Source organism: Ixodes scapularis, unplaced genomic scaffold, assembly GCF_016920785.2.
Source record: "Ixodes scapularis isolate PalLabHiFi unplaced genomic scaffold, ASM1692078v2 PGA_scaffold12__126_contigs__length_90152505, whole genome shotgun sequence".
NCBI classification, from domain to species: domain Eukaryota; kingdom Metazoa; phylum Arthropoda; class Arachnida; order Ixodida; family Ixodidae; genus Ixodes; species Ixodes scapularis.
Window position 1 is genome coordinate 34,610,176 of NW_024609838.1, and position 71,856 is coordinate 34,682,031.

A 71,856-nucleotide genomic window follows, 5' to 3' on the forward strand; every position below is an offset into this window, starting at 1 on the left:
GCGTTCTCTCTTTTGAGACGGTTAGAACGGTCGCACATAAAACCCGCGTTTCTCCTACCCGCCCGCGTCCTCCTCTCATTATGTGTATTTGGTTATAACTAAATAAGCTATAATAATGGTGTATTATTCATATTTACTTTCAGTTTCAATCAGGGAAAAGGAGTTTCGCGGCAACTACAGCCAATAAATGAGCTGCGCTTAGAGTATCGGCACTCTCTTCCCCGACAGTGTTGTGAACGCCGCCATTTTGGTGCTTGTGCAGAGCAGGCGCAACTGCCGATAGTCATGATTCAAAAGTGCGACTCGTCAGCATTAGATTCGGTGTTAGGAAGCTCATGTAATGTTGCTTTGCTTTGTCGCAAACTGTTTAAAGTGGGGGACGGAAAAGCGTTTCTTGTGATTTCAGATAAAGCTTCAAATAACTGGCAACCATAATTTTAAGCCATACTAAGGCCAAGCGTGGCTACTCTGAAGCGTAGCTTATTTAATAACACTATTCATGCTCTTGTTCAAGACGCTTGTAATACCTAGGGTGCCTCAATGTCCTTCTGTTTAGGGTGATGCCACCCTCTGTAGTACCCGATGCCGACAGCACGCGCTCACGGGGAAAATACAAAAAAATCGACGAAAACAAAATGTCGCCATAGCACAATCAGCGCCACGAGCGCGTGCAGGGACACGCTCTTTCACGCGCTTCTGAACAAAAAATAAAAATAAAAGAGGGGGACAAAATGGCCAGATGTCGTGCTCCACCCCAAGCAAAGGGCACATGAAGTGCTCCACCCAGTAATACCTGGAGGGGCCATATCGTAAGCCCCGTGGATTCCACAAGCCACTACCTTTTGACACCTGCCTCTTCTTCATTGTTCCCGCTTGTGCCAGTAAATTAGCTACGGTTCAGAGTAACGACACTTGGCCATATTGTGGCTTAAAATCATGGTTGCCAGTTATATGAAGCTTTATCTAAAATCACAGGAAACGCTTTTCCCTCCCTCACAAATGTTTAAACAACCCGCGACAGAGCATTGCAATATTGCATCAGCGTCCTAGCACCGCATCTAATGCGGTGGAAGTCGTACTTTTAGATCACGATGATCGGCTGTTGCGTTTGCTCTGAGCAAGACCCGAAATGGCGGCGCCCAAAACAATTTTGGGGAACGGAGTGCCGATACTTTAAAGCTCATTTAGTGACTCTAGGCATAAAGTGAACTCGGGTGTATTCTTTTCCTCTTCGTCTTCATTGTTTATTGATTTCAATCATATCGAATAATGAACACATTATATCACGCTACGCTTCTGTAAATATTGGTCTTAGATTTATTAGCCTGACCCAGTACTTAAACCATTCAGTTATCGATAGTAAATCTTCCAATATATTTTTTAAATGTGAGGGTAAAAAGACACGGAGATTGATGATGATACAGACGCCAACGCCGCCCTCGGAAATTTTTTGAACATTAGAAATCAGCAGTTTGTCTGCCATCCGCCAGGTAGCGCAACAAAACACCCAAACAGTTTTTAATTGTTTTTAAAATTAGTTAAGCTCTACACCTATTAAGAAACCAAAGCAATATCATTGTGAAAATTTAATACATCGCAATGTATATCTATTCCAAACTATAAATGTTATTAAATGCCAATAAATCTGTTTGATGTCCAAAACAGATATGCGTCAAAAACAGGTAAGTTTGAAGGGCTCCTGGAGCGTTATGACTTTGAAAATGAAAAAAAGCCATCGTCCACCTCTTGGGCAACCATTGTAGCTCTAAATTTTATAAAAGATATTATCATAGTTTAATTATTTCTTCAGCGGCATTTGAACTACCATGACACGAAGCACAAAAAAGTGCTACGTTTGATATAAAATATCTAAACCATAAAAATTTACACAACATTAAATTTTTTTTTGCATATTACCAATTATAAGCACTACATCTGTAGCCAATTTCATTGCCCTAGCTCTTGTCATTAAAAACATATTTGTGCGGAAAAATGTCAATTTTAGGGCAATATTTGGAGGGATGAAAAAAACAAAGTAGTGCAAATATCAAAAAAGTGGATCGTTAGATTCTGCTCCGACATCATCTTAACAAAACTGCTATATTGGAACCGTGCTATCTTTAATGGATCGTTCATAAAACATGAACTAGCCGAGCAAGTGAGGGTCCGCGCCATCATATTCGCAACGCTACCAATGCGCATGAACAGTAAAAACCAACACATACATAATATCAAATGAAAGAGGATTGCATTGCCTTTCAAATGACATCAATCCCAAAAAGCAGTATTTAAAAGGAGATGAGTAATGGCCTGCCGAAAAGTACCTAAATTGCCACATTCAGTGGGACCGTGGCCTTAAGGGTCAAAACGCAGGAGTGCTACTACACGATCATAATTAAAAACAAAGAAAATAATTAAAAACAAAGCAAACAAAAGGGGGAATCTTTAATCTTTTTTTTCTTTTTTCGTTTTAAAGGTTTTTGAAATCCAAGCTTTATGTTGCAGCTGCGGCAAAGTTGCACCCAAACCGGTGTTGCCTTTCCCCAGTTGCCACCCGAAAGCAGTCAAAAGAGGAAGAGTATATTTCTTCCTCAAAAGTGCCTTGTTCTCACTACATTCAAGAGAGCGTATCATTTCCGATATCGAGGTTAGATGTATCGCGGTATAACTTGGGTGTTCAACTGAGTGTGTTGCGAGATTTTCTGGTTAGTTTTTGCAAGGCCGCAGAACCTATGAAGAAGCCTCCAAAAAAGTAGAAGAAGGAATTAAAAAAAAAAAAAAAAAAAAAAACTCGATTAAAGTCTGAAATAAATGTTTAGATCTAAAACATTAGTGCAAAGTCCGAACGTCTTTGCTTTGCCCAGAACAAAAATTTAAAAACTCCAGTTAGCAGCATTGAGACCTTGGATGAAGAGCTGCTAGACGCAGAATTTGGAGCCGACCGCGACGAATGACTAAAACATGTTATAGAAAAAGAAATACAGAATGAAACATTACTACAGAGTCAGCGAAGCTGAACGAAAGCCTGTACAACTCTGAGAAGCTGCGGCGGCGTCGGGAAAGTCCTTACTTTGGGTTGTGCCGAGCTTCTGCTAGATGGCGACGCCGAAACTTCGCGCCGCGATAAAAAAGCTTTTGAAAGTGGTTTATGTGCAATCGCCGAAAACAAGGTTACTGTGCGTCAAGTGTTATCACCCTTCGTTATAGAAGCCTCCCGCGGACTCAAGAAGAACTTTTCGTTTTATCTTTATTTTACCTTTTTTTTTCTTGTTTGTAAGCATGTTTTTGGTTTCAGCGTCATTATAGCAGATTATGCTTGACAGAGTTGCTTATCGTTTGCTGTTTATGGTTTATTTTTACCGACTGCTCACAATTTACTAAAATAAAGCTGCATAATTTTTTTTTTTAAGTTTCAAGAGTTTTTTTTTAAGTTTTTTTAAGAGTCGTAAAAACAAGCCTTGCTTGTTTTTACGACTCCGCACACAACTAGGACTTCTCTCTTCACGCACCGGGGACACCCGACACCATCAGAGAACTGCGTCGCTCGCAAAGCCCACTGGAAGTACTCTTCGACCTCACACCGCTTCAATGAATTCGAGATCGCTGTAAGGGCCCCAAAAGAACTTCAAACTCGAAAGTCAAGCGTCGTCTGCTCACAGCGATAGGCAGCACGGTTCATCGCGGAAGCGGTAATCGAACGCAAGTTGCAGGACGACTCAGTTTTTGACGTCGTTACATTGGCGCGGATCTCGAGGGAACTTCAAATTCCGCTTTTGGATATTGTTTTTCTTTTTTTTCTTTTTTTTTTTTTGTTCTTTACTTTTCAAACACTGAGTTTTTGAGGTTCAAATTTTGAGGGTAATGCCATCGTTTTCAATCGTTCGGGATAAAAAATATATTCTGACCTGTCAGTGCCCTTTTAAAGAAAAACTCCGCCGATTTTTTTTATAGTCTTTGATTTGGCTGCCAATTGGCAGACCACATCAATAACCCTTTCTCAAGTAATAGCCGAAATATTTTATAAAAACAAAATTTTCCCCTGAAGTTATTGATTTTTCAAGTTACGCCGGCAGCAAGGGTTCCAGGAGGTGGCTTTTCACTGGCAGGCGGACGAGAGAACCGAGCAGCTGCGAAGCGATTTTCTGGGCACCAGCGATCGAGATTATTTTTTCACAGCTTCAAAGTTGAAAGTTCCTTGGCAATGGGTAACAAGCGGTAGATTGTAGGAACAATGTCGGGAAAAGCTTCTCTTTCACTTTTGTTTTCGTGGGCGAAAAAAATAAAAAGAGCTCCACGGCAGCAATGGAGGCCAGCAACGTCAAGGTGTTTTTGCGCGAGCTGTGTGCCGAGAGAACTAGTGTCGCATGAAACATTCTCGCTAATGCTCGCAATAGTTTATAGTGTTACGGGCTTGAGTATGTGACTACGTACATTATAGCCGCGTGCTGCGAGTTGGGTTTCCTTCTGCAGCTGGAACAGCTTCAAGAGCGACAAGCGCTGACTCAAGCCGGCTGCGACCACAACACCTGTCCAGAGAGGAGCGCTAACAACATCGACGAAAAATAGTGCACATTTTAGCACTATAGCCGACATTTGGCGCAGTCACATTTGTTCACAATTGTTTCAGTGACTTTTTTTTTTTTTTTTTTCATAGACAGTGTATTTGTTTTCGACATTGAATATAGTTCGGGCTACTTTCGGAGTTCCGCTCGCGCGGCCGATCTGTTGAAGACGAGAAGTGAAACGTCTAAAAAAAAAGTCTGTTCAGACATGGCTTTCGACACAGCTTTTCGTGTATGATGTTACAGAGGTTTAGGGAGCAGGGGTAAGCTCCATTAATTAATGTACAATACAGTTTTCTCTGGTTTGTCAAATGGTTGAAATGCAATTTTTTCTCACACAGGAGGTGGCGAAAATGTCTTTATTCTATTCTATTGCGGAGAAATGTTATGTAGGACTGAAAAGTTCAAAACGATGAAAATATTAGAGGGGCGGTGCAACGATACTCAATTGAATTCTTTTCACTTTGCACGAGCTTACAGGCACTAGTGCGACTCAAGGATACTAGCACGCAACGCCACTGTCCAAGAAACTCCTTAGTTGCGGTGTACTTTCAAAGACATAAGCGAGCGTTTTCATTCAATCTCTCCTCCGCGAAACTTGATGGCGTAACTGGGAGAGGAGGAGAAGGAGGAGTAAACTTTTATTGATTGCAAGAGACTTTTGGGCCAAGTGGGGCCCTTAGTCCAGGGCTCCAGTGCTTTCTGCCGCAGCTTTCGCGCTTTGTACCAGCATTTGCTGGTCGTCAGGGGAGGGGCTGAGCGGCGCAGCTTCCCAGGTCTCGTAGGAAGGGGATGGGCAAAGGGGGAACGAGGGGTTGGAGAGACACGCCCAAGCGACGTGATAGAGGAATGGGTGCTTGCCGCAGTGTTGGCAAGTGTCAGGATATTTGTTGGGGAAGAATTTATGCGGGAGTGCCAAATGTTTGAATGTTGTCATCTGTAACTGACGCCAGTTCGCGGCCTTCTCGCGGGTTTGTGAGTGATGAGGTGGTGGGTACTTGAAACGTTGGCCGCGTTGAAACGCCAGGATTTCGGGGAAGGGGATTGCGAGAGGCGAGAATCTTTGGTGGATTGGTCCGTGTCCGCTTCGGGTGCCCGGATGGTGCAAGCTCGGGCGACGGCATGTGCATACCGATTACGTTCGACGGATTCGTGACCTGGCGTCCGGGGCATAGCCACCTTGGGGAGGGCGGGGCCTTTCGTTTGGAGAGCGTGAAAGGGTTGGGGTGAGATGCGATGAGCTCTGAAACGTCGGATGGCCGTTCGGGAGTCGGTAAGAATGGTGATGTGCTGGGGGCCGTTCGCAACTATGGCTAGGGCTATGGCCATCTCTTCGGCGACTGCTGGGGTTCTTGTGCGCACCGTTTCTGTGGTGAGGGTCTTCTTGCCTTGTCCAATGACGCTGACGGCTGCCATCGACCGGTCCGGGTACATCACTGCATCTGTGTATCTGACGTCCTTTCTACGTATACCGTTAATGCGTCGAAATGCTTTCGCTCTGGCCGCACGCCGTCCCGCGTGGAGCGTGGGGTTCATGTTACGTGGAATCGGGGTTGTCTGTATTAGCTCGTGGATTTCTACGGGCAGCTGTACGGTCTTCCTCATGGATTTCGCTACTATGCATCCAAGAGAGTGTAGTACGTGCATACCTGTTGATGTGGTCGCGAGTCTCTCTGCTTGGTTTCGAAGTTGAGCTTCGGCCAATTCGCGGTATGTGTTGTATAGTCCCGTGTTAAGTAACTTCTCGGTGGATGCGTAAAGGGGGAGACCGAGAGCGATCTGGAACGCCTTACGAATGATGACGTCCAGTCTCTCCTCGTCCCTCTTTATCAGGTTCAGGTATGGTGCTGCATACGTGATTTGACTGACGATAATGGCTTGGGTCATGCGGATGAGGTCTGCTTCCTTAAGACCATGCTTACGCTTTGTAAACCTTCCCATCATACGCATGATCTGGGTCGTAGATTGATGGAGAAGGTGCACAGCGTGGGTCGTTCCTCCGTCGTGCTGGAGGTGAAGACCCAGTATGCGGGTGCGCTACACCACGGGGATAAGTTCTCCGTTCTCGAAGTGAGGTTGAGTGTCCGCCGTCGACGTTTGAGGGTTGGATTTTCGTTCCCGCTTGCGTGAGCGTGCGAGGAGGTGTTGAGATTTTTCGGGGGCAACTTGAGGTTGCCTGCCTTGAGGTATTGTTGTACTGAATCGATGGCTTCCTGCAGCGAGGCCTGCTTGTTCCCGTCCGAGCCCGAGGTCGTCCATATGGTCAGGTCATCCGTGTACAGGGAATGCTTGATGTGTGGAATGCATTCTGACTGTGCCGGGAGCTTGCACATCGCTAGATTCAAGAGTCGGTGAGAGCACAGAGCCATGTGGGGTGCCCTTTCCCGGGACCTCAAGGACGTCTGTGCGGATGGATTCGACGCCTATGGTGGCTGTGCGGTGCGTATTGGTAGGTTCGCTGTCCACAGTTGGTCAAGGCCAGGTTGTGAAGGATCAACGAGTGACTCACGCTGTCGATCGCTCCCTTGACGTCCAGGACCACGACCGCTTGCGTGCACGGTGGCGCGCGAGATGTTGTCGGGGATGTCGTCCTTGAGCTGGATGAAGACGTCCTGCGCAGACAGGTGGGCTCGAAAACCGAACATGGTGTGTGAGAAGACTTTCGTGTCTTCGATGTGTGGTTGCAAACAGTTTAACACGACATGTTCGAAGAGCTTGCCAAGACACGAAGTCAGGAAAATGGGCCTGAGGTCGTCCAGGTTCGGGGGTTTACCGGGTTTGGGAATAAGCACGACCTCTGCGTGTTCCACTCTGCAGGAAGTTTGCCTGACACTCACACGTCGTTGAAGTGTTGGGTTAGGATGGAGTATGAATTTGCGTCGAGGTTTCTGAGGAGGCGGTTCTGAATTTTGTCTATACCCGTCGAGGTGTTCCGCATTAGGTCTTGTGCTGCTCGTACAACCTCGGACTTATTGAAAGGTCGGTCCAGTTTGGGGTTAGGTAGGCCGTGTCGTAGTTTGGGTATTCGGCGGTTTGTGCTTCCACAATATATCACTTGATCAACTTCTGCAGGGTTTCCTCGCTTGTGCCCTTCCTTGAAGTTGTTCCCTATCTTGCGGAGTGCCTGACTGATGTGGTTCTTGCTCTTGGTCAGATTCAGCAGATGGCGGGTGAGCGACCATGTGTTCGCCGTACCGAGCATCCCCTGGAGTTTGTTGGTCATGTGGTGCCAGTTGGATTGGGCCAGCTGCGTGGCGTATTTGAGCGCTTCTTCCGTCAGCTGTGCAATCTTGATCTTGAGTTTGCGGTTGAGTTTCTGTCGTCGCCACCTCTTGAGGAGACCACGCCTGGCCTCCCAGAGGTGCAGGAGTCGAGCATCAACCTCTGGCACCGTGGCCGTTAAACTTCGTTTGATGTACCTGTGTGCGTCTTCACAGGGGCCCTGAGCACATTCCTCGAGGTTGCAATTACGGGGCGATGAATTCGATTTGAGACGCATTTCTCTGAAAGCATCCCAATCCGTTAGTTCGTGCTTTTTACGACTCTTTTCTGGGTGGTAAGGGAGACTTCGGTTTTGACTATGGAATGATCACCGCCCAGCGACTTTTCCGTGTTGGTCCAGTTTGCCGCAATAAATTTAATGAGCGCGAGGTCTGGACACCTGTCTTTTGTGACGCTATCTCCGGTCCTCGTGGGATGCTCGGGGTTGGTGAGTATAGTGAGTTGATTGCAGATGGCATCGTGGAGCTTATTTCCTTTTCACGTGGCTTTGAGATAGCCATGCCGGGTGGTGTGCATTAAAATCACCTACGATGAGTAGATTCTGATTAGCGAGGCAGCGTGAGCGAACAGGCGGTCAAGGACTTCGCGGCTGTTTTTTGGTGAGCTGTATATGTTGAGCATGAAAAAGCTAGGTGACGTTCTACGTTTTGGGAGGAGCTCTACAATAACATATCCCACTGGGGAGTCCTCTATTTCTTGTCGCTTTATGGCTTATTAGTTTGACACAAGCGTAGCTATTCTGGGAGTGCTTCCTTGTGTGTAACTGTCTGATATCCTGATAATGAGGGTGTGTTTTTGCCAATTTCTTGTAGAGCCATTACATCTGATAGAGAGCCTCTGCCGGTAATGAAAAAGGAGGGAGCCCCACGTTTACCGTGGAAGCTTCGACAATTCTATTGCCAGACCCGTGTCCCTGTATCTTGCCGTCATGCCATTTTATCGATGGTGAAGGTCTCGGAGCATATGAATCTCGCTTCTGCAATTGAGTAACGAGTTGTGCGAGTTCCTCGTATGCTGGGGTGTTTGTGATTTGTCTTTGGCGGGCGGTGAGGGCCTCGGGTAGTACAGTGGGGCCAAGCTCTTGTAGGGAATCAGGGAGGTGTTACTGTAGACAGGATGCTCCAGTGCATCCAATTGGTTTTCTATTTGGCTTAGTCGTCCGGATAATTGAGAAAGCATGGTCCTGACTTCGCCCATGGAGGCCTTAGCCCATTCTCGTATCTGAGGTGAGAGATGGGGGAAGGGTTGGGGGAGTGAGACCCGTGTAGCTCTGCCGCCCAGCTCACCTGCTGCGTATGCTGCTGTTTCTTTGGGAAGACGCTTTTCGATTGGCTCTGGCTCTCGGGGCCGCTCCGGCTGCGCTGTGTGCCTCCGCCTGTGCTCCCTTCCGGTGCGCCGGTGACAGCCGCAACGTCCGTAGTCGTAGATGCAGAGATAGGGGCAGACAAAGTCTGAAAGGGTTTGCCTCCGGCCAGAGGCGCAAGGGGGGCGACCGGTCCGATGTCACGCCGCTGTGTGACCTCGGTTTCCCCCTCGGCCTCTCGCTGTCGGTGTTCTGGTCAGGCCTCCGACTCCTCCGCGCTCCCCGTCGCATTTTCTGATAGCGGTGGCATTGCTAGATTCAGTTCCACGGATAGGGTCCAGTGCCCCCTTCGTCGCCGCTGGGAGGAGTGTCCCACTACCATGCTGGTTGTTTTTGTTGGTGACGCAGTTGCCGCTGGTTATTCAGCTGCATGAGCCGCAGTTGTTGATTTTGCTCTTTAAGACGCACCTCTTTTTTCTTACTGTGGATCGCAGTATACCCCAAAGTGACGACATTTTAATGCGACTCATGCAGCTGACTAAATTCAGACTAAATTAAATGCTAGGAAAAAGTACAAACATTCAAAAGTACGGTACTGTTGCTGTGCATATTTTTGCCAGTTCAATACATCCCATACAGGCGACCGGGGTCAATTCGCCGTTTTTCCTGCTACCATACAAACTAATTTCCAGTAATTGTGCATCTTCTAAAAAATAAAACATGCCTGCATATGTGTACAAACTATATAATTCATTTACGAAGACGTTACATTTATGTAAAACAACCCTGTTCCACGAGCACTTCAAAGGTCTTCAGACCCATGACCTTTAAAATATCTGCGAACGAGCACATGTAGAGTTGCACGTGCAGAGTCGAGGTCGCGAGCAAATTTGTCGACCACCGAAAGGCCTTTCATATAAATGCCATTTCAAATGCCCACAAAGCGGGGTGCAATATTCTCCTAACTCATGAACATGCAAGGAAAAGAATTCCAGCGTCTGAAACGCCGCCGCTTCAGCGACCCCTCGCACGATTGCCTTGTGCCGTGTGGACCGACAGAGAGGTTCATCGGCTTTCGGAATTCGTAACCAAATTATAAAGGTCAAAGTGACAAGCACGCTTATAAAAGGTACGGAAGCACGTCGGTATTGTCCTAACCCAGCGTCTTGTACACCGGGTGAACGAGGTCCCGCTCCTTGAAGTGCTTGCGGCAAAACGGCCAAACCAGGAAACCGGGGCAGGGAAACAAGCCGGAGGCGAGATCGCGAAGTGGAGTCCTTCCCCTGGTGTCACGGTACACCTCACCCAATCAGGGCGCGGCGACCGGAACGCTTATGTTCGCTCACGGGGCTAATTGAAAATGGAGAACGGCAACCCAAGCTTCAAGGATAATGGAGGGAATGGTTTTCCACGCGCCGCACGCGCACGCCTTCCCCGTATAAAAGAAGTAAATAACCAAAATAAAGCGTTGACGAACGCGCGTTACAAGATGCTATTTGTTTTAGGCTTTTGGGCTTTTGCTTTAGAACAGTTACTGCTACCATAGTCTCCTCTATACTGACAAAGCCTGTTTTCCTCTGTTGTTAGAGAGCCCAGCTGTAGGGAGTTTGGAGGCTAAGGAAGCTTTGGGGACCTGCAGCAGTGTCTCTTTTATTTGGAAATGACAATTCAAACCAAACTGTAAATTTTTCGAATACACAAGGCTGGGATAAAGAAAGAATGCCGGAAAAAAATACAAACATTCTAAATTACGGTACTATTGCTGTGCATATTTTTTGGCCGTTCAACATATCATGGGGGCAATTCGGCCGTTTCTCCTGCTACCATACAAACTAATTTCCAGTAGTTGTCATCTTCTAAAAAATAAGACATGTCTTTATACGTGTACGAACTATCATTACTTTATGAAGAAGCTACATTTATATAAAACAACCCTGTTCCACGAGCACTTCAAAGGTATTCAGACCCATGGCCTTCAAAGCATCTTCGAACCAGCGCATGCAGAGTGACACGCGCAGAGTCGGGGTCGCGAGCTAATTTGCCGCCCGCCCAATGGCCTTTCATATAAATGCCATTTGCAATGCCTGCAAAGCGGGGTGCAATGCTCTCCTAACTCATGAACATGCAAAGAACAGAATTCCAGCGTCTGAAACACTTACGCCGCCGCTTCACCGAACCCTCGCACGATTGCCTTGTGCCGTGTGAACCGACAGGGAGGTTCATCGGCGGAATTGCCTCCCCCGATAGCTTTGGGGGTTTGCAACCCAGTTATAAAGGTAAAAGTGACGAGTACGTTTATAAAAGGCACGGCAGCAAGTCGGTATCGGCCTAACCCAGCGTCTTGTACACCGGGTAAACGAGGTCCCGCTCCTCGAAGTGCTTGCGGAACACAACGGCCAAACCAGGAAACCGGGGCAGGGAAACGAGCCGTATGCGAGATCGCGAAGCGGAGTCCTTCCCCTGACGTCACGGTACACCTGACCCAATCAGGGCGCGGCGACCGCAGCGACGCGTGTGTTCGCTCTCGGGGCTAATAGTTATCGCGTGGCAAATTATGCAAACTTTCGTCACGTGATTACTCAAAAAAAAAATGTTTTTCTCTAAAATCTTACTTATCTGGCCCAAGCCAGATAGTTTCTCGGTTAAGTCACGACTCGTATAATTCCTTATGTCACATTCGTCTGGGGCGCGTGCAGCACCGAGACAATGCTGCCCCCAAGGCCACGCCACTGTGTAGGTGCACCACATGACGCACTACCAGGCGAACGGCGAATCATCCCGCCGTGCGGGTGCGGTCACTACCAGAGGCAGATTTAGCCCCCCCCCCCCCCCCCCCCCCCCCCCCTATGCTCCCGAAGGTGTACGTTGTTTTAATAAAATCATTGATATACACCAAGCGAAAATTTAGATTTTGTGACAGCAAATATTGGGTCAACAAAAAAAGTTCAAGGCAACGTTTCGACCGTAACGTCATAGCTCAGCAAACTTGCCCTCCCCCCCCCCCCCCTTCCCCCAGGCCTGACCCATAAATCCGCCCCTAAATCACTGCAAGGGCAAAACATAAACGGGTGGACGGCTAAAAAAAATCCGCCACGAGTGGGGCGGCGGTTTGTGCCATCTAGCAAGCAATGAAAGTAACAAATTGTATTTGAAGTGGATGGTTCAAGCAGGTACTTGTTACTCCAAGCATTTGCCCACCAACCTAGAAAAACAAACAAAAAAAACCCATGGACTTTGAAACAACGCCTTTATTTATACGTATGCGATTTTATTGTCAAGAAGCGTAGCGTGATATCTATTGTATGCGCGACGGGGAGCTTGTCACGGAGTAAGGGTCTAAATTAAACAAACCCGATAAAAGAAACACTCCGAGATTAAACGATAAATTGCTTAAAAAGAATAAAAATTCTAGGGTCGGACAGCTGACAAGCGATAGGTCCACTCCCGGTGTGAAAATCAACAGAGAGGCGACGGCACGCAGGTAGTAAAATAAAAACAAGAAATTTAATTAGGCGATAAAAAGCCGCGCACGGCGAAAACACGACAAAACCATCAGAACGAAACGCCCGAACACGCGTTACCCCAACAACACACTCACGAACCTTCGGGCAGCGGGGCGAAAAAGAAAACGAAACAGCACTCAATTCCCGATGCAACACGAAACAACTTGTAGCTCGCGACACAAACTGCAGCCGGGAAACAAGTTCGCCGGTGCAAAGAAGACGAAAGTTCCGAGAAAGAATAGTCTCCACAGCGGGACCCAAGGTCCAGGGAAAAGCTGAAAACGAAGTCCGAAGGCTCACCGACGTGCTGGGTCCGACGAACGACGAAGGCTTCACTTTCCCGGCATGGTGGACTGGTTGCTCGGTGGCCGACGCAACGCAGCACCGCACACACACGCTTCCCGAAAAGGGAAAAGCCGATTCCCGTCGACAGTCGTAGCCAGTGCAGAGGGCTTGAGGGCAAGAAGATAGCAGCGCCGACATCGCGTGACGCGTCCGTCGTTGCAGCGCGGTGCGGTGCGTTGCGGTGCGCACTAGACAAATGTGATATTAGAAAGCACGCACACGAAATGAACAATGGTATTATGTAAGCTCATGTAATTAAGAAATATAACTTAACCTACCTCAGAGCAGAGAGGCACTAGCGGCGGGGATTCTTCGGAGGGATTCTCCAAGCAGAAAAGAACACTGCGCGTAGTTACTGGCGGAGACCCCTTTGTGATGGCTTCCTGTTAATGTGAGTGGGTCATGTTTCAATTCAAATGCATCCACGCTCAGACGCTGTTAGTGGACATATCGGTTTTCTTTCTAAAGGCTGAAACACATGACGCGAAAAAATGGACCGAGGATGGGACGGAAATCGGACAACCCGAAAACTGTTGCACGCGATTTTCAGAAGACGAGCCGCACGAGACCTTTTGTTTCCCGTACGAAAATTGCAATGCCTTACGATTTCTGTGAGGTTTCCTCACGCTGAACATCCAAAAATGGGAAGCTCCGTCCGAAAAAAATATCTGGCGATCCAGATCTCTCGGATCGTTTCCGATTTTTCGCAAAAGAGGACATGCGGAAAACCAAGAGAGACGACAAGAACTATACGCAGTAACAATAGATGAGTGGCTCCCTGTGCATGTAGACGATCAAAATAAAATGAAGGCCAAGTAATATAGTTCGATTGGCAATAAATAAGTATTGCTTTATTCTTCTTTCTGCTCGTGCATATGTGCGAATATGTTTGTTCTGCTTTCAAAACAACGCCCGCACGCTCAATAACTTTGTAAATGGGGAAAAAGTCAGAAAACAGGTGCGCGATAAAAGCTGCCCGGCATAGGGAATAATAATATTTTTTTTTCTTTTCATAGCCCACGTATTTTATTTTTTACGTTTTGAATGTTTTTAACCGCTCGTAAAGGTGCACCGGGGGGTCATTTTCATAAATATGTCTGAACTGGCATATTAGCATTATATTATAAGCGTCACCAGAAAGCTGGCGAGCCTTGAACACACTCTACATTCCTTTTGATTTTTATTTTGCTTAGATTCGTCGCTTGTACACACCTTTTGCGGAACACAGGTTTGGGCCTGAAATATAACTAAGTTTAACATCGTTCACTGATGGAGAAAAATGCTGTAACCAAAGCAAGTACACTTTTACAGTGTTAATAAAGGTGCATATTATTTGGTACGGTCCAAATAAAAAAAGTGATGCGTGTTATCGGCGAAGAAACAAAATGCACGCGCGTTTTCCCCTAGGAATGTAGTACAGGAGCACCACAAAAGTAGACTGGTTGGTGTCTGCTTCATTGTCCATCCCGGAAGTCGCATAGACGCTAGCGCCAGTTGAACCCCTAGCGTACATTATAATAACTCTATGGTCGGCCTATGGGTTTTTTCCTAAAACAATGCTGAAATCTATCGGAAGCCTTTTTTTTTTTTTTTTTTCTTCAAAATATCCAGGGAGGAACGAACCCTGCGTGTCATAACGAGAGCACCACATGTTTCAAAATCAATGCAGCGGCCTTTATCTCCTAAGTCACGTAGACTTTTTCGGCTTCTTGTAGTTTTCAGTCACGTGGGTTTAGCACCTGGTATGCGGGACGCAACAATGATAAAACTTTCAACCTGGAAAATGCGAGAAAAATATAGGTGAGCCAAAACCAGAATGTGTGACAACCACGCATCTTCCGTAAACACCTTCCAGCGGCGTGGAGAGGTCAAAACGATGTTTTACCGCATACCAGAAGTGACGACATTCAAGATGGCTGCGTCTTTGTTGAAAATGTGTATAACTCGTGGAATGCACTAGGTAATGCGCAATCGTTTAAATTTGTTTAGAAGACATTCTTCAGTCATTTTGGGGGGGTGAACGAGAACGTTTATTCGTTTCCCCTTCAAATTTAGCGCGGATATTGAAGTCACATGATGCGGTCACATGATGTCACGCCAAGGTCTCGAGTCGTGGCGTCACGAGCCTGACTTCAAGTCACCTGACATGACGTCACAATGTCCAGCGGTGACCTCGCGTGTCGTGGTCACGTGACGTGACGTCACAATGTGAATTCGTAGTGTCACCTGATATATCGGTGTAACGTGACCCGACCGGACGGACGGACGGACACGTATCTAGGATTAGAGTGTTTCGTTAAAAGAGCGACGAGTTTTGTACAAGCGATAACGTAACATGGAAACCAAAGCAATGACTATTTATTGAAATATCGCTCGAGATGGTTTCATTTTAGGCACTGTCCTTTAAAATCAGGGGTCGACCTGTACCTATAAAATAAAGAGGGCCGACCTAAAAGAGTTAGCCAAAAATGAGACCAGTGTTTCTCTCAGCACACCAGGTGAACTGCGGCGAAGCTCGACGCGCTCGCGCCGGGACGATGCGGTGATGCTTCACGTCAGAGCGCCGATGCGAAGCAGCGAAGCTTGACGCAAGAGCGCGAAGAATTCTGAAGAGATTCAACGTGAGGTCGGCACCAAAAGGAGCGTCATGGCGTTCGTCGCCTGTGTGCGCTTGCTACATCACCGGCTAGACCAATCGCGCACAGGAAATGCGGCGTCATCTTGCGCTTGTTTCTCTGCGTGATTGATCCAGCCGGCGAAAAGCAGACGCACAAAAACGACGAGCGCCGTGACTATGCAATTTTCCCGCTGCTTGATTGGCTGGCCGTATCGATGTGTTGACTGTCGTCGGACTTAATATGGAACGGATTGCATGTAGTTCTAATTTTTTTATATATTCTAAAAACTCGAATCATTCGAACAGCAAAAGTGCGCTGCGAATCAAATAGAGTATAGCAAACACTATTTGGGAATTATTCTATGTTTCAAATATTCGCGCATATCTAGTGTTATGAGGGCCAGTCGTCTAAAAAGTGACGGCAGCCTCAATAAGCTGAAATGCATTGGTTGTGACTATGGGGGGGGGGGGGGGGGGGGGGGGGGAAGGAGAGAAAGAGAGAGAGAGAGAGAAGAGAGAGAGAGAGCTGCTGTCGGAAGGAGGAGAAGAAACTAATCCGAAATTTTACATGGGTTTCGCGCATCTCCCGACAGGGGCACTGCTCGGTTTACGGCTCCCGCACAGTCGGAAAGCCTTCAAAACCTTCGCCGGACGCCATATTTCGGTGCGCATGCCCAGCAGTTTTGATGGCGTGGAATGCACGTTGCAAAAGCACTGCAGAAGCTCGCCGTCCGCTCGCGCTCAGCAGCCGCAGACTCATCTCACTGGACGCCATATTTGAGGGTACTGTTTAGAGCGCATGCTCAGAACGAGCTCACATTCATAGGCTGCTAAAGCCGGCAATCTCGAGGCTGTGAATGTGCACGTTGCAAAATGTGGAAGCTCGCCGTCTACACGCGCTTTTCAGTCGGGCACACAGCTATGGCCGCCAGTGAATACTCCTTATAGGGAGTATTCACTGGCGGCCATAGCTGTGTGCGCGAATGCTGAGCGCTTGCTGATGGCTAGCTTCCAGGGTTCTTTTGCAACGTGCATTCCACACCGTCAAAATTGTCCGTCTTAGCAGCCTATTAATGGGGGCTCGTTCTGAGCATGCGCTCTAGACAGCACCCGCAAATATGGCGCCCAGTGAATACTCGTTATAAGGATGGTTCCTCGAGGCGTTAGTCATATCGAGCATCTCACAGCGTTGGGAGGAAATGCGAGCGAACCTTCGACACACTTGTTTCATGACGAGGCGGTGCCGTTCACAGAGCTCTCCGTTAAAGGGGTCGTGAAATGATATCGGGTTGGAATGTTGATGACTTCGCAGAGGCGTACTGGTCCTTGTCTGGCCCAAGTGCAGACGCTTTCAGGCAGCTGTGCATGGGGCCGCCGTAACCGACCTTCATTTTTTGTTTCCTTTTATTCCCGTTCGCTTCATTTTATCACTGCCACAGCAGGACAGTTATTGCCACTTTAGGTGCTCGTGTGTCCTTTTCCCTAGGCCTCTGTGGAGGCTCGTCGACGCCCGCTTCAGTGGCTCGGCATCTCAGTGAGACAAAAGAAAGTCGGCAATGGAGGCCCATGTGGCCCGTGTTTAAAGCTTATACTCGCACAGACCGCCACCGATTCAGAAGCTTCTTCGCTGGGGTGAAATTGAAAGAATAAACTCGGACTATTTCTTTCAGTCTTGCCTTCGCAAAGCTTCATGACGTAACTTGTGGGATCGAAATCCCCCGCCTGTCGACAGTCGAGCGGCTCGGTTCATGGATTGGACACGGGAACATCGTGAGCTTTCGACTTCGTCTCGTGACAATCAATGCCTCGGCACAGTTTACCAGAATACGGGGCAGGCACGTAGGCAGGATTTTGTTTCGGGGGGGAGGGGGAAGGGGGGGGGGGGGGGGGGGGACCGCCGCCCCTGACAAAATGCTGTATGAGGGGGGGGGGGGGGAGAGGAGGCCCCAGCAAAATGGGAAGATTTCGGGGTTGGGGGGGGGGGGGGGGGGGGGGCCCTTCCCCCTCTTGACTACGTTCCTGATACGGGGTAGTGTTGGGACCGGAGCGGTTCGTGTGAGGCGTGCGATAGGCGTCGACACCGGCACATCGGCAGCGGGGTCGATATAGTTGTAATTGTGCGCGTGCACCGCGCGCACGCGCGCGTGTGGTGCCACGTGTGGATTGCAGCGACTTTTTGCTGCCCTGTCGACTGCAGCACCACGATTGCTGCCTGCACCCGCAGCCTCACAAGTTCTCATTGTCGAATCGCGCGGGTCCAAACACTACCCCGTATTCTAGTACACTGAAGCCTCAGCGGACTAGGGTGCCTCAATGTCCTTCTGTTTAAGGTGATGCCACCCTTTGTAGCATACATGGGTAAATTACTTTCAAAATGTAATTTAATTACAATTACAATTACTTAGCTCCCAAAGTAGTTTAACTACAATTACAATTACTACTACGCGAAAGTAGTTCATTGCAATTACAAATTACTTTTTAAAAGTAATGCAATTACTTTACAATTACTTATTTCTGACAGTTACCCACCTTGGGCCATATAACTGTAAACGAGTTATATGGCCGCTGTATAAATGTCACGCATTGTACTTTCCTTTTATGAAATTCGTTAAATGGATTATAGAACTTAATATTTTGGAGTAATGAACTCCTGCGTTCTTATATTCTCAAAAAATAAAAATAAAGGGCGACAAAATTCACAGGTGCGAGGTGAATCTCCTTAGAGCTTATGCAAATGGCATCCAAGTCAAACCAACAAAAAATAAACTTAAAAATAATACAAGGAAACAAATATGCGACAGTACCGGTATCATAAAACTCACGTAAAAATGGCTAATAAGAGAAACTTGTAAACGACGTCAAAACATTTAAAGAATACGACAACTTACGAAAACATTTCAGCCATGATGATTCGCAGCCTCTCCCTGTCTGTGGAATTGTAAAATGCCGGATGTGGGTAACCGTAGCACGCGAACTGTGGTCGCTTCCACAAAACTAGTGTCACAATAGCAGCAACTCTATTGCCAGGGATTGTGGGTAATTCAGTGCACGTTAACACCCAAAAAGCTCCTGAGATAGATAATAAATTTAGGATCGCCATATAGCTAATCATTAGGATAGCAATGATCGTATCGAGGTTATGCGTCTCATAAAAAAGACCGATTTGACTTTAGCATGGCAAGAACAACCTCGAAAAATTCATGATACACTGTGAACGACTTTATTTTCGCGAATTTCGCGATTCGCCTACAATTCGCGAAAAATAAGTCCCGCGAGCAATTCCGGTAATATGTAAACCTATTGGAATCTATAGTGCGACCCCACCGCGTCGCGAAAATTAGAATCCGCGAATTATTCCAAAACTGCGGCCTCTTGGACGCCTCAATTTCATGATTTACTTGAGCGTGTTTCAGCTGGAAGATATAGACGAGCCATTATTATTATTTTTTTTTAAACTGTAAGTATTATTGAAAGTGACAAAAAAGTTGCTAACCTGCAAATGTTTCCGCAAATTGGAGGTCGCCTTTCGGTTTGTTGAATTTGTTTTCAGAGACTGTGCGGAGAGTTTGCACCTCACGATTATATTTTTTGCATTGCTGCTAATCTGTTTAAAGAATTTTTCGTAACAAGGCCCCGACAGCCTGTCCTTTTCCATTGTAGATAAGTCTGTTCCAGGTTCTCAATGCAAAGCAGCACTGCGCGCTTCGGGACGGCCCCACAGGCCAGGACGAGAGGACAACGCGTGGAGGGTCACGATAGAGGTGTGAAAACAAAGTGCAAGCCAAGCCCTCTATAAAAAGAAAAAAGAAGTCTTCAACGAACAACAAATGTAAAAACAAGCTCCCTACAGTCTAAAGCCGCGGTTTGTAAGTTTTGGAATCTCGTCCAATCAGGCTGACAAACGGTTGAAAGGGTTAGGTAGAGCGAACACTAAATAATGAAGATTTATACAAAAAGGTAGACGAGGATTGGGAGAAGGAAGAGCAGTGTAGCAACAACAGTTGGAAGTAAGGCAGGGTGAGTCGTGTTAATGAGACCTGCTGCTTCTTTGCTTCTTCGCCTCGATGTTAGACTAGCACGACTTACTGTTAGGGGTACCAACATACGAGATATAGGAGAAGGACGTAAAAAAACTCATAAAGAAAAGATAATAATTTCATGAACAAAAAAGTCCCCAAACTTGACTGAAATATGTAAGCGAATATGCCAGCGGCGAAGACGCGTAAGGAGAACCTCGGACCTGCCCGCCTCGACCGGATGATGTGATCGGAGCCAACCAGCTCGACTTCGACTCCCGATGCACCCGTGTGGGAATGTGAAATAAGAAAGACCCCTAGAAACAGGAGCAACGGGAAGCGAACGAGACGAAGAGTCAGATTCAACTACGACAGGAACGAAAACGGACGCGAATGTAGCCCTCATTTATCAAATTATTTCTCAAATTCTTCATTAAGTCGTTTTAAAGTCTACAAAATCCTTCATTCCGTTCTATCCCAGCCTCTCTTTCCCATCCCTCTTTTCCCTTTTTTTTTGAGCAAGTTGGGAGCCACTCTCTCCCCTGTCGCTTTGGCTGTGCTGTCGTCTCCGTGGCCACGGGAGAAAAGCGCCTCCGCCGCAAAATCTTGCAAAAGTAATTGTAATTGTGCCAGAAATTTAGCAATTACTGAGGCTAGAAAGTAATTAAATTACAATTACAACTCCTTTTAGTCGAAAGTAATTATTAGAATTACAAATTACCAGGAAAAGTAATTAAATTACAGTAATTTAATTACTGTAATTGAATTACTACCCAAGTATGCTTTGTAGTACCCGATGCCGACAGCACGCGCTCACGGGGAAAATACAAAGAAATCGACGAAAACAAAATGTCGCCATAGCACAGTCAGCGCCACAAACGCGTGCAGTGTCACGCTCTTTCACGCGCTTCTGAACAAAAAATAAAAATAAACGTGTGAGACAAAATGGCGAGATGCCACCACCCTAAGCAAAGCGCACGTGAAGGCACCCTACAGCGGACACTCAGGGCTCGGGTCCAGTCACTGCGGTGCACGAGAATAGCCGAACTCTAACAATGTCTGGAGCTCAGCACGCGTTTTCTACTTCGCCAACCCCAGTGCGTGGCTATGATTAACATTGGCGGCATAGGATAGGCACCAGACCACGTGGACGCTTGTTCTGGCTCCGAATTGAGGGGATGAACGATGCTCATAATCTCAAATATTTTTTTTTTTTTGCGACTGCCATTGTTTAGGAAGAAAAACTAAGGCACATATATTCAGTTATTAACGTTAGGGAGTGATTCTAAGTAGTATTTAGCGAAAGTAGAAAAATCGTTTCATTGCTCCTTTAAGCTCGATGGCGACATAAGCTTAACAGACACACCTATGGCAGCCTATGAATGCACCAAAAAAAACAAGATCATACTTTTAAAAAATCTGCTGTAAAAAAAAAATGCCTTAACAGAGCTAGGCTTCGTATGTACACTGCGCGACCCTGTTAGCAGGTGTTACGGCGCCTTTTAGGATTCTATTTGAAAAAGCTGTTGGCGTGCATCCAAATGTACCACTTAGGCCAGTCCCCCATCTGCGCACTTTCGAGCACTATATAGCAGCTTTTATGAGAATCCTTCAATATTGACAAAAAAAAAAAAAAAAAAAAAAAACAGCTATGGCTTGTTTACGCTAACAATGTCGTTGAGTGTACTTTAGGCAACAATATGAAAGGGATCAGACTTCCTCACTTTCGACGCTCCTACAAATTCTGGAGCATGTTAGTGTCCTGACGAGGGCTAGAACGGAAAGTTTAGATCACAAACCCCATACTGTTTGATTAACGAAAGTTGTGGGAGCCGTGAAAGTGTAAAGAAGAAAGATGAACTGTGACCTTTCGTATTGTTGATGATCGTACGTAGCACGGTGCGCTACATGGTTACCCACGTCTGAGAACTAATACTGTCGATCTCCGAAGGCATGTCTAAACAGGCAACATCATGATATGATAGCTCTTGCCACTCCAGCCTGTAGTAGTGCTGCACTACATGTCTCGAGCACGTGTCTCTGTCATGCCGTCCCCGTCAGCGCTTCTCTGATACGTGCATCTTGGGAGAAAGGGGCTGCCGTTGCGAAGCGCGACCCCCTCAAAGCGATAACGGCGACCGCAGTGCCAAAGGAATGGCCGGCGCTGGGGTGTGACCCGATAGGCGGGAGGAACCAGCTGAATCTCGCCAATGGTGACTAAAGGTCGTTTCGGTCGCCTCGTGTGCGCGGTTGCTTCAGAAGGCGTGTCCGTATCGTCGCTGACGTAGTGTGCCTCTATTTGAGAGTGTTACCATCTACTCGACTGAGGTCACGTGGATGACGGCTCATGGGCTGCCCTTGCATCACAAGCTGCAACCCAAGCAGCACACATGGTACTCCGGATATCCTCAAGATGTCCCGACGTTCCAGGGATGTCCTGTTGATGTGTATAGGACATATCTGCTGCTAGGGAAGCGCCTCCAAGCTCAAAGCGCCGATCATCTGCAAACGTCTCCAAGCTCTGCTCAGCCTCTCAGTTCTCTGTCATCCTCACCACACGAGAACGTACCGCATGTGCACTTTCGACCAATCTGCGCAGCGGGCGTCCGCCATTAAATTGCTAACGCTCTTCATGGTTTGGGTTGCTCGCTCTCTTATGCATCAAGGCTCTCTACACTGACGCGACGGCTGGCTCTTCAGGGAGTTGTTGTTGTTGTTTTCGCAGTGTGTTTACTGGCGAAGCACCGATTCGGTGGGAGTTGTCCACGGGGTCGGCGAAAGCTCGGCTCACCCGTGACGAACTTCACTGGAGGAATAAGTTCGAAGAGTTTAGGAGCCGGATTTGACTCTGTTTGTCGTAATTCTTTTTAATTTTTTTTTATTATTTATTTGTTTATTTTTTTTTTTTTTTTACGGGAGGAAGAATTTGGTTTGGTTTTTCGCTGTCAACCACAGAAGACTAGTAATAAGGAGGCGGCACACAAACTCAGAAATACGATCTAAACAACTAATATATATTAAAAAATATTTATACGGAACGTCAACTCCTACAGCGTAATACCAGACTTCATATTTCATAAGAAACAATTGGGGTAACACGGAGCTATTATAACAGCTTTCGACTGAGCTAAATATTTTATGCTTCGCCACAAAGCTTTTTTTTTTTTTTGTTGTTGTTGTTTAGCGTCGTGAGTGGAAGAGGTGCAAGCATACAGCCGGGGTCACACTGCTCATAGGTCTACAATTAAAAGACAGTCTGCAAACGCAGGTCACTACAATACTTGTGGTTCGAATACCGCGTGCCGTTTTCTCCTTCAACTCATTGCCGTGCGGCATTCGAAGCGCGGATCTCGCGGTAACTCGCGTTCGAATCTGTATGCAGACTATCCTTCGTATGATGTACGAGCAGTGTGACCCCCGGCTTACGGCTCTACAAAGCGCGCGTCTCTTCTGCGGCCCCAAAACTGCCGAATCTCAAAGTTCGCTTCAGGAGGTTCGTCCCGGGGGAAGTTTGTGCAGCCCAAATAACTTGTGTGCCCACCGATAGTGATGCGGTTCGAAGAGACCAGCCGACGCCACGGTCGGCAGATATCAACCGTGGGAGTCGGCGCCTTGTCTCTTCGCTTGTCCTACCCCGACGACAACCCAGTTGAACTACATGGCGCAATGAAACCAAGCCCCGGAAGTGCCATCCCTGGGAATGAAAACTAAACGAGCAATAATTCGGTTCTTTACCGATGCTACGCTTCTTTGCTATATGCCGTGCTCCTGCAGAATCCAGGTCTCTTCCTCAGAGTTACGTTCAAGCAGGACTTCTGCGTATACCACCGTCGGGAACCTCCTGAATCTTGACGGAGCACGGGGAGCGGCAGAAAAAGTCTTCCGCAAGGGCTGAATAGACTTTGAAGGCGGCCAATGGCTGCAGTTCGTTGGTCGATTTACCAATCAGAAAATGTACGAACGTCGCTTCTTTGGACCGCTGTGCATGTCGTTCGGACATCATCCCCTCTTCCTCTGTATATCTTCCTCTTTCAATTCTTTGACCCCTTCCCACGGTGTAGGAAGAGCCTTCCTACACCGTGCCCCTTCCCCAGGCCTTCAGCGGCTAGAGACTTGCTGGTCAACGGATGGAATCCCACAGATCTCATATATATCTGGTCCCCCGGTTTCTGCTGAAGACGGGCCGTCCGAGCCGGAAATTAAATGTTTTTTCTCTCTCTCTCTCTCTCTCTCCATTGCAGAAACTGCGGTCGGTGATATCAGAAGCACAAGCGCATCTCTGCCAAATGTTTTGTCTGTACCGGTGCTTGGCAATCTCAGCCATCGCAGAGAGCTAGGACCCGCAACAGAGGGGGATCGGTGGACGAGTGCGTTAGCGAACCGCAGCTGGGAGCGCAACAAAAGAATGGGGAGGTATGCCGCCCGGCGGCCGTGAGAGTGTCGCGATGTGCAAGCACGCCGGTGACGGCGCTGTGGGGCAGAGCGCGGCCATTCGACGGCTGACAGTCCTCCGGTCGCAGCGGAGATGCCTAATCCGGCGTGAATATGGTTGTCTTCTTCGTTTGTCTGCTCGGTTGTGAGAAGAAATAAGTTCCATCCTATCTCGCAGCTCTGTGAAGAAGCGTAACTTGCGCGAGCTGCGGAGGGGGGAGGGGGGAAGGGGGAATCAAAATGTATGTGTATATATTATAGGGTCGGCTGGATTTTGGGGGGGGGGGGGGGGGGGGGGGGGGGGCTGAAGCCCTATAAGCCCCCCCCCCCCCCCCCCTCTGACTACGAACCTGCTGAGGTCAGATTTGTTGCATGGTTAAGACAATAGAAACAGAGTCTACCTCAAGGTGCCAGCCTCAGATATCTCTGCTGTAGAGGACAAATTTCGACACCGCAGATGCAGGCACCTGCGGTCTTTGACGTGCAAAGACTAGTGATGAGAAACACGAATGTATACGCCGGTCTTGGCCAGAGGAAGACGTGGACTCTTGACGTCTTAAACCGCAACAAGCTTCCCCTCCCTTTTTTTTTTTTTTTTTTTTTTTTTTCCTGGAATGATTTTATCAGTCCGTCTACTTCATATAAATCGTTTTCACATTTTTTTCTGAATAGAGAACCGAAAATAGAGCTAGCTTCAAGGCTTTTCTTTCATTCCGCTTCTTTTTACATAAAATCAGAAAAAAAAGAAAGAAAAATAACTCATGGGGGAGAGCAGATTTAGAAAGGACGAGTCACACAGTAAGCGTTTTCCCCAGCTTGTTGGAATTTATAGCCCAGCACGTTCTCATTTTCTTGCCTATAGAGCAAAACAACGTGGTAGTTTGAAGTTCAAACCCTGTGAAATTTTGCCTTTTGACTCTGCTTGCTGACAAACACGGCCAAACAAAAAAAAAAAAAAAAAAAAAAAAAAAAAAAGGTAAGAAGCAAAGATTTTCGTAGCTGTGAAGGTTCAGATTCCAAACACGAGAGATATGAGAAGCGCCAGCGCAACAGACGTAAAAGTACAGACTCTCACCCGACAGGAACTCGCGCAGCAAAGTATTAAATTTCCGCCGACGGAGCGTTGCGGCGTTGCTGCTTGGTTTACGATCGTTGAGCCTCCCACGACGTGTCTCTGCACGCGTAGCAACATCTTCGTCTCAACCAATCAGAGCACTGCAGCAAAGCACGTGACAGGGCACCGTCAGTGTGTATCTTATAGAGATCATACATCTGCATTCCTCCCTTGGCCTGATTGAGTATTTCACAGGGGCCGTATATTTCCTTCGTTCCCCCCTAAACTGACACTGCGGGGGAAGTTAGTGCTCGCTGGGCCAATCATACGTCTACTTGTTGTCACGTGATCACGCCCTGGTTCCAGTGCGTCTCCCTGGAAAGCGTGCCCTCCTTCCCCTCTTATATGTCCGTAAGACGAAGAGTTTTAGAAAAAAATAAAGCACTCACAGGTCTTGGCGGCCTTGTACTACACTACGTACATACAGCTGGACTGTTTTTATGTCACATAGATGTGTCCAGTGACCCTGTTTCCTTTGTTGTTTTATAGAGAATTTCGAACCGTAAACACATGTAACGGGTGTCAGGGGCAGTGTGGCTGGCTAGCGAACAATGCATTCATTTTTGCTTAGCGGTTGAAGAAACGTTCCGGATGCCGGGTGTCATTTATTGTAGTCGGAAACTATACTTGTACCCTTTGGAAAGGACTGCTCCCTCCATATCATTTCTTTTTACAAGAACCCCCCCCCCCCCCCCCCCCACCCCATTTATTTATTGTTTCGTTTTCCTCCAGGTTTCTGAATTTTCGTAGTTTTATATGCGGCTGTAAGCCCATGCCACTCTGGCCATTGCTGATATATATCCTTCGTCCTTTACCAAGTAGTACTAGAACGAAATATGACATTAAATGGATATGCCGCAATGGGCAAGGAGCATCGCGGCTCGAGAAAGGGAACTTGTAGACTCCGTTCCACCTTGGACCACACAGTATACGCTACTAGCCATCGAAAGCCCACACAATTCAATTCAATTCGTTTATTTACTCCTGTAATGCTATAAGGGACGGAGACAGGGGAAAAAGCAGCAGAGGTGCAGCAATTGGCAAAGCCCCTGCCCCACACTGGCCCATCGGCCAACAGGAAAAAAAAAAATTAATAAATGAAAGGGCCGAAGAAAGACTCAGTGCTATGCAGGAGAAACTATTAAAAGTTTGAGGTTAATATTTTGCCTATTGTTTTCTTATAAGTGTATTAATACAAACATTTTGGTCTTTCAAAAGTTTAGGTACTCTTGGTCCAGAGAGGATCGTCTGATTATGGACAGTGATAAATTTCGTATTTGTGTTTCCTTTTTAGCAGTACACAAGTTTTTCACAAATTTCAAAGGTAATGCTTTTCGAATTGCCCATGTTAATATCCCAAGTATTCGGAAATACTCGAACCATTTTCTCGCACTAAACTCCCCTTTTTTCTCTTGTTTTGATGCTTTTCTGCTGACCGAGAATAACGTTTCTTCAGGCTGTTTTACTGAGCATGAAATACCAGGCTACCAAGTGTTCTCTTATACTCGTCCAATGGAAAAAGGGGGGGGGGGGGGTGCTGTGTTTATAAAATATATTTGGTTGGTGACCAAGTTAACATGTTCCTTCCAGGAGGCGAAAGTAGTTGCGCTGCACTTAAATGGATACGACAACGAAATTTCGGCACTTATTTTTTGGTTTATACTTGTTCAAAGAAGCAGTATCGCATCGGACACACCATATCTTGTTAAAAAAAGACACGAAAAGGAATCCTAAAACGTTATAAACGATCAGCAAAGAGCACCAGGTGGTTGTCGCTAAAGCCTCGTTTATAAAGGCCCGTTCACACTCTTGCAACCGAGTGCGACCGAGAGAGACCAAACCGGTTTTTAAGCCTCTTGCGATCTCTTAGGACCAGCTCCGCTCAGTGCATCCGGTCCCAAGAAGTCTTTCTCGGTCGTACTCGGCTGCAAGAGTGTGAACGCGCCTTAATGCTCGTCTAGGAACCTTGACAAGTAGCGACAAAAGCTGTCTCGCCTAGAACTATAGATGCTTTGAACCTGACGTCATCCCGACAGATCTACGGCCAGCACAAGAGAAGATGAGGAACTCCCCCACTCAGCGGGACTCTCTGTTGTATGACTCAGATGTCGCAATTGTCCCTCTACAAGATTATAGAAGATTAAATCGTCACTTAAAATTAACACCAAAGCAGCTTTGCGGTTAATTGCGGTGGCCCGATCGCAGGTGTGCTTCGATCACTTCGGTGGCTGGAACAAGTAGGGCATCCTGACGACGTCAGCCTCGCCGCAGCTTTGCTCATCCCGGGACAGACTACGTCACGATTGTGCCGGATGTGACGTGCTCTCCGCTGGCGGCTCTCCGGGCGCTTGCCAGAGTGGGCCGTTTATAACAAGAAATACACCCATCAGGCTCAAAACACAAACGTGCAATTGTCATTTACGGATATTGTATCATATTCAGCCTATCTGAAACCTTCGTTACCCCTGGTCCTTCTCTTAATTTATCGTCCCCCATGCTGCAATGCACGGTCATTTCTGGCCGAACTTGATCTAGCTCTGTCCTCTCTTTCATCTAAAAAGCTTGTATGTGTAAATGGCGATATTAATATTGACATACTTCGTCCCATAGTGACCATAACTGACGCGCATGCGCCGTTGTGCCTCTGCCTTTGGTGGGAAAATATTGTACGAAACAATTCTCGCCAAAAGTTTAAATATAAAATATTGTAATTATTTTCAAATTGCCGTGCCAATGCAAAAGGTGCGCTGTGGATTACTTTATTTTTTTTTAGTGAAGGCAGCCACACATGCAGCGGTCGAAAAAGAACATAATGTTAAAAATAAGTGTAGCACCATGCCAACGCGAAAGGTTTGCTGTGGATTTTTTTTTTCTTTTTAGTGAAGGCAGCCACACATGCAACGGCCGAAAAAAAGAAAACATGTTAAACATTTATGTAGCACCATGCCAATGCAAAAGGTTTGCTGTGGATTTTCTTTTTTTTTTTTTTTAGTGAACGCAGCCACACGGCAACAGTCAAAAAAGAATATAATGTTAAAAATTTGTGTAGGACCATGTTGATAGAAGTAAGCGTGGACAGGAAACAATGAGCAGAAAAATATTTACTGTTTCTTATTTTTATTTGATCATTGAGTTCTAGTACAGTCGATTTTTATGTTTTCAACTTCGGCACATGTAATACCATATCTTTGGCGTTCAAAATAATCTATCACTGGTAGTGAAATTTTTTTGAGCCTAATTGCTGCAATAAAATTAGCAGGTGTATAAACAGTACGGGATAATAAATGTGTTAACAGAGCCTTAGTTTGTTGTGTGCGTCTTAATACACCCCCCCCCCCCCCCCCTTCTCCTCCTCTGCCCCGCGTGTCCCGCATTTCACTAGCGGGAAAGTGGTCACCCTAGGCTAGCTGGTGGTATTTAACATTGATCATATAAACGTACGAGTTCAGAACGCAGTAATCCAGTCCGCAATCATTGAAACTCACTTGCTAATCATCATTTCGTTTGTTATTCTTTAAACCTGATATCTAAGCCGTTGACTTATGTTGGTGCTGAGAGGAATTTGTCGACAGTCGATTTCAGTCACTTTGATAAACTTGTGGAGCAACATGATTGGAATAATTTTCTTCTAACTACATCTTCAGCTTTGGGTCAGAACAGCTTGTAGCTCTCGGCTACACGCATAGGGCATAATCACTAGGTATAGCTAATTCCAAAGATATATGTTTTCATTGTATACCTTCACCTGACCTTGCTGTTGATGCTGACATGTTGGAAGTACATAAGATTGCATTCTGGTTTTTTGTTTGTTGTTTCTGTCTTTAGTTTTTATTACCAACACTTACCGACGTTTATAGTGGTTTATTTTTCTTCCAAATAAATGTAGTATTTATTTTCCTTTGTTCCTTTTACTTGTTTTATTAAAGAAGAAGAGAATAGATGATGCTATGGAGAATTTGGCAGCCTTGAAATGGCGCCGGCTACTCCACTTTTTTGTAGAATCTGTTATTATGTAACTATTTTGAGCTGCCGAGTTTTAGGGGGCAGAGGATTTGTCAGGCAGCACGCCTTTACCTCTGCCGCCTACGCGGAAAACCCGCAAAACAAAACAAAAAAAACAAAAAAAAAAGACGTAGAAAATTATCGACCCATTCTTGCCTTGTCAAGTCTTGTTTTGCTAAACTACTGGAAAAAAACATTTGTGGATAACTATGAATAGCTTTTAGACAAACACAGTTTACTATCTCCTTATCAGTACGACTTCACACAAGACCGAGGTACTCAAACGCTCTTCGAGGACCTTTCTGACATGCTCAATTTAACTTTTGAACGGAATCAAGTTGCCTGCGCGCCGTTCCAATTGATGTCAGCAAGGCATTTGATAAAGTTAGCCATCACATTTTGTTAAACAGGGCTTAAAGTTTGGGGGGTCTCAGGGGGTCTCGGACCCCCCCCCCCCCACCCCCCCCCCTGATTTTAACGGATGGCCCGAGACCCTCCTCCATTGCCCCAGCGTTAGTGAAATCAAAATCATATCTTGCAATAAAATAGCTTGTTTTCATTGATGCGACATTTGGGGATTAGCGATTTGAGGGTTGCAGCTAAGCGTATGCAAAGTCAGCCAGTGAGGTTTATTCTATCTCCATCTAGTACTTACATCACGTCGAAACCCCTCCCCCCTCCCCCTCCTTCTTGTAGGGAGCCCCCCTCATCTTATGGGAGACTTTAAGCACTGGTTAACAAACAGGCAGCACGCAGTACTGCGCGAATATTGGCGTCGGATCGGAGAAATCGGGCCAGTATCATTCTGATACTGCCTATATTGGCGCTGGATTGTAAAGATCGGGCCAGTATTACCGCGATGTGGCCGATGTCGGCGGAACATCACTTGGGTCGGCCAACGCCACGCTGATATCCAGTATCCAGCGCCGTTTTCCGGTAATTTGTCGGGTCTGCACCGGCTATATCGGCTGGTATTAGGGATTCTTGACCGTTTCTAAAACGACACTGAATCGGTCAATCGCGCCGGCCAATCGCGGCGGCCGCCGCCGTTGCCACGGGCCTCGCTGAGCGCACGCCGGGCAATCAGCGGCTGGAACTGGGTTTTTCCGCACAAACAAACGGAAAAACTCTTCTTGTCGCAACTTCTATTGGAGATTAGTACAAAACGGGGGGGGGGGGGGGGCGTGATGTTTTGTAAAATCTTTAGTTTACAAGGTTTGCGGCACTATTAGTATTATTTTTATGCAACCATGTCTCAGCAGTGATTTCAGGTAGCGCGTCCCGACCTAGGCGCATCTTAACTTCGTCCGCTTGGGAGTCGGGCGTGGCACCCTTGAAGCCCTTTCCACCGTATCGAAATAGAAGTTACGTGCAGTTCCTCAAGTGGCCGGTGGGGGAGAAATGGCGGCGTTGCGATCGCTACTAGCTCAGTTCTCGAGTACGGATCGGTGCCACTTTTTCAAAGCAGGCTTTATGGCAATTTCCCTACTGATCGGTTCTAGTAACATTGGCTTGACCCAAGCCCGCTGACGTCGCAGAGGCGCGGCCATATTCGCCCATCTCTGCTCAGAACTCGAATGGTATCGCCGATTCTGGCAAATTTTTAGAACGATCGTTAACCGATAGTGACCCGATACTGGGCCGTGGTGCCAAACATGAAACTGGACCAATATTGCGCGCAGTATTCCCCCGACGCTGGCCCAGTGTCGGCGTGCTGCCTGGGAAAGCTTTCAAAGTTAGGCCTTCTACAGGATAGGTGCCAATGTGTCTCATTGGGAGGGTATCAAAGCGGATTCTTTTCAATCAAAGTTGGTATCACCCAGGGCTCGGTCTTAAGTCCACTATTATATAATCTTTATGTTAATGACCTCTCCATTGTGGCACCAATTTCACTATTTTAAAGGGATACTTCAACGAAATTTGAAATATTCCCGTCGTGTTCAAAAATAGGTTGAATATGATCCACAATATCCGTAAATGACAATCGCACGTTTGTATTTTGGTTCTGGTGGCTGTATTTTTTGTTATAAACGGCCCACTCTGGCAAGCGCTCGGAGAAGGCCCAGCTAAGAGCACGTGACATCCGACGCAATCGTGACGTAGGTCGTCTCAAGACGAGCAAAGCTACGGCGAGGCTGACGTCGAGAGGATGGCCTAGTCGTTCCAGCCACCGAAGCGGCTGCTTTTGTACGAATTTTGAGTGACGGGTTAATCTTCTATAATCTTCTAGGGGGACAATAGCGACTTCTGCGACACACAAAAAGGATTCTCGGGAAGAGGGGAGCTCCTCCTGCCTCTCTTCTCTCGTCGTGGCCGGAGACGAGACAACCTCCGTCACTAGCTGTCAAGGTTCCTAGACGAGCATTACAAACGAGGCGTTAGCGACATCCACCAGGTGCTCTTTGCTAATCGTTTAATTCGTTTTAAAATTCCTTTTCGAGGCATTTTTAACAAGATATTGGTATGTTCCATGTGATACTGCTCTTTTGAACACATATAGACCAAAATATGAGCGCCGGAATTTCGTTGTAGTATCCCTTTAATATGTTGACGATACCGTTATTTTACCTGGAGCGTCCAATTATTCAGATGCCTTTTCGTATTTACAAACTGCGGAAATTAAAACTATGGACTATAGGCTGTGAAGCTAATTTAATTAAAGTTAATACATTCAAAACGAAACTTATATGTTTCCACAACCCTTTGAAAAAGTTAGTATGACCTCTTTTTTACGGTTACATACGTCTGGATGCTCATTAGGTACATGTGAGCCTATACAGCATACATCTTGTATAAAATATCTTGGCTTATTCTTTGACAGTGACATAACCTGGAACTCTCATCCTTCTCATGTATGTAAGAAACTTCGTGCAGTGTCTTGTTCATTGTACACGCTAGATATTTTATGGCACTATCTGTTCGAAAAATTCTTGTACATGCTCTAGTTTACAGTGTGCTCCGTTACGGCATTACCGTATATGGTCATTGTGCTCTCCGTTGGCAATATCGAATTAATTATATTCTGCGTTCTTTGTTAACGAACATTTCGTATTATTTATGCCTTGGAAATGACATTGACACATTTAAAGCGTTGCATTTGCCTGATTTTAACTCGCTATTGAGGAAAACTGTTGATCATGGGCATTTTTGGGATAGTCAATTTAAAGTTCTATATGTACCTCCTCGTATTCTTAGACCCAAAGACCGTTACCGGATACCTCGATGTTTCGGCAAGATTTAGAAAAAGAGCTCGTAGTTATTAGCATTTCTGAACACACTACGCTCTAGTATTCTTAACTTAAGAAGTCATTTTTTTATTTAAAAAAGTCCTAATTTAAGAACTCTTCTGTAAAAAAACTGTATGCAATACCAACGCGCTCCTTAAAAAAATGTTCGAAGTGTCAGCGTTACGTCCGACGTAACCCAAGTTACGTCCAAATCTCCGCCTTCCCTAGGTTCACGGGGGGAGAGAGAGGAGGGCGGGGGGCAGTGCTCCGTCCGGACGTAACGCTAGCCACAGCGTACACATCGCGACACTGTTAGCGCGAACACAACATCGGCGCCTTTTCGTATTTTACTTCTAGATGGCATTAGGGAGCACAAAATTTTATCGCTTACATTATAGAACTAAATGAGCTCTGTCCGTGACAATAATAACTTGGATGACATCCCTTGGTTTCAAAGAGAAAAACTGGAAAAACTGGCTATTGCTTGTTCGCGCTAACAGTGTCGCGCACTGTACATTCTATTCGGGAGGAGGAGCGACCGTGACGCCCCAAGCGGTTAACTTTGGAACTACACGGGTGGGGACAACAAATGCAATGACTCAGCGCTCGGCCGACATAACCGAACGCGGCGTCAGCATTCGGCTGGAGTTCGTGTTCTCCGGCGAGGGGGACGAGGGGCTCTTCTGTTACCACTCCGGACTGCATGAACAATGCAGCATGCATTCTGCCCAGCTCAGCACAAAAGCCCAAGTGGGTCAAGTTCGGATCCTCTGACAACTGCTTTTAAGGTAGATCCACTTCGTCGATTGTTAGTATTTCTTACATTGGACTGTGCCCCGCGCTCTGTTGTAGAAGATGGCATGGACATGCCCAGCGGCGTAAACTTTCCATTTTCGGGGGAGGGGGGGGGGGGGGGGGGGGGTGGGTGCTGCGCGTTACCTTTTCGCCAGAACTGGAGATTGAAGCTAACGAAAGCACGCTGGGATTCAATTTCCCATGTATTTTGTAAATAAAGGCAACCTGGGCGTCATTTTGTTTACATGCCACTACTATAGAAGCTCGATCGGTACATGGCACGTAAACAGCGTCTCGGTAAGGATCACAGCTAGCCCGGGACCGGGAGGGGAGGCGGGGGGGGAAGGGGGGGGGGGGGGGGGGAAGGGGGCTCTGCCCCTCCCGGATCTCACCAGGAGGGGGGGGGGGGGAGGCACGAGCCCCGATGCCCCCCCGAAGTCTACGCCTATGGACATGCCCATAAGGCCTGTGGGCATCTGCATAGAACAGCGAGGTGTGGGGAAACAAACGGGTCAGAGCGCCGCCTATATTTCGATCCGTGTTCGCAAAAGCCGGTGAAACAGATTAGGTGGGACTGTGCCAACGGGCCCTTTGTACTTCGAGCACTTGCAGCTTTTGATCTCCAGCATCTGGCGAGAGAGGCTTTTCGCCATGGCTTTATCGCCTGTCAACAAAGCGATAACGGCTCACCTCTGTGCTGTCGCGATTCCAAGGAGACGTGGCTTTGAACTTTTTTTTCTATGGACAGCGAGCATAATATGGTTAGATTGATAAGCATGGTAAGATAACTAATCAGAGTACAAAGATCAATGTCGCAGCGTGTTCCTGAATCCCGCACATCACTGAGTATGTAGGAGGGTTCAGAGTTTTTAAAAGCCCGCCTGGCACGATCTGAAACATCGAATGATTGAAAAGCTGTGAATTCACTAACAAGGGGCCAGTTAATTCGTATACGTGGCAAGAAATAGACTATGCTTGGAATGGAGAGTTTGATGGTAACGGGAAAACGACCTGTCCGTCCTCGTGTTTGATGCCTTCCCTTATTTCGAAAGATAAACTATCGAATTGTCACGCAATACATAGTGCTCATGTGGAGTGCAAAAAACCTTAAGGACCGTAGAACTTTTTAGCTTCCTCTATCCAGTGATGTGTGGAACGTGAATGTCTTTTACAGTTTGCTTGAACTAAAATGTAAAACTTGCTCCCCCCTTAAAAAAAAAGATTAAAAATAACTTTGTATTAAGTTTCCAGCTTTTAGTGGAGAACCAAAATAATAAAAAAATAACTTTGATTTTATAATTAACAGTCAAGAGAGAGAGAGAGAGAGGAACTTGTTGGTAAACCTGTAAACTTTCCATCGCCAGGAATATCGATCCTGTCCCACAACGAAAATGAAAAATGCATTCAACACACACAACAACCTGTGTTTTGTGCATTTAGTTTACTCCTTGGTCTGGTGCTTTCGGGGTGTTGAGGCCTTAATGGGTTGCTTGTACCTTACCGCTTACAAGTGTTTACCTTTGCAAACCAGTCCGACACCAGCTTGCAGGTTTTTTGAAATACGCCGTCTGCAACAGCCGAGTCCAAACTTCTCTACAGCAGCTGCTCCAGTCAGGAACGGAGTCGCCAGCTGTCCTTTTCTTCCAAGTGCTAAACAGTTGACGTGCTTTCAATGAATAACTGGAGAACTCGCGCGCAGCTGCACGTCTCACTGTGTGCCGACTGAAACGCGCTGCCATCTTTATACACGGGCCTTGAAATGCCTCATGCGCCTCATGAGCATGCGCAGCAGCTCTCTTCTGAAGAATATCAAACGCTACGCATGCGTCGTTTGCGACTCAGCATTGTTCGGCAGGGTGACGTGGGCTACATTTGCAAAACCTGGCCTACCAAAATTGATGCTTTGTAAAAATATTGAAGGACCTCCTCAATCAAAAGGTATAGATTAAAATTAAAATACTGCTATGGTTGGCCATGTTTTGTTTGTTTTGCCTATTTAAAGACAACAATTTTGGTAATATGTAATTAGAACATTTGATGTATAAAGCATAAAAAAACAGAGGAGACAGGAGGTTACTCGAACCACATTCTTATTCTAATTTATCAAATCGAATTAAGCTTTTTTTTTCTTGTTGCTCAGATATGAAATTAAACTCTGAGCTCAGTTTGGTTGATACAAGATATTTCAATGTTTTCACAAAGAAGTGCATAATGTTTTTGGCCCCTTTGTAACAGAGAGAACCGTCATAGACTGCAAGTTAATTTTTTGCAAGGGGTTTAAACTGAGTTCGATTCATTTGGCCTATGTAGCAAAGTGCCAAAACAGGACTCTATTGCATTTCACTACAAAAATGTGTTAATGCCTCATGTGAAAAATGTTTATTTACAAAAATACGAATAGTTTCAATGGCACAACCATTTAATGTACAAAAATAGGAATAGTTTCAATGGCACAACCATTTAATGTACAATATAGCAGGCAGACAAACTTGTCCACCATAAGTAAAGGGACAGATCAGCACTGTGATTGTGAACAATACACAAACATTGATGCTGTGCAAATGTTGTCAAACTATGAGCTTGTCCCTAAGAAAAACACCTAAAAAAATGAGGTATCCTACTAGAAAACTGCACCCTTCATTCCCTCAAACAGATACAAGATAGAGGTGCACAGGTAAGTTTGTCTATATGTACATGCCGAGATTGATCCATCCATCACAGCCTTCTTGTCGATGTAAACATAAATGTATGATATTCAAAGGCACATATATTTAACAAGATGAGGACTCTTCATACTTCCCTTTGTATAACTGTACACATCACCCACCATGGCAGGCAGATATCTTGAGCAAAAGTTGCATGGCAATTGAATTTTAGCAACTCAGAAACAAAACGAAAAAATTCATCTGTTCACTCAGATCCTCTATGAAAATAAAAAAATACATATAAGTACACTGCTACAACAATTGACTGACCTCTCCGATTTGCTAAAATAAACTCGAGATAACTGGCAGCCTATAATGCACCATCAAGTGAATTGTGTACGCTGAAGTCAAATGTAATAGCCATGGGACTAGCCCTACTATTAGTCTTGCACACATGAAACATTCTGGTATGCCAAGCAGTATTTTGAGAGCAACACTTATGAAAAAAAAATAGATCCATCACTAGTCACTAACACTAGAGAATCTAAGGGTCTTGCATGTTCAGATAAAAAAACAAAAGCTGACTTACTTCCAATGCAGTGGGGCTAGGTTACCTCAGTAATTGCTGTTGTCAAGGTCAGTCAGTAATATTCACAACAATTTCTGGTTGTAGTCATAATCACTCTACAGTAGGACACCTCAACATAGAAATACCTAGAATCCTTTTAAGTTAAAGCATCTGAAGACATCTTCAAGAGGCACTCAGCGGAAGGTCAATCATTATTGCAGTGACATTACTCGTCTCGTTCGGAGGCGTACCACTTCCTGCTTGATCACCCTCAGAAGGCAGATTGTGGCAAGCAGGTCCGCAATCATCACCATATAGAAGACAGTGTTCCAACCATATGACACAATCAGCCCCGCTATGAGGGGCCCCACGGCTGCACCTATGGACCCGGTACCATCTATAATGGCCGTCACAGTCGCCAAGGCCTTGGCATTGCCCGACACACTGAGATGGGTCCCCAGTTCAGCTGAGACAGCTGTGGTGATGAGGGCGTACGGTCCGTTGATGAACAGGCCAGCCAGGAACTGGAGGAACATGTTCAGACCGAGGCTCCAACTTCCAAAGACCTCATAGATGAACATCATTGGGATCGCCGCGGTGAGGAACAATCCACAGATGAGGGCACTAGCCCCTGTCCGATCCGACAAGTAACCGGCCAGGATGCCTCCTGCAATGCCGCCGAAGTCGAACAGGGTCGAAAGGAATGCAGAGTGGGCAGAGTCAAAGGTCGTCGATGCGTGGATGTAGAAGGGCAGCCAGAAGAGGAAAGTGTAGCTGACCAGCTTTGCAAAAAACAGCGCCAGAGAGAAGTCGATGACTCCTGGTATGCACAGAGCCTGGATGAACGTGACGGCCTTCTTGTCGCTTTCCCGCTTCAGCTTCCGTTCGAGCAGGTACTGCTGCTCCTCTTCGGGAAGGAGGAGACTCGACTCGTCGGAATCCGTCCGCGGTTCCTCTTCAGCCTCGACCGCGATGGGGGCAGTGGCAACGGTGGAAGACAAAGACGCCTGCAGGGACGTGGAACTTCGGCGCGGCGGATCACAGTTCACTTCCTCTGGATACGGCGTGAGAAAGAGTGCAACCAGGACGCCTACGAAGCCGCATATGGCCGCCGGGACCACGAACGACAGACCCCAGTTGGAGGAGACAAACACCCCGGCGACATACGCGCCCACGATGTTACCCACCGAAGTGTGCGCGTTCCACACGCCGAAGATCAGTCCCCGCTTGGATTTGCCGAACCAGTTGCCGACGCAGGTGACGACGCTCGGCCAACCCGTGCTCTGGAAGGCGCCGCCGATGAGCTGCACCACGAAGTAGTAGCCGAAGTTGTGGATCTTCAGACTGTAGCCCAGCCCGAAGAGATGCGTCGTCAGGGCGCTCATCAGCAGTCCCAGCGCCAGAAAGTAGCGGAGGTGCATCCGTTCGGCGACAAATCCGCTCACAAACATGCAGATCGCGTACGCGAAAAGGTAGCTCGAGTCCAGGTACGAATAAAGGCGTGGCGCCTCGTCGCCCACAAAAGGGGCCCAGTCGCACCAAGTCCTGCTCGTGTTCTGGGTGACGATGATCGATGGGTCGGGCGCGACGAAACGGCAGTCTTCGTTCAGCACCGACTTGACGATACTGAGCGGCCGCCGTGTCATGTGGTAGCAGGTGTAGGCGAGGAAAGTGGCGACAAGGACGAAGGCTCTGTAGTAGGATGTGCGGCGATTAGGGTTGCTACAGCACGGACCGAGTAGACGTTCCATCACCCGGATGCCCCATGGTGCGGATGCGGTGCCCGTCATCTTGAAGCGCGGACGACGCACGGTTGCTCGGATCCGACGAGTTGTGGTCAGGCGAAAGCTGTCTGGCGAGAAACTACCATCGGGATCGGGAGAGTCCGTCGTATCAGCTTGGGGGCTTGGCCACGGATAGCCTATCCGTCTAATCGACGGTGGTCACACGGCCAACACAACGGGATACGATCATACAATGGCATTTTGAGTGTTTTGAGCGCGAGGGCAGCCGAGGGGGTGCACGGGAAAGGAAAGAACAGAGGGAAGAGAGAAAGATAGCGCGTTGCCAGACGACTCCGTTTATCGGCCTGCCGGAAAGATCACGTTGGAGGCACAGGTTTGCAGATAGCGGCATGTAAAGGCGTTATCCGGTCTCCGGTGGGGAAAAGAAGTAGACGCATTAGGGCGCAATTATACTCCTGTTACGATAAAACATTCTACGTACGCGAACCCCGGCCCGCGAGACAGATTTGGCCCGCGGAAGTGTTCCGGCCGTCCCGCGGATTGTGGCGCCAAAAGCAATTTAAAAACGCAAACAAAATTATAATAAAGAAAAAAAAAAAATAAAGAGAGAGAGAAAAAAAAGAAAGAAAACTGTAGTAATGTGCGAATATTCGAATAGTAGTTTTAAATAATACGCTATTCGATATTCGCTTCGAGGTGATCTCTGATATTCGTATTTCTCGAAGTGTCGACCGCGGCGAATTAGCCCCGTTTAGCGCGCTTCCTACCCAGCACTGGTGCACTGCAGAGAAGCAACACCTGCGGAACTCGCTTCCGTGGCTGTTGCTTCTCCGCAGTGCACCGATGCTCGGTAAGAAGAGCGCTCAACGGGGCTAACCTGCTGCGATCAACGCTTCGAGGTGTACAGTAAAAGTTTCTAAATTACTGGCTATATAATGCAAGAGCCTGTGTTAAGACTCTGTTATACTTTAAGGTTTAGCGCAGCGAACGCAGCGTAACGCAGAACGTGGGCCCAGTCAATAAATATAGCTAGATTAAAATTAACTTAGCATATACTTGGAGAGGCTTGGGAACAACCTTTAAGAGTTCAGAGGGGCTTTCGTTTAGGCATGGCGCAGTAGTGTAAAGCTTGAAGAAACCATTCGATATTCGATTAGAAAATATTCGGTCAAAACCACTATTTGGTTCAAACTCAAAATCCACTATTTGCACGTCTAGAAAACTGCACCAAAACGCCGGTTCTCTCACCATGTTATTTATTGTACGTTGTCGTCACTAGAACTGCCATTTGTATAGTTCCCTCCTTCATGTAAGCGTAGCTATGAAAAAATTCCTTCTAGTTGCCTAGTGATCTCATCGGATTTACCATTTTTATTAGTCTCCTGCCTTGTGTAAATATGCCAAAGTTCTCATGCACTTTGATATATGACGAGCGAGTTTTCGGGGTCACAATTATTTTGTAATGTCATGAATAATAAAATATTCCACTTAAAAATTAAGTATATGTAGTTATCCAGCTCGCATTTTGTTTTTTTAATTCATGCTCTAGTTAAAATTTTTCCATTTAAATGATGATTTAGGCTCTTTCCGGCCCTCGAGACTGGTCCTCAGCACAGTTTCTAAGGCTTGCTTACAGTGGCTGTAGCAAAACGGGTGGTGTCAAACGTCACAAATATGTAGGTGCCCACTGAAGAAAAATGCAAGGATGCAGGTAGCTGCAACTATATCTTGGGTGCAATTTTGGTAACTTCAATCCTCGTGAGCTAGCGGTCTACAGCTACTTTCCACGTCTCTTTAGCAGACTGAAAACAATGGTTGTTGGAAGCTTACTCAATTGATTTCAGATTTTATATTTTAACATTCATCACACGAGCAGACAAAAGCATTAGTGTTAGAAACATTCATACTCAAGTTTCCCACAAGGTCCACAGTGAAAGAGTCTCCCAAACTTTTGAGACGGACCAAAAGTCCCAGTGATCTGACAAAGCAATAAAGGCAACTCAATCGAAACCAGGTGGGCACATATTAACCGCCTGCCCGAGATCTGGGAAGCAAACATACTTTTCGAGGCATCCAACTGTCTCCGAGAATATTCAGGCACCTCCCAAAAATCCTGAGCAAGCACCCACCCAAACTTTGGAGATAATCCCGTAAAACTGGGGGATGGGCACTTCTTAGGTCGACAATATGTAAAGGTAGGTCCTTTGCGTGTTTGCTGAAAGTTACAAAAAATGAGGAGTGGGCGCTCATCGTGGAATGGGCGGGTGCTCAGTATTTCATGGTAGATACATATCTGTACGAGCAACTTAAACTTATCGGGCATATTTATTGAGCCCCCTCAACGATCCCGTCACCCGTGCACATAAACCTGCAAAAAGACAACTCGTCGAGCATTCCCGGAAGCTTAAAACCATCCACGGCTCGAAGCTTTCAAGCTGAAGTGAGGAACCAGCCACAGCAGTAAATACAAAGCAAAATAGTTTTATTTGCAGAACATTGCATCTCTTTCGAGGTCTCGCTCCGCTATAAAGGGCGGTCTTCATACCCTAGTCTCGGGTAACAAAGCATCACGATAAACTCTACCAGCTTGCCTGCACTCTCACTGCTTTTTTGCTGAGCGTTCTTTTCTCGCGCCACTTGGAAGGGGATTGTCCCAGAGACTCAGTGCCACGAGTACTCTTTTAGCTGCTGAACATGTCCTGCCACAAATGTCCTTAGCAAAGAAGATAGAAGGTAGGTAATCTTAAATCGAACAAGTCTATCAAAATAGGTATTTGCATTTGTCTAAAAATATATATATATATGTAATAGCCCCCCTTCTGTAATAAAAAAAGCTGCTTCCTAAATTCAATCAAATTAATTTCTTTCCAGGAAAGTTCTTCGGCGGAGCAAGGAGAAATGTTACATCTCGGCCGCCTATTTTTGTGCCGAGTTTTGTTGCTACAAATATGTAAAAGCGAAAACACTCGCGACAATCTTATTCATTTTAATGTATGATGTGCAGCCTATTTATTTTTTCTATACGCTAAACTAATTTTGCATATCTCGTCTGCATAATTTCATTCCTTGAAACATGTACTTTGGCTGCCTTAAAACTAACCGAGCCTGTGGCACGTGGAAGCTAGCGAGTGCACCGAGACAAGGATCTCTTTCACCTTTCTAACTTCAACAAGCAGCCCCCACCTCCATATACTGTTGCAGGTCAAGAAAATACAGGAAAAGCTCCTGCCATAAGGCCCTCCACGCTTTCCACTAAAAGGCGGACTACCAAACCTGCAAGGCTTACCTCCCACGTCTTCGAAAGAACCTTCCAGGACCAGGAAACGAGAACAAAGTTTGTTCCTTGCACTGCGCGGTTATGTCTTCGCTGGGTGCTTCTTTGATCAGCGCAATTTGCAATCAATGTAAATGGACGTTTGTTTTTAAATAACTGCTGCCCCCTGTCAGAAGCCTGGGTCGGAATGCACCGGTATGAAAATTTCAGGGCCACGAGGAAGAAAGGGTAAAGAAGCTTCTTTGTACAAACTTCGGAGCGAAAGATAAGGTGAAGATAAGCCACAATGTGTACAAAGGATACAGTGAGGGAACTCAATCACTCACAGGCCACTGCATCTAGGAAACGGGATCCAAATCCCCCTCTTGGGAGGCCGTGGCTTATTTCGCTCGAACACGCAATCACGTGTTTTCATACTCGCAACTTTCCAAACAGCGTCTGCGTGGGGCTGTGCATGCGCAGACAGCATTTTCCAAACTCGTGGATACCTCCTCGATAAAACAAAACAAAGCACTAAAAAACAAAGCACCGCTTCCAATCATACTTAGCAATGTCCCCCCCCCCCTCCCCCCCGAGAAAAAGAAAGAAAAAAAACGCCAAGGGGAACATTTAAAGAAATACCAGCGCACGGCATGCTGACTAAAAACCTGCACTGACGCCAACTGCATTGCAACTCACAGACTCAATGCCGCTTGTAAATCATGTTGGGGCTACTCTTTTGTATCGTAATCCCCCTTTTTTTTTTCTAGCTAGAGTCTATGGCTTAGCCACTGTGGGATTATGGGAGCAGGGGTAGGGCTCTGGGTTAGGGGACAAGGGGGAAGCAGGCAACGGTGGGAAGGGTAGAAGGAGGGGTGAGGAGGAAGCGAGGGAAAAGTGAAAAGCGCGAAGTGGTAGTCGGCCTTTAAGCAGAGCAAACCTTGGAGGGAAGGAAATCACCAATCATGGCAAGCAGAGATCTTTATGGGAAGGGCTTGTTTAACCCACAAGAGATTATAGCACCAACGTTGACATCATAACCAATTGCACCGAATCCAACAATGCAGCCATTTTTTGTCACCAAAGTTTCTAGTTGTCGGACTTGAAGAAACCGTGCTTCTCGCAGAATTCACCAAAGTCCTCGTCGGCTCTGCAGACCAGCACGGAGCTTGGGAGCTTCGGCGTGAGCAGGGGAGGCCGTGGCAGTGACGCCGCCACCTGCAATGTGGCAGAAACGGGAACCACAGGCGCAGCCGAGATGCCGCACGCCGCCATCAGCTTGTTTTTCCTGTGTTCCTGTGACTCGTAGTGGCAGAAGGCCGCGTGCATGCTCGGGAACTCTGCAATGTTGCAAACGGGGCAGGCCACCGTGCCTGCATTGAAAACCACCATCGCACGTACAGTTGTGCAATCAATGAGGGAAGCGGCATTTGATCTTTTGTTCTCTAGGAGGCAAGATATTGTTTTGGAACGCTCACTGACGCTTTTGGAGCAGATACTAACACCTGTTAGCACATCATTTGAAAATAAAAAAGTGATTGCATCGCTAAATAAGTGCATCTTTGATAACAACAGAGGGCTCCTCTATGACAAGGGTTCTCAAACTTTTTAGCCTCACGGAACCCCAGGAAGCCTCAAAAACTGCTGCGGAACTACACTGAGTTCGCAGGTGTCAAAAATGGAATCCCATACGATTTAGTTCAGCGACGTATCGTCCACAACAAGTTTTTTTTCAGGGATGATTGTTAAAAAAGAAATGTGAACATCGCAAAATGCTTGACAAAAAAAAACGGTACACCCACACCAGGGATCGAACCCGTGCCCGCTGCGTATGAAGCGGACGTCTTTCCACTGACTCTTTCAAGCGTAGTAATGGAGCTGGTAGACTGTATGTCGGAATTTTGCTGCCGATTTGCTTTCAATACATGCACTCCCGGCTCTAAGTCGGGCAGCACCACGTATTGGCCACATTCGCACCTAGTAAAGAAACCGCGCGCGTGCGTATTCAACTCCAAGTACGCACTTTGTGCTTGACGTTTGAGCGAGCGATGACTTCAGCCACGTGAAGGGACGACAGCTCAGCGACGTCTTCGTGCAATCGGCTTGCTGGTCGGGCGTCTCGTACGGGACGAATATCAGTTCTTTTGATCGGTCCAAAATTTCTCTATTGAAGGAAGCAGAATTCGCCGGCACCGTGAACATCAGTTCTGAAGTAGAGGTCCCACCACCGTCGTCCACTGCCATCCGTTAGTCCCAAGATACGCGAAACGACGCCATGTTGACGCACAGAATGCTTCCGGTTGTCTGTGCTACTTTTTTTTTTTTTTTTTTTCAATCAATGTATTTGCAGCTTTTTGGAAGCCACAAAAAAATGGGTTTCATGTTTTTTTTCTATTTTTAATATTGACTGTGTGCCTTCAATGACCCACGACTTTGATTGAACTTGGTGGTCACGTTGAAACCTTAGAAAATGGCCTGTGACCACGGGAAAGAGAGCGAGCTTGACTCATACTCGGGCGAAAAGAAACCGAATTTCGAGCCGCAAATTCTGTTCTGGGTAGTTGGGCTCTCATATGTCATGTACAACTAAAAACCTCAGCGAGCATAAATACCCTGTCAGTTCCCTCTAAGTGATACGGAAGCTAAAGGAAAGTTTCGTTCTAGGTATCCTAGCATGGAAGAGGCTTTAGCAAATATGTGATCAGTGTGGATTTTCCAGGATAAGTTATAAGTAGAGTGTGTATTTTCCGGTTTTAACCAAAAAACAACGATAAACATCCGTCGGTGACGAAAATACAAAACCGGTTAAAACCGAAAAACACCAGTGGTTAGATATTTTCGCCCTGGTTAAAACCGAAAAACACCAGTCGTTGCATCTTTCCGACCTAGCGAACCCCTTTCCCCGTAAAGTTCGTCAAACGTGTTATCTCGTGGATCCTGCATTCTTCCAGTGTCTATACATGGCTTGCACGTGGCGTCAGTCCGCCCTCCTCTCTCCCCATGGTGTCTCCCATGGCTCCCTTTTGTGGAAAAATTAACGCAGTGGAGCCTACGCTCTCACGCGCCCTTTCCCCATTGCGTCTGGCCAAGTGATGTCGGTGCAAACCATGTATTCAGAGGTTGCTGTGGTTCCTGGAAGACACTGCCAACATCCGTGTCGTACAGGGCTACTGACTTTTGAGAACTGAGGTGCGTTGATTGTTATCTGTTTAGTTTCCATGGGTTTTTGGAGAAACGGAAAAAGGATTTTGTTGGCATGCGGGTTTTTCGCTGTACATAAAAGGGCCGTTCTGTAAAAAAAGTGAAAGCCGTTTACAACACCCTGTAACGCCGAATTGGAGCGCAGCTCTTGAGGAGGAGGAGTGAAGGGTACTGAGGGGAGGGTAGACCCCTCCTCCTTCTCCTCCTCCTCCCCTCATTCTTTAATATGCTCCGGGGGGTCACGTGACCTCGGGAAGGGGGAGTCACGTGACTTCGGGGAGGGGAGGTCACGTGACCTTGGGGGTCACGTGACCTGGGGTGGCCTTGGGGGTCACGTGACCTTGAGGTGACCTTGGGAGGGGTAACGTGACCTCGGGGAGTCACGCGACTTGGAGGGGTCACGTGACCCCTCCAGGTCACGTGACCTTGGGAGGGGTCACGTGACCTTGAGGTGACCTTAGGGGGGGGTCACGTGACCTTGAGGTGACCTTGGGGGTCCCGTGACCTTGAGATGACCTTGGTTACGCCGACGCCGCTCAAGCCGGAAACGGGCGCCTAAGAGCTGCGCTCTAGAATTTGCAGACGTGTTTGAGAAGGCACGTCCGTCCCGGGTCTGCGGGTTTTCTCAACGTGAGACTTGCTTCCCTTCGTTGAACACTTCAAGTATCGTCGTCATGCAGAGTAGAAGGCCACCAGGATGGGACGCAAACGGAAAGCTCTGGGTGACTACGCTAAGGAGTATCCAGACTTCGACACATGTACGGACCCTTTGTCCATGGTCTGCAAGTACTGCAGAATCACGGTAAGCCTCAAAGATGGAAAAGGGGCTACAAGGATCACCGAGCACATAACATCCAACCGTCACGTCCAGCTCAAGAAACCACGTCTTGATCCAAGTAACTAAGTTTTTCCTATGTCTCCATTTCGTTTACAGTGAGAAAGACTAGTGCAATGTCTCACTTTTATGAGAGCAGGCCGTGTCTTGAAACGTTTCTATAGTTTGTAATTCTTACTCGTTTCAGCCGAGAGTGCTCAGGTACCCTATTAAAGCTCTTTGAAGGAATGCATCACACGTGTCTCAAGGAAGAAAGATGATGCCGACGACGTGGCGCACGGATTTTGCAGAGCTCTCTGCAAGGCTGGCATCTCTCTCAAGAAGACTGATAGACCCCTTGGAGAACTCTTCCGAGATATGTGTCCCGCAGCACGTACAATGCCGTCTGCTGCCATGATGTACCGCAAGTACTTACCCGACGTATTCGCAAGGGATTTGTCTGCGGTTCAGCAACAGTGAAAAAATCATCCTATTTCTCTCATAGTCGATGAGACGCCAGAACTCCGTGGCCGACCAGCGGTTGTCGTGCTCGTAACATTCTTTGATTTTGAGCTCCAACGAAAGAATTTTATGGCAGATCTCCAAGTGCTCCAGCAGTGCAACGCCGTTGCCGTTGGGGTGCTTGTTCAAGAAGTTCTAGGGAAGCTTCGGAAGCGTTTTCGCAATCTGTGCGTCCTTTCTTCAGACTCGGCGTCGTACATGCATAGGCTGCACAGAGACCTTCAGCTCTCTCAACCTGACTTTATAGCACCGTACTTTAAGGACCCTTGTCATCTTCTCAACGTCACTCTCAACGAAGGCATGAAACTGGTTGAGTTCGGGGCTGTTCAGGACTTTGTCGTCCACTTCCCTGCCCTCCTGAAAAGTTCGCGAGAGATACGGCGTAAGTTCAACGTGCTTTGTCAGTCCATAAGTCTTGAACTGAAGTTCCTCTCCACTGTGAGCCCCTCGTGGTGGTTTTCTTTTTACGAGGCACTCGCTGATGGTGTTGCATCACTGGCGCCCAATTTTGTCCTTTCTGAAAAGTAGTGATGCAGTTAGCGAGAAGTGCAGGAAACTCAAAGTGCTTGTCTCGGATCCCGAGTCTTCACAGGAACTTCTCATCAAGATGACTTTCATTCACGAGACATCAAGTTCACTACAAGCTGTCATGAAGGTTCTTGAGTCCGAGAAAACTTTGGTGTACGAGGTGTATTCTCTTCTTTTTCGTAAAACTTGCAGCTTTGTTGAAAAGATGGAATAGCATGCCAACAGAAAGCTATGGCAGTGCTGACCTACTTTTGAACATGACTGAAGAGGCTCTAAGGTTAAAGCTTATTGATTCCTCCTCTGCCTACTATCAGATGATTCAAAGCAAGTCGTTTAGGACTGTTTCCCGAAACATCTCTGATGACTAAGATTTCATGGATAAATCGTCGTTCTGGTTCCGCGTGCAAATTGTTAATCCGTGCATAAAAGTGGAGCTGCCAGAGGGATTTGTACCTTATGAAAGTATCTATCGGCTGGTCCTTCGAGATGAGCGCAAGCTGAGTTACCTAGAATCAGAGTTTCTTTGTTACCGCCAGTATGCAGTGACTAGCACCGTTGATCCAGTGTTATTTTGGAAACTTCATTTACCTGACTGGCCACTACTGTCCCAAGCCTCGCTGGATATTTTGGGATTTCCTGTGTCCAGTGCAAATGTGGAGCGTGCGTTTTCAAAATTGCGGGTTGTGAACCGCAAGGAATGTGCTGCCATGACGGATGCAAGCCTCTCGAAGTATGCTTGCATCTGCTATAATAACCAAGTGTGAGAAATAGATGCTTCCTCGAGAAGAAGTGTACGAAATATGTGAATAAAATTGGAACTCTCTTGTCTGTGATCAATCGCATTCTTTCCACCAATAATCACCGATTTTAGTCTCGTTGTGAGACGTTCCACCGAGATACACCGCAGTTTTGAAAATAAATAAACACCAAAAAACATCTGCCGATTTTTCTCACAAATAAACACCGGAAAGTAAACACCCTAGTTATAAGTAGGGTTCCAAGTTTTCAGATAAATCCCCAAAACTCAAAGAAACACCCCCCGCTAAATTTTTGTCAATTCGGATTTATCCGATAAACTCCAAAGTAAGATGTGCCATTCCCGACCCCCCCCCCCCCCCCTCTTACAAAAAAAACCAGATGGTATTTTACATTTTGATAAGCGCAGGGTCAATCGTTCTGGGGAAATGCCACTATAATTATCTTTCAAATCTCAGACCATTGTCAAGAAAGGTCTTACTGCTATTCTCGTCAAGGTTCATTCGGGACAAGAGCCACTGTTTTAATTTCCTGTTTGGGCCATACTATTTGTGCTTTAGAGAAAAGAGAGATTGCGTATTTGTAATAGCGAAAGCTATGGACCATAGAGATTGCACAAAACTGGGAAGAGGGGCAGTTGAAACTTCTCTATTACATCCTTAAAGGGCCCATGAAACAAATTTTCGTCTGGGATAAATGAATTAAGATTGGCATTTTACTAATAGCATATCGTTTAGTGGGCCAAAAGAAAGAAGGTAGAATGTCAAAAGCCTGATTTTTGGTACGAAAATTTGAAAACACAGCAGACTATTTCGTACCTCCTTCCAGGCACGCAGCCAGAATTTTGTTTCGGGGGGGGGGGGGGGGGGGGGGGGGGGGGAAGGGAGGGGGGGGGGGGCCACCTATGACAAAATGCTGTATGAGGGGGAGAGGGGAGAGGAGGTCCCAGCGAAATGGAAGATTTCGGGGGGGGGGGGGGGGGGGGCAGGCCCCATGGGCCCCCCCCCCCCTGGCTACGTGCCTGCCTCCTTCTCTTCGTAAGCTTCCTGTCTTTCCACTGTGATACATCTGCAGTACCCAAAGCACGTCACTGGGCCCAAACGCACACCACACGAAGCCGGACCTCACTTATTCCCTCCACTCCTAAGCTGCCGGTGTGGTGGAAGCTATGTGCTTGCTGGACCAATCAGCCGCCTCCTTTTCATCACCTGACCTCATTCCCTGCACGTGGGTATGCGCGAGGGAGCGTATAATCATGTGGCAAAAGTGTGGCCGCCCAACGATCATGGAGCTCCCACAGCACTATCAGCTTCGGGGTGAGTGGGGTGGGGAAAACACTTCTGTTCCAGTTTTGAGCTACAGGCTAATCTTCTAGGAAGAGCCATTTTTCATGTTGGATTTAGAAGAATGAAATGGAGTGGGAACGGGCCCAATGTCTCCATTCTGAAGAGTAGAAAAGAACAGAATTGCCGGAAACTAATTCCCCAGAATGGAATTGGAAAGGAATGGGGGCGCCCATTCCGCAATACCGCTTAGGATTATCCTTGACGTCCATAACCTATCAAACATGCATTAGCTTTTCTCTCCTTGCAATGGCCAATGCAGAAAATACAAAAAAAAAAGGCAATGTTTAGTCCTTTAACCCCCAGCCAGAACAAGCGACCATATGATCTGGTGCTGATTATGTGCTGCCAACGTTTATCATAGCCCCGCCCTGGGGTTGGCAAAGCACAGGGCACATGCTGAGCTCCACACATAGTTTTGCTAGCTGTCGTCGTTCTGCAGCGATTGGGCACGAGCAACTGCCCGAATGTTTGTCGAGGCATTGATTGTCTCAAACCCAAGTCGAGTGCTCACAGAGCGCTTGTGCCTAATCCACGAGCCGCATTAGACTCCTGTCAACAAGGGGTAATCCCTGCCACCACACCACCGAGTTTCGCAAGGAAGAGACCGAAAGAAATCAAAAAGAAAAAAAAATTGGGTTGTGTGTGTGTTTATACAGCCTAGAACTTGGTCTGCCTCACAGGGGCGACGAGTCTCCCAGCTGTAGATGAGAAATTTAGCCAGTGCGGTACAGCCGCTAGCCTGGGGTCTTTAACGTGCATCGCGCAGTAGTGATACACGACCGCACGCCGGTACGATGCTCATCCAGATCGAAACGGGCAGGGGTGGGGCTCGAACCCAGGATCCCTGGGTTCTGCAGCGCGAGCTTTCGCTCCACGTGCTCCGAGCTGGTGTGCGAAAGAAATCATGTGCGAGTATACCCGGATCATGCAGGTGTCAATATTCTTTGTTGTAAGGTGAGCAATATTTCAACCATATATTGTTGCATTGACCCTTTAAGGTAGACAAGGTGTAGGCAAGCTAATTTAACAACCAAAGCCTGGCCTTACAAAGGGGACGATGCAATAGAGGAGAAGCGGATAGAGACTCATGCCGACTCGTCCCCCTTTTCTGACCCCACCAAAAAGTGTCAAAATCCCACCACCTGCAACTGCAAACAAGGCTTTCTCAAACAAAAAAAAAAAAAAGAACTTTTATATTTCACATTCAAGGTGCTTATGAATTGCTGCTTTGGCAAAATTTCAGATTCTACCATGATTGTGCCATCCCCCACCAGGGACCCTCAGTATAAAAAAATTACGTCCAAACAAATTTGAGCTCTGCACTCGGCGTCACACGATCGTGAATCGACTTCAAGAAGACGCATTCTCTGGCCGAGTGTGATCATACACGGGAATGAAGGGAGACTGACCTTGAGAAACAGTTCCCCCGATCTTGACCGAGGATTGTGGTTTGGGCAAACATGACGCCGTCGACGTCACCTCCTGTTTGGCCATCACCTTGGCGTGTCCTGCACTGGCCATGTGGTCCCTGTAATAAACATTGTCACAGAGAGTCAGAGGTGCCCCTCATATTTCTGTGCAGGGCGTTTCTCGGACGCAGGCCAAATCACGTCTGTAAAAAGCATGTATTTAAAAAAAAAAAAAAAAAAAGGCTGATGTCATATTGGTTTCTGCCAAATGGCCCATTTAAGAAACTGAATAAACTTTGGTATAATTAGGTCCTTAAAGGGGCGGTGCAACGATTTTTGAACTTTGGCCAATTCACTGCGAGAATTAATCTTTGTCACCTATGGAATGAAATATAGAAAAACACATTTTCTTGCATGCACTAGTTTTTATTTTTAAAAAAACTAAACAAACCAAAGGTCGAAGTGCTTCCCTACTCTCATGTCGTCTTTCGAGTGACATACTCCGAGGGACCACCTGGTTTCCCGTTGGGTTCTTTCTTCAGCAACCCCAGTCACTTCCTCCGCAGTTGTAGACTTCTCGAGGATTAGCATCAACAAAGGTCACGGCGGGCGATCGACGCAAAAGACGGTTCGCCATGGGGCTGACGGCTAGTGTAGGAGCGGAGAGGGACAGCTCTTGTTGACTTAAAACATCTCCCCCGGAGACTTGTCACCACAGTTCCTGCAACGGCCACACACGGCTGCAAGTCGGCAAATAATTTGTTTTTTTTCCTTCGCGATTACACGACAGAATAGCAGTTTTTCGGGGCAAGGCAGCACACTTTTTGTTACATTGTGCCTAGATAAACAATATAAAAAATACAAACTGCAAATTCTTTCAACATTAAAATCGGTGCAGCACCCCTTTAATCATTCTCAAGTAATTAACTTTTATACTCCGTTTCAGGCTAACAAAAGTAAGACCAGCTCCTCCTTCAAAGCCCCTAACTCTTTCCACTTTCAGGAGTGAATGTTGGAGAGGAGAAAAGTTCACCCCACCCCCCTCCTTTGCAGCGCTTGCTCGCTAAAAGTGGAAAGACTGGAGGGCGTTGCGGGAAGAGCTTGTTCGACTTTTCTTAGCCTGCAACATGTTATAGTTGGCAAACTTAAAGACACGGTTTCAAATAGAAACTTTCTGGGCACCCTCGAAGAACCCCAAACCAACGCACTCCGCAAAAAGTCCCGAAAACACATTCGATTTGGACGCGTCCTAAAGTTCCGGTGTCCCGTCAAAACACACCCCCCGTGCCAACAGTTCGTGGTCAAAGTGCTCAACTGATGTGTGCCACCAGGCACTCATGGCACGACGGGAGAAAACCCGAGAATCGAAGCTTACTTTTGCAATGCCATTTGGCCAGCACATAATTGTATTGTTTTGCCGACTCGTGCCACACTTCCTTTTTCCCTACGAGGGAGGTGAAGGGGTAGTCGCATGTCATGGTTTCTAGGCTAGGCGGCACAAGCTACCACCCCTTATGAAGGATACAGCCTTTAGCATCCATCTATCCGTGGTCACAGAGGCCAGACCACTCGTGCAATATGGACCCTAATTGTGAAAGACGTAGGCTGTATCAACGTTTACGACAAAGAAGGAGCGGCTGAACATCACCAACAGCATGTTCTTCCAGCAATCCAAGGATGATCCGAAGCGTGGTGGTATGCGGAGTGCAAGTTTTTCTGCTTCTTGGACAGGGGTTGCGAAGATGTCAGAATGCCGAGCTCTTATTGGCTCAATGAAAAAAATAAATGGGTAGACCTTAAGGCATCCAGCATTGAGGTCTACCCCCTGTCCTTTCAATCAAAACCAATCAGAGCTCGATGTCGGTCTGACGTCACCGCAACTCTTGCGAAAGAAGGAGACGACATGCTCTCTGCATAGTTCCAACGACTTTTGTGTGCCATCCTTTGCGGTGCTCCGCAGCTATGTGCGACTTGTATAGTGACTTTTTTGTAAACGTGAGCGTTTAGTTAGGAATGCGACTTATAACACCGAAAAATATGGCAGTACCTTTTTTTTTTTACATATCGAAAGCTCAGAAGCAGGAAAGAAAATGGAGTTTGATTGCCTGTAGGGTGCAGGACCCGTGAAGGTCATCCCGCAGGGCAGGCAGGCTTCAGGCGCAATGACGGAAGACCCCATCCGGACCTTACGCTTGTGGCGTTCCGACGCAAGGTGCTGATTGTAGGGCTCCGGACCCGTGAATGTCATGCCACATGCTTGGCATGAAAAGGCCGGTGTGCTCATGGCTGCAAATGTCCGTTTCCTGCTGGGAACAGAGCACCCCGAATCACATACAGCTGTAAGCTAAGATGTATGCGCCATTAGTGGTATATCTCTGAACAGGGTGGGTACATCAGTGAATATCCCCTATTCGCTGCTGTGAAATTAGACAGTTGTAGTGGACCGTACACTAACCTTTAGCATACGCAAAGAAATAGTGAGTAACGAGTGCGCATGCGCAGAATGCAATAGAAGGGCTAGCATACTGCGTGCGCACACAACGCTGGGAATCTTGCGTTGCGGGTTAGCGGGCTTTGTACGAAGCTTTCGAGAAATCTCGAGTCCAGCGAGAGCACCACTTTTAAAATGGTGGTTACTTCGACTGGCGCAGCAAGGGCGACGTGGTGTTGGCGAAGTTCAGTGTTACGTGAAATTGTGTGGTGTTCAGCACGGAAATTCTTTCCGGGACCCACCGCAATTGAATCAGATCCTTGTGCAGCTGAAGGAGTGCATTCTTTCCGGGACCTACCGCAATTGAATCAGATCCTTGTGCAGCTAAAGGAGTGCATAGTGGTAAAGTTCACTGCTCACAATGTGCGTGAACACTGCGATCTACTCAATGCTAAGCCTCTGCTCGCAGTTCATCGCCGACAGACGAAGGACTCTTAAAAAATCGGCAAAATGTCGCTATGCACTGGATAGATATGTTCCGCAGTAGGTCATAGATTTGTTCCCGCGATAGCATTGATAAAAGGTGCCATTTCCACAGGACCATTGATGGAGGCTCAGTGATCGAATTTGGCTGCGTACTCTTACTCATAGCCCGCAGAAAAGCGCGCTTGACCAGGCAGCTGCGGCTTCGTATAATTTGAAATAAAATTATTTTAAACGTTTTCATTTACAATATTTATTCCAGGAGCATGGCAGTGCTACAAGCACGCAGAATTCTACGGCTCTGGCAAATATAACCAAAATCATGCAAGGTGTTCACCTGGCAACGTAACGCAAAACTAAAGTCGGTTCAAGCAGGTTGTTTTTTAGTGTACACTATACTATTGTGTACGCAAGAGCCAGCAACGCTATACTAAAACTGTCTATTACTTTTAAGATTGTCCCGTGGTAACCTAATCTGCGAACCACTTCGCTGGTCCCAACAATTTAAAACAAAAAAAATATATATACGAGTGATGCTATACACACAATGTCATGCACCTTGACCGGAAATGGCGATACGCACGACGCGGAAAGTGCATGCCGTTTTGGTTGCCCTCTTTGGAAGCACAGTGAGGGTCAGTCCGTGCATCACTGGGGAGCGTGCTAACTCACCCCACCGCCTGCGTTCACACCAATTCGCCGGCCAAAGTCTGCAGCAGCTCGTTCCACAAATATTAACCCATTTGGCCCACCTTTACACGCCGCTTCGCAGTGGCCCAAGCCCCGCTGTCCCCCATTGCACCTCCAGAAGGGAAGCCCCATACCATTTACTTCGGTGACGTTTCGTCGACATTTGTTTTTTATAGTGATAATTGTAAAAAAAAAATGCCCCAATATAGCCATGTTTCACAAAAAAAAAAAAGTATGCTTGGCATCTTTTGGACTGAACCTGGGTCCGCTGCGTGGGAAGCGGACACCTTTCCACTAAGTTACGCTATAGCTTTAGATACTCGTTTTGTTGTTTTATACGAGACCAAAGAAGTTTTGCGTCGTACGTATAGCCATTTCCGGCCGAGGTGTACGATGTCATGCGTATAGCATTACTGTATACATGCCTTGCACCTGACGTCATTTTGTCCGCTCCCCGGCAACCACAAGTGAAGTGGGGAAGGAGAAGCTCTCTTCTCACTGGGACTCTCCCTTATGTGTCCCAGACTTGCCCAGATATCCCTATTCTCCCTCTAGAAGATTATGGACCAACTTGTTTACAAACAAACCGGAGGACCCCTAGCAAACGCCACCGGCACCGTGCATATGCGATGGTGTGTGGGCAAAAACTCGCCGTCGCCATAAACAAACCATTGGAAGGCGATCTTGTCGGCGTCGGTGTGAGTCTCCGTGCACTTTTTCACATTTGAATTGTTGATTTTACCTACGCCTTCCTGGCAATGTCCGACTACTTGAGCAACCTCAGCGAAACTACAGAGGCTCGTTACACCGCAAAACTTTGCGTGAATAATGTGACATGCGGCGATTCATTCCGCGTGGACGCCGCACAATGGACGCTAAAGCCCGATTCGCATGATGAAATTTCGCACGCAATTATCAGTCGCAACATCGCTCGGGCTGCAAAAGCGTGAACCGTAGCCGAGATGGTCGACGTCGATACTGAAAATCGCAAGCAGAATCAGACCAAGGGAATCAGGCGTAACAATTCAGTGGTGGCCACTGGTAACAATGATCAACATCTCCTTGGATCTATTGTTTACACCGAGCCTCCTTACTCCAACACTTTCAAAATTAAGTCTTTTGAGGCCTGCACTCACTTCTTATCGCAATTACCGGGCCAACGTTTGGTCTACGGGCCGGTGTCATCTGAAAAAGCAGACGACTAGCAGAAACTTTTGAAGGAGCAGACAACAGTTCAAACAATCAGGAGCCGTTTAAAATCGAAGACGCACTGAATGTAGTCCGCAGGTGGTCTGTACAACTTGACGGTTTTCCCACGTTCATGTTGGAACAAAACAAATAAATCTGACGACCACAAGTATCTGTGAATTGCCCCCAAAGTGCTTCCCGCCCAAGCAATCGTGGTCGGACGGCGTCTGGTTTTCCCTTTTCACGGCACATATCCACGTTCTCGGTCAAACCGAGCACATGAAAACTGGCCTTCAAACCTTTCTCGACTCTTTTGGTACAGCCCCCATCGCGGCGTTTTGACTAGGGAGGTTTTTGTCTGGTTTCTTCCAAACAACACAGGAATGCATGTCCTGCATGGTGCCTTCCGCCCACAGGCCCAAACTGCAGCCACGCCGTGAGGATTAACCTGTCACTCAAAATATGTGTTGCGTCGGCCGCCATTTTCCCATTAAAATTTTCAAAAAATCAGCGTGAAGAAAACCTTGTATTGTTTTATTTTTTTTAACGCCCTGTAGATATATACATATAGATAACTAATATTTAATTTAAATTTGGTTCTCATATTCCATGTTTGGTATCGGTAATTCATGGAAGTGTTCGTACCACGACCAGCTTTATTAGGGGCGACCAGGTCACCCGAGGCAGCGCGAGCGCGCCGCATTTGCTTGTTTAGTACTTTCTCTAGTTTGCTAAACGGCCACCGCGTTTTCTGGCTCTGTAGCTCACCACACTAGCAGACGCTTTTGCCAGTGTACCTGTGCGTGTCCGCTCCACGACCGGCAACGTTTTGAGGATAATCGGCTGTATTTTAAGGACTTTTCTCATCGTTATTGCGATTGCACGTTTGATAAAAAGCTACAAGCTGATCTAGATCGCATTCTTCTCTGGTCAAACGATAACAAACTTCCCCTGAACTAAACCAAATGTGCTACCATGCACCTCACTGCCTCGCACCAACCTTCGACCCCTCCAACACTTTTTCTGGACCGAGTGGAGATCCCAAGAACAACGCATATCCACCTCCTAGGTGTCATCATCGACCAGCATTTCGATTTCCACCGCTATGTCCAAAACGCCATGTCCGGGGAAAGGTGACTCCTTGGCTTCGTCACTTGGTCCAGTCCCGATGTGCCCAGATTGCTGTTCATAGCACTGGTGTTGTCCATCCTGGAGTTTTGCTGTTCAGTGTGGGAATCGGCAACCAGGCAACTTGTTGCCTCCCTTGGGTCGGTGCAACGTCACGCTTCCTACCTTATTATGAGACGTCAACTTGGCCTCCAAACACCATCCTATCGAGCACTGACCTCCTCCGTTCAGTCAGCAGGGACCTGCTTCAACATCGACATGAAGTAGCGACCACGCAACTCCTAGCCACTTTTCTGGTACCGGACTCCTCGCTTCCTTTTGCCTTCTCCCTGCAGCGTACTCGCACTGTTGGACTGCAGCCCCTTTTAATCCGTACGCTTCGTCACTAGAACTCCTTCGCACCCCGTGCAGTGTAACTTTAAAGAACACCCCTCTCGCCAGTCACCAGTTCCCTACCAATCAACAGTGTCTCACTTTGAACATTCACCAAGAGCGTCACGACCCACCTGCGGAACATCTAACCCTACTGATGCTTAGCTCACAATACTAACTATTCTGCTCGAGAAAATTATAATATAGTGACTCATTTTAACTCACTCTATTCACACTATGTGCTAGCATTAGCGTCTGCCTATTAAATGCGACAAAAATCATCTGAAACCAAAGTTATTTCAACACGTTCCCATTGTCCTCCATAGCGGCCGCCGCGCTTTTGGTGTTGAGCTAGGGCGGCGCCTAGCAGAACACTCAGCCCCTCCAAGCCGTTCATGTGATATTTCTTCGCCCGCACGCTCCCATAGAGAAACGCGGAGTGACCTGCTGGTCGCCCCTATAAAGCCAGTCGTGGTTCGTACTAAGTTTTCTGGAGAGCAGGGTGTGGGGTTGGAACGACCGCGGAAAAACAAACTATGCGAGCGATATTTTACAGCCGTGAAGTATACGGCTCAAGACATTACTTACATTAAGCGTTTCACGACGACGAGAAGAAAGTCTACCTGGTTTGGAATCTAACACGACTGTCATAGAGATATTCCGAAGATTTGAAAATTGACAAATGACTCCGAATGTCGATCGCGCCCATCGAACAACCAAACGGCGAACCGAGCGAACCGGCGAACTGGGCAAACTGCAAAGCACATGTGGATTGGATTGGATTGGATTGTGGTTTTTGCACCATTCAAACTAAATCAGCTAGTGAAAATATTAGTTTGATACCCTGCTCTTCGATACTTGCAGCTTAAAACAAATATTCATATATTTTTTTCTCTAAATGCAAGTTACTTTCTTGTATTTGTAAATCAACATTCCTTCTTTATATTTTGTCTTTAAATACATGATATCCGGCGAACTTTCGGCCATCGTGACAGGGAGCCGAAAACACTTCCGGTTTGGTTTTTGTTTGTCCGCTGGAGCCTGGCTGGAGCTAGAGCACTATATAGCTCCTACGGAGCAGAGTAGCGCAATCCTTTGAACCCCGTGTTTTGCCGACAACATGGCCGACAGAGCAGCTCGGCGCGAGTCACGTGGTACTCAGGGTTCCAGGAGGCGGCCAGCCCTATGGGAGAATACATGGAGATCGACACAACACGGCTGATTAAAAAATGAACGGCGAGTTCACACTTTTCAAAACTAGTGTGTCGTGAAGGTAGTAAAGCACTAAACATTTTATCAAAGTTTTAATAATATCGGATGCGTGTGCAAATTTTGAGAAGGCAATTTCCAAGGCAATGGCGTTTGAAGCAGACGATTTTTGCTCGCAGCGGAGATGGGCTTTTCGGGTTGGCCGGAGCGGGTCACGTGAATGGTGTGACGTCGCCGTGTCGTCTGCTGCATGATGCCGCTCAGGCAATTTTTAAAAAAAAGTCACGTCCTTGCGGGGCACAAAACTTAGCGCAAATTATTCTAAAATGTTCCATTATTATGTCAAAAATGATTGCCATTCCGTACATCCCCACAATACTGAAGAAATAACGATTTTCTCACGTTCTCCATGCATTTCTGACCGCAGTTGGAACCTCCGGGTGTTCGCCACTAGTCGCCGAGAGGCGGCGTTCTAGATTGCGCTACTCTGCTCCGAAGGAGCTATATAGTGCTCTAGCTGGAGCAATATTGGCTGGAGCCACTGCCTTTTGTTTGCCCTGTGTTCCGCAATTAATTAAATCGGTCCCTTTTTTATGTTTTCTGCTCTCGCTGGCTTCTTGAAGTGCTGCAATGTCATTCAAAGTATGAAACTTTGCCGTGCAGATCTGCGCGACATAAAATATGCAACGACCCGCGACTCCGCGGGAGATGTCGATGGCGACAGCGTACGGGCGAGAGGGAAAGGCTTGGGAACCTTGGGAAGCATAGTGAGCGCGGTGAGCTGGTGGTTTGGCCAGGCCAGTTTGGCGTTGCGTCCTTGCGGTGGGGAGACCGTAAAGCCTGGTTCAGACAGTTGCGTTTGACTGCGTTGCGACCGCGAGAAACCAGGACATCGCTGCTGCTTATATCGCGTGCCAAGACAACTCCTTGAATTGGATTCCACTCTTCATACGAAGCACAGATGTGCCGGTGACTCGCTTTCGGTTCTCGACGCAACGCAGGCAAACGCACTCAAACGCAAGTCTCTGAACCGGCCTTGAGGCCCATCGAGGGGGGCTCGTGGTCGGCTCTGACTGTAACGACGTGGGCTCGCTCACAGCGAAATAGGTGAGAGTAATAAGCATATCACGTAAAGGAGCTGTGCAACGATTTTAACGTTGAAAAAATTCACATCTTCTGCTTTTGATATTCGCGACTCCAGCGACCTATAGACGCTTTGCAGCAGCTGTGCATGGACGCCGCCATAACTGACCTTCAGTTTTTGTTTCCTTTTATTTCGTTTATTTCACTTCATCATCACCATAGTAGGCCTGGTTATTGCCACATTGGATTCAAGTGTGCCCTTTTCTAAAGCATCGGCCTTTGTAGGGGATCGTCAACTATGGTTTCAGTTGGTCGGCATCTCGGTAAGACAAGAGAAGGTCAGCAATGGCGGCTGTAATTTGGCGCGTGTGTAAAGCGTCTATAGACCTTTCCAGCGGCAGTCTCGAACGAAGCGATTTACAGCGCGTGTCCCTGGTTTTGAGAGTGCACGTCAGTGTTGCCCGACTGCGCTGAGCTGTGGAGTTTCTCGTCAGTGGGCCGTGGCAGCCTGCGTTGGCGCGATTCCGGACGCTGGTGGCGACTGAATTGCCACGTTTTCTTTTTTATCTTGTGTTCTGTGGCGAGCATAATTTATAGAGGTCTTTAAGAAAGCAGTGCTCTATTTTTGGGAACAAAAACAAAGAAATGAAAGCTGTTTTGGTGAGTCCGTGCGCGACAGAATAAATGCAACTGGAATGTTTGTTTAATTTATGTTCATTGTTTTACGGCACCGTACACTCAGCCGTGCCAATCTATATAGGTCAAAATATTTGACCACACAGGATATCCGTACTGCATGGATATTCCCCGCCCACAACATAAAATTTAACGAGTCTCATCACTCGAACAAAAAATATATTGTACGTACCCCACGGTGCCGCGTTATCCGAACAGGATTTGAGAAAGAGGTCGACGATAGTCACTTCACGACAATCGGACGGAATCCGGCGTGTTCTGGGGAACATGTAGAAGAGAGCTCCTTTTTTGCACAGCTCCATAGCAAATGAACGAACGTGCTTATTCCGTCGCCACACCCCGGACCCGACCCTATCAGCTAGTTTTTGCGAAGACCCGGAACACAGCCTGGAAGGCTTTTTGGAGATTATCTCGACGGAAATAATCCTCCAAGCACGTCGAACTGCCTGCGTCGCGGGCTGCTTGACATTCGCTCTCTTCGTTCGTTTCCTGCGAAGGCCGAGCGGGCTACGAGCCCTGGCATTCCCTGGTTCTCACAGTGGAAGATAACATACAAAGGGTAAGCATCCTAAACAGGCGAATAAAATAAAACCTTCCAAGAAAAGCCGACGAACTGTGAATGCAAAATGCAGGTGGGGAGTCGCGCTGACCGGGTTTCCACAGCTCAGGCGGGTGCAAGAAATTTCTGGCTGATAGGGGTCGCTCGATTCGCAAAATGGCGGCGGCCAGAGCGCTCTTTCTGCAAAGGTCTATAGGGGGCGCCACCACAAAACAAACATGGCGGCTGAGTCCAGGTCGCGGCGGCTCGGCCGGGCCGCCTGAACAGGTGGCGCGTTCAATTTAACAGATTTTCTTTTGTTTAATGCCCAATTTTATAGGTATTTGAACTGAGACGGTTAAGTGTAGCCGGTGCAGATAAACTTGCAAAGCATAGTTTTGTTTTGCCGGTGTTTTTTTGTTCTTTTCGTGTCAAACTTTCGTTTCGGAGATTTCGTTCAAAACCGAAACTATGGGCTCCGGAGAGACGGTAATATACTAATCAGTTTTGATCATCTAAGGAAAGCGGCGATGACTATTGGGGAGGAGATCGAACAGTCACGCCTCTAGCGGCACGCTTCAGCTGTGGGGGCAACAAACCGAATTTTCTTGTTTGTTTTTGATCAGCGATATCGAAGATGACGATTCGAAGGCCAGCATTGGTCAGAGCGAAGCGCTCGTGTCCAGGCCGTGCATGACGAGGTTCAATTTCTTTGTTATGCTGTGTTAGTAAACACCGGGCTGTGGGGACAACAGCCTCGATAAAGCGCCCCCAGTAGTTCGATCTCCTGCCCAATAGAATTGTTCCACAGAGAGTAACTTTTCAGCTAACTCGCATGCCTCGACCATGCGACTTATCTGTCCGCGAAATCGAGCTTTTATGCCTATCCGCGTTGACGAAACAGCTCCAGTCGTCTGCTCGGCCAACAACACAGGCTGCAGGAAAATTACGAAAATTAAGCAACCGCTTCTTGAGCCAAGGACCAAGTTAACCCGCCGGCGCCCCACTAAGCAGCTGATACTCGTATTTCAATTCAGGTTTTAGTAGCAATCAGAAGTCATTTTGACGAGCGGGTTATGTATTATATTACGTACATGGTCCCACTAAAGCGATATTAGTATATCCTTCGGGTTAAAATATGAGCTTAGTTGACTAGCTATTAGGTGAGCTGCTGAATAAAAGTATATTTGACAGACGGAGACATACTACTTAAACTTAGCCAAATGGTTCTATAGCCGACAGCACGAAACAAACTGAAGAGAGTCTTCATTGAGGATCCACGCAGAACCTCTCTGCATTGAACTTTGCTTCGACCAATGTAGACGTATATTGCTGCTGGCTTCGACGTCCTCGTAATATAAATATTGGAGGCGGGATAGGTCAAAATGCCGTGACAGCATCTAACGTTACGAGACTTGTCTCCCACCTTTTGAAAACAGATAATTTCCCTCGTTTATCATTTGCAGCGAGCAAGTTTTCCTGAATCAAGTAATTGTGAAATCAGCCCAACTCCTTCAGTCTGGTCCAGAGGCTTTTTCGGCGAAAAGCAGCCAAGATGAATAGCCAACGCACCGACCGGCGTGGGTGGCTCAAACTTGAAGCTAACCGAACACAACCAAACTCAAGAAAAGCAGCTATCGAACCTTCCCATTCACTTGACTGCAACATTGGTGTTCCCTCCAGTATCAGTTACCAAGCAGTCGTCACTTTGAATGATATTCGAGACAGACAAGAAGTCAAAAAGTTTTTCCGTGATTCCTCCCCATCCAAGAAATCGAAAGCACGCGACCGTGTGCTGTGGAGTAAACGGGCTTTCAAACACGTAATAGAAGAAAACAATCTACTGAGGCTTCACCACACTAATGATCACTCAGGCAAACTTAAGAAATATTCGGACCTTCGTCAAATTACATTGTTCGCCACCGCGCCGACAACACGTCTCCGCGAAAGCCACCAGAGACGCGGAGGGGCGCGGAGCGACCTGGACCGGCTGGTTCCCGGTTTTCCCGCTTGGCGGCGTCCGTTTTGCTGGAGTCGCGAATTGTTCACCTTGTCACAAATGACACTGAGCACACCTCCTTTCATCGAAATGTTGCGATTCCGCCGCGTAATAGCGACGCAAAACTTAGAATATTCCCCGACCTGCAGCCGCGAGCGGCGACCATGAGAACCACGCGGCATGACGTTAATGGGGGTCTTGTAGAAAGATAGCAAGTTTTGCGAATACCTGCTCGATAAAAAGTAACTTTTCTAAAAATCTTGTCGTTCCAACATAAATATAAATGCGTCAAAAAACCTGGTATCATCGACAAAACTTTTATTATACGGAGTTTTAGCGGTGCCATTTATCCTAGGTCAACAAAACCGTCAGCTCTATCTGCTACCGCTGTTCGCGGTAGCCGCTACCGCGAACAGCCGCCAGAAATTGGAGGGGAAAGGGGGCAGAGCCGGACCAGGATGAGACTTCCCTCCTTTCACCATATTGTACGCGCTGCACCAGCACGTGGTCACGCGGTCGCGAGCGGATGTTCTCGCTGCTCACTGATGGCTCTAGAGAGAGAGCTTCACCCGAACCCCGCGCGACCCCCATCGACGTCACAGCACAGGTAACTCGGAAGATTGTGAAGGAGTTGAGAGGTGCCGAAAGCCTCAATCTTTGTCCATTTTTTAAATAAAAACTAGGACATGCAGGCAAAAGTGTTTTTGATCTTTACTTCAGAAAGGTCGAGACACCAGCTCCTAAATTATTTAAGCAAAGCACTGAAATTGTTGCACAGCTCCTTTAACTCATCCCTTAGCCACCATCATCCAATCTGAAGCCAACTGGCCAGCATGTCGCGCATGCGCATAGCAGTCGAACCTTTGTCGAAATTTTTCACAAGAAGGTCGGAAAAGTCGAACCTGGTCGAACTCGCACCTTCACCGGTTTGCGACACACCTGCACATAATGTCCACGGCACTGGTCACATTTTATTAAGGTAAGTTGCGTTCAGAAAGGCATTCAACGTTCGGGAATACTTTGTTAACATTTTGTGAGGTCATCCTGCTCGTAGTTCGTTTCCTGTCCTGTTCTCTGCTTATCAATGTTCGCTTACAGACAAGCACAAAAAAAAGTATATTTTTGTGTCTACTTCTCATTTTATTATATTTCTTTGTTATCTTTTTGACACTGAAGTCTGCATTGTTGTCGTGAGTCGTTTCCCTTTCTGCGTTGCGCTGTTCGAAAATGTCACATCGGAGCGGTTCCAGTTCGGATCCGCGCGAAGCCGCGCGGTTCCACACTTGTGGACAGTTCAGATCCGCGCGGATCCGACCTGGTACCGCGCGGTTCTGGTTGTAACCAGTCGGATCCAGTGAGACGCAACGCACTGGAACCGCACGGTGATGGATAGATCCGATCCGTTCCCGTTGGTTCCAGTAGGATTAGTAGTTGTTTTATAAACACAATTTCTTGTACTCTGATATTTTGTTATGCTTGCAGTTGGTCACTATCTTCAAGCACTGGCCATCCTTGATTGATCACCAAAAACATAACTTACAAATAAGTTTTATCTCTTTTGGTTTTAACTTTTAAACAAAATTAGGCTTTCTCGAACAAAAATTAATCTGGCGACTGAGCGCAATGGTTCACAGCGCCTCTCCTAAATGACGCCCGTCCCGCCACTGAATTTTTGCGATGGTCGTTTTTGAGACCTAATATTCAAAGTATTGAAAGTTCACTTTTCATAAAAGGAGGAATAAGTTTAAGCGATCGTAGCAGAGAAGTAAGTTCGAGCTTCTGACATGTGTACAACGCCAAAAAACAATTACATTAGCGATAAACAATTTTATTATAATGGTGGGTCACAGCATACCTTGCGTGCCTAACCAATACCAACCCAGAGTGGGTTCGAAATTCGGTCACACAAAATGGTGGAGGCAAGATGCCACCTCTTTGCTGCCTTACTTCCAGCTGTGGCTGCTGGACTGTCGGTATCTTTAAACGATTGCCACACTCTCCCAGTACAAAGGTTTCTGAGTGCCGCCACAGGACGGCCGTCTTGCATGCAGCCAAATCGCGTTTTTGCGTGCGCTGCAAGAGGCTGACGGCAGTGTGCTGAAGACACGTTTTCGACTCATTCGTAGTCGTTCGTCGAAGGAAGGAGTTTCTCAATCCCCTGTGAAAACGATAAGACTTGCCATTAAAAACACGTAATTGTTGTTGTTGTTGTTGTTGTTTTAAGCGCAGCGCTGCAAGGAAGAGGCACAACTTGTCGAAAGCAAGTTTTGCCGGTATTGCGGCGTGATCAAAGCTTCCTTAGCACGCCGAAGTGCGTCTCTGTGCGTTCGGACGCTTAGATACCGATCCAATTTTGCAGGCCTAATTTGGCCTGCAAGTCAGGCCAAACAAGACACTATACGTCATTGCTATATTGACACCCGGAACTTAAAAAATACAGCGCAGCTGTTGAAGCGTGAAACTTTACAAGGTGTACCGATGTACGCGTATGAACCAAGGTCCAAAACTCATGGCGCGGGTGTCATAAAGGACGCATCAAAGGACATCACTGAAGAGGAGCTCGGGGCACAGCTTAATAGCACAATTAATGTTGCTCAACTGAGGCGCTTGGGTTATTCCCAAACAGTATACACTCCTCACTTTCGTCGGAAGTGAATGCCAATTAGTCATGTCGCTGTGGCTGCGTCCTACATCCACTCACCGCATGCTCACCACGCCCAGTGCAATGCCACTCGTGCGAAAAACTAGGCTACCTAATCACGTGTGCGCGTCAAAAGGTATGTCTTCGCTGCTTCAACGCCCATGGCACCAAAGAATGCCCGCCCAATGCCCCATCCAAATGTGTAAACTGTTGAGGAAAACATCACGCGACATCGCCACACTCCCCAAAAATCAAACTCGTGAGAAAGATCAACGACTACCGACAACAAAATGAAGTGAACCACGTCACCGAAAAAACAGCTGTCACTACGCTTAACAAAACAAGGGAAGGCTCTCAGCCGAGGCCACCACAGTCGTCGCCAACTTCTCAACACCAATCAACCTGGCCAAGGGTCGTGGAAGCGAATGCTATCCCTGAAAAAACAGACGGCAAGCCGAGTATTCCCACGATTTCGGGTAATCCCGCTGCTGCGGAAACAGTGAATGATCAACAACCTTCCCCGAGAAATCAAAGAGAAACAGTCACTAAACAACCCCCTTACCGTGAGGCGTCATCAGAAAGATCTTCTAGTTAGAAGAAACAGAGAACTCCTTCAGAAACTGCGCTTACACTTCAGTCTTTCTCAAGCTGGCGAAGTCTCGTCATGCACCTCCTGCAAGCTCTCTGTAGCTTGGTGGCGGGCATCATCAACCCACTTGCTTCGTCAATATTGAAAATCATCGATCTGGGTGTGCCCCTTGCGGCTGCGTTTATTGGATGAAAAACTCTGCAAGATAAGCTACAGTTCTACTTCGCCTCCGCACTGGAAGTGCGAAAACCGGAAAAGCATTGCATTGATGAGGCAAAAGGAAGTCGCCTTTATGTGACGCTTGGTCTTAGAAGACGCCAACCACATGCTCTGGGAATGTCCTAAATACGTCATCCAAAGGCAGAAATTCTCCCAACAGCTTCAGGACTTTCGTCCTCCACTAGAGGAAACTGATGACATTATTTTTCCACGGGGCTCTCGAGCCCGCCGTAGACATATTCAAATCTTTTTTTTTTTTTTTTTTTTAGGGATTCTGGACAATTTTAGCACAATATCAAAAGTAGCCAATTCCAGAACAGCACGTGCAGGTGTGGGTGTGTGTAGCGACAAGTGAATGTTAATATTGACCCCCGGCTTTCCTTCTCTTTCCCTTCCTTCCTCTTTCCCCATCTCCCGTTTTCTTTCTCTGCTCCTTCTTTGCATTTCCCTCTTTTTCATACGGAACATCGTCGGCGTTTTTCCCGCATGACGAACTCCGTCCTCTCTACCGCTTTACGGAATTCCTTCTCCTCCTCCTCCTCCTCCTCCTCCTCCTCCTCCTCCTCCTCTTCCTCCTCCGTGGGTTTTAATAATCGCTTTTACTATTCAGTCTTGAGAATGAGGCATTTGAATGTTGTGCATGTATACACTTTATCAGTCTCGAAATCCTCACACCTCAAATGGTTTTCAAGAAGACTTCTCGGGCCTGCATCATCTGTTAATGCGCAATAAGCAGGCTCTCTTGATATCGCAAAAGCAAATCAAGCGCCTTGGACACTGTTTGGGCCACCGCTCGCAAGAGTGGGAAAGCCTGTCAAGCGCTCACTTCCGGGACAAGCGACTTGCTTCCGGTGACTTTATACCTGTTTGTTCAATGCGCCATCCAGCCCCTTCTAGTGGAGATCAATGATCATGACAAATGACTGCCTGCCATTCCGGCAGAACAGTTAGGGGCATCTCGGAAAGCGGACGCTGCCTGATTTATACGATCATTGCACTTTATGGAAAGTAACTACATTGAGTTTGCAGGTGTCAAAAAGGGAGTCGCATACCATTTAGTTCAGCGACGTTTCGTCCACAATTTTTTTTTTCAGTGATAATTGAAACGATGTAATATAAATATCGCAAAATTTTTGGAAAAAAAAAATAAATAAAACCTCCGGTATTGCATTTGGGTTTGCTGCGTGCGAAGCGGATACCTTTCCACTGGGCTACTGTACGGCTTTGAATATTCGTTTTTACAAATCGTTTTATGCAAGACCCAATAGAGAACAACTGCCCGAGCGATGTCTTCGTGCAAATCGGCTTGGTGGTCGGCCGTGTCGTACGGAATGAATCCTAACTGTTTTGATCGGTCCAGAATTTCTCATTCGAGGGAAGACATATTCGCCGGTAACGCGAACGACAGTTCTGAAGTGGAGGTCCCACGCCCGTTGTCCGCCATCGTCGTCCAGCCCAACGCACAGAATGCTTCCGGTTCTCTGTGCAACTTTTTTTTTTTTTTCAATCAACATATTTGCATTGTTTTAGAAACCACAAAAAAAAAAAAAGGTTTTATATTTTTTATATTTTTCATATTGAGTGTGTGCCTTCCATGACCCACGACTTTGATTAAATTTGGTGGTTGTGTCTAAATCTTAGAAAATGGCGCGTGACCACGGAAAAGAGAGTGAGCGCGACTCAAACCGGCCAGTTCTCGATCGGCGGTTTTCGGACAGAAAGAAACCGAATTTCGAGCTGCAAATTCTGTTCTGGGTATAGTTGGGCTCTCATATGTCACATGCAACTGAAAACCTCGGCGAGCATAAATACCCTGTCAGTGTCCCTTTAAGAAACTTCTTCGCCGAGTGACGACGAACGTGTAGAAAGCGTGTCTTCAGCGCGCTGTCGCAAGCCTATGCAACGCTCGCAAAAACGCGATTTGGCGTCGGATCCGCCCGATTCAAAAAGGCCACGTAGCTGAAGGGCTGGTGACGTCACCAGCCAAGCGCGCAACGTCGCCTTGCACGCACGCACAGTCTTGGATCTCTTTTGGCGTCTCGAGGTTCAGACCTCCAGCTTCATCGTTTATACCCTCCGCGCTTCGAGCATGCGGTCCGTGATGATTATGTCTACGGAATCGCTCGCTTCGTCCAAGCCTTCGACACTGATCGCAGCAGCGAGGAGGAGAGTGATTTTCAACAAGAGATGTTGGAAGCTGTTGATTTTGAACGCGACCCGTTGGCGACCAGCTCCAGCGACGGCGACTCACAGACAAACTCGCCGTGGTCGACGTCGTCCGGGACAATCTCGCAGGCGCATGCAGGTAGGAAGGTCTCTGGACCGGGGGCGAGAGCGGTATAATAGCGTTGGGGTTGCCGAGTTTCGTGAGCAGTTCAGATTGTTTCGCGGCGAGGCGAGCTTGGGGTGTTGACTTGGGCGATCATGGAAGTGCCTAGAATGAAAGAGCGTTTATGATCACGTGTTTTATGGGCACCATGGCGTGACTAACTTGGCCAGTTGAAAATGATCGAAATTTGTAAATGCTCTAAAAATCGTGAAACTTGGTGTTTATACTAAGTAGCCTATGAGCATTCCATTTCGAGAACAATCATCCGTTTAATTTTTGTGTCCTAGCCCCTTTAAATTGTTGGGTGTTACAAGCGCGAGCGTGTGGCCCTGAACAGTGTTTGCGCTGCACGAGCGCGCGTGCTTGGCAGGGACGCTGAAAGCCCGGAGTAGACTCGGAGCTCGTTCTTGTAGCACTGCGAACCATTGTGGTGGGAATTCGCAAGACAAGTGTGTCATGGTCGAGTGCTTCCAATTGCGGCTCATTTCAGTGTTGCACCACAAATTGCTTCAAAAGGGAGGACCGCGCCATCCTTTCCTTGCACGTATCATCTCATAAACACCATCACTTTTTTCTTGCATATTATATCATCGCAAAATCACCACCACTAGACGGGCACCGCTGGCCTCCATATGGTACGGGCCAACGTTACTAGAACCACTCAGTTGGGAAACTGCCATAAAGACTGCTCTGAAAAAGTGGCACCGATCCGTACTCGAGAACGAGCTAATGTAGAGTGCCTTCATACACACGCGCGCTTTTGCTTGAGTGGTGACATCTCAGGCATTTTTCCGCCCAATCGTCTTTTTATGCATTTTGAAGTGCGCGCAATCCGGTGTCACTCAGCTCGAGCGCATAGCTTTGGCTAATGCATAGACGCCATTCTACCAACAGACAGACATGTGGGCACCCTCAGACATGTAGGCACCCTCAGACATGTAGGCACCCTAAGCTAATGGCGATCACAACGCCGCCATTTCTCCCGCAGCGGCCACTCGAGGAACTGCACGTGACTTCTATTTTGGCTTTAATCGGCCATTTTGGCGCCGAAACAGATACGGTGGAAGGGATTTCAGGGGTGCCATTCCCGTCTCCCAAGCGGACGCACTACGAGTTACTACCGAGGTTAAGATGCGCTAGGTCGGGACGCGCTACCTGAGATCACCGCTGAGGCATGGTTGTATAAAAACAATATTAACTGTGCTGCAAAACCTTGCAAACTAAAGATTTTAGAAAACACCACGCGCCCTTCATTTTGTACTAAACTCCAATAAAAGTAACTACAAAAAGAGTTCTTTACGTTCATTTTCACGCAAAGACGTGCTGTCTAAAAGCTCAAGGCGACCACAGTACAGACAAATGATAAAGAGTGGCGCTGTCGTCGTATTTAGCTCGGTCTCGGTGGACGCCAGCGGCCCAGGTTTCGACGGTGAGTTTCCCAGCTGAGGGCGCTAGTAACGTTGGTACGGGCTGTACCGCGACTGTCCTGAGTCAATAAAGATTATTATTATTAATATTAAAGGACCGTTCTCGTTTCGCCCTTCTCACTTGACCCTTCTCAAGACAACCATTCTCAAAAAGAAAATCTCGCTTGACCTGTCGCATTTGGCTCTCTCCACTCCAAAATCGGTTGCTTTTTGGAGGGGGAGGGGGGCGGGTAGTATTAATAGATACATTTATTTATTTGTGTGTGTGTGCCACGCTTTCGGCTTACTCTCTTTGCTTAGGATTTTAGCGGTGCGTCGAGGTCGTCGTGGACAGCTACTGACTCACAATAAAACAAACCAACTATTTATCGCAGTCAGATAACATTCCGAAATGTCACCTTTTTTTTAGGTTTCTCGACTCGGGACAATGCCACCACTTCTTTAATGTATGCCATTTCTGTTCAAGCAGTTTCCAAAGTAAATGTTCATCGCTTTGTTTTTTTAACTCCTTCGTTTAGAGGAAGCGAATTCAGGCGTCATTGTAAGATTCTCAGTGTATACATATACACATAACATATATTTGATGGTATGTCGGGGGCCCAAGCAAAGTAAGACTCACCAACAAAGCCGCGAGGGCATAACCTGGTAGAACCATGCCGAACTAGTGCCATTCGGTCGTAGCGCGAACGGGCATTGGAAAAAAAAAATATTTGGATTTTATGAGAAGGTTCGGAGGGCGGAACAAATGAGGATGGGACGAAATGCGCACGGTCAAAATGCGAATGGAACGTTTTCAGATAAGGGGCAAAATGAGAATGGGCCCAGTTGCGAAAAACGACGATTTAGATCTTATGAGAAAGTTTGAACGAGAAGGACCAAATGAGAATGGGACGAAATGCGCAAGGTTCAAATCCGTCTTGAGATATACACGTACGAGCTAGGCACTGTCCTCGTGCACTGGCGCATTCAGTGACGCTAATTGCAAGACGAACACAAACGCGTCAAGGGGCTTTACATGAACAAAAAGGGCGCAAACGAGCTGGTGTACATTGCACATGGTTGAAGAAAAAAAAACCGAGACTGCGGGTAAACGACACAACACTAAAAAGTCTCTAACACAGCTGAAATTTTTATTTTCCGAAATCTGGTTATATAAACACTTCGATTCAAAAGAAGAAAAAAAAAAAAGGGGGGGGGGTGAGAACCCCAAAGAATGCCACTTTCCACCAATGTAACCTTTGACAAGGACAACGGACGCTGCGTCATGCACCTCTCTTATCTTTGACCCCTCACTACCCGACCGCCAAACACACTGGAAAGCCTAAGCCCATTAACACACACATACACACGCGCTATGTGTTCGTGCGCCGGTGGTCAGAGTATGTGGGGTGCAAGCTCGCAATGTGGAATCAAGATATTCTAAAAAGCTAAACCCAACTCCTGAACGTTTCCGTATTGTCGCGCGATCAATGCGCGATGCTTCCAAAATGCCTCGATGTGACCGGTTTATTCAGGACACTGACACATAACACAATAAGCGATCTTTATTGTCACAAAAATACCCAGATCCCCAATCTTGCTGAAAAAAAAAAGTGGTTAAAATAATATATACAAAGAAAAATAAACGAACGTAATCAAACGACCAGGAAAAACCCTAGCCACCGGCAGATGAAGCCACGCGCCGAGACCCAGCTGCCTCGATGGCGACAAGCCTCGCTCATTTTCTTCCAGAAGTGCTTGGTTTCGCTTTGCTTGCGGCAGTCGCCTCGGCATCCTCCTCCCCTTCCTCTTCCTCATCCGGTGAGCCGGATTTTTTCTTTAGTTTACTATACTCATCCTTGTAATGATTCTTGCGCATCGACTCGAACCGACGACGCTTCTCTGCGAAAGTGAAACAATGCATCAGGAACCAGTTTTAAATTAGTCTTAGACAGTCTTAAAAAGTCTTAAAAAGCGCACTGAAGGTAGTAACTTAGTTAACTTTTTCTTTTCTCGAACTTCGCTTTATTTTAAAGGTTATAGGCATATTATAATTACAAAAACAAGCAAAAAAAAACAAAAAAACCTCCTTCATGACGTCCTTGGTCCTCTGTACCCACGTTTCCCGCGCCGGAGGATTCTCCTGGCCGTGGTGACTGAGGAATGTGGGGAGGGAGGGGAAGACGGGGAAAGCAGGTGAGGCCGAGGAAAGAGACGATTCCCGGGAACGGGCAGCTCTCTCTCCTCGGCTGACGTCAGGACCAATAACGTCACGATTTCGTCATATGCCGCGCGCGTTCGACACCACGGGGCGCTTCCGTAGGAGGAGGACGCGTCGTCCGGCTCTCCGTGCCCTCTGGGTTGCCCGAACCATAAAAGACGTGGAAACCGCAAAAAATAGGATCGCAGGGCCCCTTTAAAGCCCCCTTGTTGTGTTTGTCTTACAAGTAGCGACAAACGCGTCAATGTATGGATGCTCGTGCCCTTTGCGACCCTTTGAAGCGGAAGCTAAAATAGCCGGCTCTTTGAAACAGATTTCGCGCAGCCCTCGCCTGTGGTACGTGTCCCACGCGTTTGCACGACAGTGGTTGCCGGCACTTGTAAGAAACGCGAAGGCGAATTTTATCAAGGGATGTCATCCTACCTAATCCTACCTGGCAGAGAAGAAATATATGTATAATATATATATATATTAAATAAATAGATGTATTTCATTTAAATCAGTTTTATCAGTTTTATTTCATTTAAATCAGACTAATGAAATTTAAATCACTGTAGCTTGAAAACAGTGATTTTTTATCCGTAAATGCATTTGAAACATGACAGACTGATTTATCAATCCGCCAAGTCCTTGAAAAAACATCGCGAAAG

The 71,856-nt window shown here is 47.1% G+C and overlaps 2 protein-coding genes across 4 annotated transcripts; both read right to left on the reverse strand.

The window, feature by feature from the left end:
• Positions 1–35,561: 35,561 nt before the first annotated feature.
• LOC8053916 (glucose-6-phosphate exchanger SLC37A2) lies at positions 35,562–38,450 on the reverse strand. Its single transcript, XM_002433412.5, has one exon. It carries the CDS (start codon positions 38,198–38,200, stop codon positions 36,623–36,625), a length of 1,578 nt encoding a protein of 525 aa, XP_002433457.3. The 5' UTR covers positions 38,201–38,450; the 3' UTR covers positions 35,562–36,622.
• A 2,170-nt stretch (positions 38,451–40,620) lies between these two features.
• LOC115330418 (zinc finger protein 346) lies at positions 40,621–57,053 on the reverse strand. Of its 3 annotated transcripts, none has more exons than XM_040214144.3 (4): positions 56,865–57,053; positions 52,090–52,287; positions 49,985–50,103; positions 40,621–42,748 (listed from the first exon to the last, which is right to left on the reverse strand). In XM_040214144.3, coding segments are annotated over exons 1-4 (570 nt in total). In that variant the 5' UTR covers positions 56,867–57,053; the 3' UTR covers positions 40,621–42,497. The 3 variants fall into 3 exon arrangements, with proteins under 3 accessions (XP_040070078.1, XP_040070075.1, XP_040070076.1); XM_040214141.3 differs by having other exon boundaries at positions 40,621–42,781; XM_040214142.3 differs by having other exon boundaries at positions 40,621–42,781; positions 52,090–52,290.
• Positions 57,054–71,856: the final 14,803 nt, after the last annotated feature.

What these genes read in the sequence shown, in the direction of transcription:
- LOC8053916 (XM_002433412.5), bottom strand. Translation starts at nt 38,200, where the DNA reads ATGACGGGCACCGCATCCGCACCATGGGGCATCCGGGTGATGGAACGT.
- LOC115330418 (XM_040214141.3), bottom strand. An exon ending in ACGGGTCCTGCACCCTACAG is followed by an intron (nt 50,104 to 52,089) that starts GCAATCAAACTC and finishes TGTTTATTACAG; the next exon opens with GGACCACATGGCCAGTGCAG. An exon ending in CGGGGGAACTGTTTCTCAAG is followed by an intron (nt 42,782 to 49,984) that starts GTCAGTCTCCCT and finishes TTTTCAATGCAG; the next exon opens with GCACGGTGGCCTGCCCCGTT.